At 41.0% G+C, this 72,089-nt stretch overlaps 2 protein-coding genes across 2 annotated transcripts; both read left to right on the top strand.

Annotated features, from left to right (window-relative positions):
• Positions 1–20,351: 20,351 nt before the first annotated feature.
• Positions 20,352–29,794, top strand: CAV2 (caveolin 2). Its single transcript, XM_084206015.1, has 3 exons — positions 20,352–20,565; positions 20,710–20,897; positions 27,691–29,794. Exons 1-3 carry the CDS (start codon positions 20,413–20,415, stop codon positions 27,839–27,841), a joined length of 492 nt encoding a protein of 163 aa, XP_084062141.1. The 5' UTR covers positions 20,352–20,412; the 3' UTR covers positions 27,842–29,794.
• Positions 29,795–36,047: 6,253 nt separating this feature from the next.
• CAV1 (caveolin 1) lies at positions 36,048–57,014 on the top strand. The gene is made up of 3 exons (XM_084205834.1): positions 36,048–36,329; positions 37,100–37,264; positions 53,168–57,014. The coding sequence occupies exons 1-3, from the start codon at positions 36,300–36,302 to the stop codon at positions 53,507–53,509; spliced, it is 537 nt and encodes a 178-aa protein (XP_084061960.1). The 5' UTR covers positions 36,048–36,299; the 3' UTR covers positions 53,510–57,014.
• The last annotated feature ends 15,075 nt before the right edge of the window (positions 57,015–72,089 follow it).

The following is a 72,089-nucleotide window of genomic DNA, read 5'->3' as shown; positions in this document are numbered from 1 at the left end:
AGCAATATTTTTCTGCAGGCAAGTATACAGCTTGAAAGAGTCCTAAATCATTAAGTGCTATTTATCCTCATAGTCAACATTCTGATCTCTTCAAATGTAACACAGAGTTATCACAACCCTTTCCATGTTGTTTACATAAGTGTTTTGTTACTCTATATCATAGAAGTGCCCAGGGCTGAGGTTTCTGCTGGTGGAGGAAAATAAAATTTTGTTTCTGTACTAAAACAGCCCACGGATTAACAGGACTACAGAGTTCAGATTCTTTTTCAGGTACTATGCAATTTAGGGCTGAATGTAGCTCCAAATGGGAGTTATAAATCCTATTCCTGATGTTTTTCCAGCTAGTTGCTTTATTTGTGGTATCACATAGCTGCTGTCACGCTTACAGGATGACATTCTTGCAGGCTCAGCACTACAGCTGGACTACAGCCCATCTTTCTTTGTGTAACTTGTACCTGAACTAGATTTTGAGTTCTTATGACTTCAGTACCACCCAAAATTCACATAACTTCAATTGTAGCACATCTAATCATTAATAATGACACTTGCATTAAACAAAATCTAAATATTGTCCAGTAGATTAAATTACACAAATTATCTTGAATAATGATCAGGTTTAAATTTCACTGGACCAAGGGGAATCTCTGCTCTTTTATGATTTACTGGTGAATTAGTTTGATTCCTGTGTTTGAGACACTCATGTCTTTATCTAGAAACCATTCTCAGAAATGTGTTTATTCTCATTTCTGAGTTAATAAACATCTGTGTTTATTATCTGGTCAACATTTATTTGGAATGTACTTTGAGACCAAACAGGGACTGATACGAGGATGTAATATTTTGAAAATACAATCCAATGAAAGGTGTCCTTGGAAGATCTTGGCTTGCCTCTCCTACTCTTCAGGATACATGAATTCATTCATAATTCAAGTTTTACCTTTCCTGAAGGATTTTTTAACATTTTAGAAATTAGTAAAATTGTAAGGAAGATCAAAATATGAGACTCAGAATTCCTCATGTTAACTACTCTTCTTGAGAAAAATACATAAAGTTTACATGCATAAACATGGATATATATATTGATGGGAAAAGAGTTTACTCTAGCAATGTCTGTATTTAAGAAAAGTGCTCAATGAGGAAGAGTTCCGTGTATCAGACAGGAAAAACTTTGCAAATTCTTCATTAAAATGTATTAATGAGGAGATTACTGATTGAACAGCTGCTCTGCTTTAGCTGCTATCAGACTGGAAATAGTTCTACAGTAACTCATATAAATTTGAATTATATTCTTTTCTGCTTTCAAGCCCATATTTTCTAATCACACATCTGTCTGATCAGTGATGCCACACTAGATTTTATGGTAAGTATAGTACTAATAATCCTTATTAATACTCAACACAGATTTATTTTTTTTAAATACTGTTTATTATTATCACTGTTGTTGTTGTTATTAGTGTAATTATGTTCTAAAAATACCATCCTAATGGTTTCTCATCCCACTTGAAGTAAAAACGGGTTTCTACTTCTGGATGGATTCTTAAAATGAGAAAACAATTATGCTACTAAGAAAAAAGTTTTTTAAAAAGGTTAATGAATAATACTAATATCATTACACATTTTTATAAGAAAATTAATCTTTTTTTTCCTCTAATTTTATCAATCTGTAGTTTTATAATAATAGTCTACACATCACATATTCTGAGGAAATGATAGAACTTCCTGTTCTTTCACATCTGGAACATTAGTAAGCTCAATCTCCAAAAAAATAGAGTCTAAATAATTTACCACCCTGTTTATTTCAAAGACCTCCTTCCAGAATTAAAGGAAATCTATTTGCATGTTTCTAAAGGCATTGTTCCTTCAGTCTGTGATGTTCATCAGTCAGGTTTGCTGCTTTTGTTTTTGTAATCTAAATAAATATAGTTCAATGGTTTGGAACTCCATGGTTATCCCAGTGGATTCCTTTATATCTATTGTGTAACGCAAAACTGGGGGAAGCAAATGATGACTAATTTTATGAACACGAAATGATTGAAACAAGTGGAACCTCTGCATTCTGGGACAATCTGTCACTTCTTAACACTTTTGTGAAGCCTAATAGTCCCATAGCTCCTGAATCACTCACAATTGAGTTTGTATTTTCCATTTTCACTCATTTCTACAATTTTCTTTAACTAATTAATTTATTAGGTATTGCTAGAAATTTGATAAAACACCACTCATTTACTTGTGGTTGGGATTTGCACACAAGTATCCACCAAAAAATAACTCTTGAGTGTAAATTGACACCGAGTTTGCAATAATTTGTTCACAAAATCATTGCCTAAATAAGAAACAAATGTTGAGGTAAGGGAGAAACAGCCACCAAGAAACACAGGTTGAAAAGTGAAAGCCAATGGAAGCCCAACACACTCTGCTAGAAGGTGTTCTAATTCAAATGAGTTACTTTTTTTTCTGATATACTCTAAATTTTAAAAATATATGTAAAACTGGAAGAGTTCTGCAAAGCAACTACAGCTTAACTAAAGTAACCTGTACCAATTTCTGTGTAGTCTTCACTTGCTAATCATTTCTCTTACTGTTTTCACAGTAAAAGAAACATTTAAGAGGGTTAGTAGCTTGAGCAGGGCTTTACATTAATGAGGTTTACCATTTGGTGGAAAATAATATAAAATGTGTTCAGAAGTGTAAACACAGAATCTTAAAACTTCCTGTTATTTCCCATGAATCAGGATGTTCCTGTATATCCAAATAAAATAGTATTAAAATTCCTTTATACTTGGTTTAAGCAAAATATAAGGAAAAAAAGATAATTTGGTTGATGTGACCTGGATTGTGACCCAACCCCCTACCTGCTCTTCCACTGAAATCAAGGTGTCTCTGGGCAGGATCACACCCAGAGAACTGAGAACTGAGCCTAAGGCTGTGCAGACAAAACCATGAAAGGCAACACAAAAGTGAAACCACCTGGGTTTCATTCTGAGTCTGTCCCTTACACTATTTACAGTAAGGAGAGATAACTTGCCTCCTAATGATATTATAGCCTAGCTATAAAGCACACATCTAAAATAACTGGCCAAATCTCCTTCTCAAGAGCCTCTCTTTCTGCTAACTGTAGAAGTACTAACTTAGGTTAAATGTTTAGATTATAGCATTTCCACTTTTACAATAGGCAAATTTGGAAGAGATAAATATTGAATTATTATGTTTTATTATTGAATTGGAGATGCCCACAATTTTACCCAATCTTTCTGTTTGAAATGGCTGTGTGTATTTAAATATGTAGCTGCTGCCACCAAGAGAATCTCAGAGTTTCACAATACCACTGAAAACTAAATTCTTTAGGGATTTCCAGATGATATCTGGAGTTCATTGCCGTCCTGAAAACCATGTGTAGAAGACAATGTTCACAGACCCCTTGGGACCTCCTTCTCACAATGATGCCTAACGCAACACTTGTAGTTCATGGGAACTTCTTATTACAATTAACATATGAAATGCGGTAGCACAGAGCTCCTCTGATCATCATGCATTAAAAGTCACCATCAGAGTATTCACAGACATCAGAGTGTTTCAGCTTATAGAGGAAAGGTTTGAAAGACAAAGGGCAAAGTCTGAATTGTCCTTAAAGTTATGTAGAGCAGCAGCATACAGTGGATGAGAAGGGCGGAACCATTTCCTTGAGTGAATTCATGATTTAGCCCCTGAACTTTGGACACTCAGAAGCTCTGAGACTTAAGAGCACAAAAGTGGCAGCAGAAATAGTTAAGATGGGAAGTGATTAAGTCATGAACAATGAGAGGTCGGAAAGTACTGCAACAGGCCATTGGGAAATAATGATTACAGTGTCAGTGCTGAACTGCCAGATGTGTTTTCTACTGACTGAAGTGGGACCCAGGATTTCTTCACTGCAATGCAAGACATTGATAAAAATGTAATATTTGTCTCAACCATTGAACAAAATCTAAATAAAGTGGTGTTGCCACCTACCTTCTTGGTGGAGACATTTGTGCTATAGGTGCTCATGGAAAGCAGCTCATTGGTGCTGATCAATCAGCAGCCCATGTTCCTCAAAGTAATTTTCCTTGTGTATAGTGAAGCATTTTCCAAATGGTGAACACAAAACAGGATAGTGTGTCTTAGCAACCTGTTTCAAGAAGAAGCATACTGAAACTTCACTCTTAAATCTACACAATATTATTAGAAACAGGGGACTCACTCAAGGGAACATTTCTCAAGACTGAAGCTTGTGCAATCTAAAACTTGGAAAGAGGTTTTTACTGAGCAATCTGCTGACATTTCTGAGAGATGCTCTTGGTAAATTCTTGTGTGCCAAAGGTACTGGAGCTGATTTACTGTGAAGCAAGGCAATGTCTGGTCAAGAGACACCCAAATTTCAAAAATATGAATTTGCTATTTTTACAGGACCCTAGGAAAGTTACATAGGCATCTCACATTGTACAACCCCAAGGCTGTTTCTTATCGAACAATTTTAAATGTTCCATAGATACAAATTAGCATTACAGATGTTATAATGTTACCAGTGTTCAAACAGTGAACATGTCATAGGCAAAACATTAAATTAAATATATGCTTATAGGGAATGTTGGCTCTGGAGAGGTATCCATGTGATAGTTCTTCACATGCTCCAAAAGTCACTTCATGGAAACAGACGCACACTCTACAATAAAGGCATTGGATAAAGCTTTCTCTTTTCTCCTGTAAATGGAATTTATCTTTCATTTCCTCGCTAGAAGACAATTTTTAAGCCACTGTTCACACTCTAGGATTCACCAGTTCAATATTTCACTTTAATGTTGTCATGTCAATAAAAATATTCTCAGATGTGACCACGTACATTCTTAGGAAATATCACATATACCACCATTTGAGACAGCTTTCCTATTATTCAGCTGTCTCTAAATAAAAACTTTGCCTGGTCAAAGCAGGTTCTTTAGAATAGATAGCACCACTTAGGCACAGCCATGGTTCTTATGGTAAATCCAGACAGTTCCATCACAGGACATTTCATGAAGCAATGCACTTTTTCTTCTGAATTTTAACACAAACATATTCCATTACATTAGGGAATAGTCCCTGGCTTCATTTCAATGCAAGAACTGTAATTCAAACCATTCCTCTTGTTGGCCCCTATACAGGATGGAAACATCTTCACTGTCTGCATCAGCACTGCCTCCCACATAGGGTCCTGTTGTGTCCAGCTCATGAGGGTTATGTTTCATCCATGGGAGCAAGAAGAGCTTCTAAGCTGCAGGATCCACACACCCAGTCCCCACTCAGGAGGATGCTGTGGCTGCCCTGTCCCTCCCATCACAATGCTGCTCCCACGGGAAGGCAGCCTACCTAAACTGGTTAGATAGGGCTTGCAGCACATTCCTGAGAGATCCAAGATACAAAACATATAAACAGAATATAAGGGCAGTATAGCCCTTATTCTATTCTCAGTTACCCAGACATTAAACAACACCCGGGCTCCTATTGTGTAGGGATTGTATCTTGATGGGTAGAAGAACAAAGAAATGTGTCAAAACATACAGGAATACTTCTCCTGACAGGTTCACATTTTTCAGAGTGTTAATTAAATAAGCTCAGGTGGCTTCCACTGATTGTTTACCCTTGAGGTTTTCATTGGCTTAATATTCCATAAACCCAACGACACATCTATTCATTCATAGATTTTTTTAAAATGGGTGCGCTTTGTTTCAAGGTACAGATGTTAGTATAATAAAATACTAACAGATATCTCAGTATGAATAAACAGGAATCAGTGTTTATTCATGATACAGAGAACTGTGTAGGGAGTTCTCCTCATTAAAATGGTAAACTAAGCCAAACTTAATTACAGCCTGAATGCCAAAGGGAAGTATGTTACTATCTTATCCTGCAGGACACAAGGTAATTTAAAAAAACAGTGGCATGCCAGTGATAAAGTAAACAGAAATACAAAATCAGACTAGGCATTCGTATTTGGCATGCTTCATACCTATAGAAATCCATTTCCATTTCCAGTTATGATTTGCTGGCTTGGCTACTTTAAAAAAGAAAAAGAAAAAGAAAAGAAGAAAAGGAAAAAAAAAAAAAAAGAAAAAGGTCACTTTTTCAAAGCTGTCTGTCCTAAAACACACTTCATGTATCTCCACTTCATAAAACTGGAAAACAAAATGAAACACATATAATATACACTTTTGCTGTGAGACAACAAAGTTCTAGATTGATGCTCTGCAATGAAACAGAGGGAAAGCCCTTGTAAAGCAAATGGAGTTTTCTTCCTTCTAACAAGGAATTAGGAAAAATAAGCTTTCTCTTTTTCCTTGCATGGTGACAAAAGGCTGTAAAACAAGATACTAAGAAACTGGGCAAGAGGAAATCTTGGCATGCAGGTGTAAAATCCACAGTACAGACAACTCTGCTGATACTGTGAAAGGCAGAATTTTGAACACATATTTGGTTTAGTTCATTTTTAAAATTATCATTGTTTCTGAAGATGTTTCAAATCAGGAGCTGAGCATAGTTTGTCTCCCCTTTTTTTTTTAGCAGGAAGACAAAATCCCAGTCTTAGCAAATCCTTCTGCAAAATTTTTAAACAAAAAAGTACAGTAAGCTGCCTCTGTAAGTTAAAATAATGCACTATATTATTAGAATACTTTTGGGTTTCTAGCTTTTCTTATTCATTTATTCTCACCCAAGAATACTATTATTAGGCTTAGCTGACCTGATGTATATCCAGCTAAAATACCCACAATTTGCAAAGCAGATATCCTTGCAGTCAGTATGTATTAATAGTTCTGAGACTAGAACAGTCTGCAGTGCTGCCTACCTTTGTACAATGCCACTGTGGTTAGCAGAACCACTCCATAAATAAGCTGTGGGTTCTCTGTTCTCAGCTTTTTCAGCCTCAGGCTGGAAATTAAAGCCTGAAAATCACAGGGAAATACACTAACCAGCCAACACAGGGGAAGAAGCAGGATATTGTGGTTTTTACTGGCACAAAAGACAAATAATCATGTTGTTACCACCTCACTGAAAATTTTAAGAAGACCTAGTTTTTTCACAAGTATATAAGACGCCAATTTTTCACAAAAAATGGCTCAAATAAAAGCAACTGGAGTTAACAAGAAACCAATATCCAAGAAGCCTGTGAGTACAGCAATCTATCAAACCCACATAAATCAAACTTTAGGTGTGAATGGCGTCATACAATTCCATGAAAAAAAACAAAACAAGCATTTTTACATTCCACAAAATGACACATTAACCCCGCCACTAAACATATGAGATCCCTTAAATGAGTGCAGAGGAAGCAGACACCACAACAGCCACCCCTGAATCTGCCACTCAGATTTCCTGGCAATGGCTGAACATTTCTTTTAAGTCCTTGGAGTTAATCCTAATTAATAACCGTGCTGCAGGTCAGCACTTGGCCAGCTCTCATCCAACAATACTTACATCTCTCTTATCTGGTCATAATTTGTTAAATTTTTATCTATTGGCATACACAAAGCAATTACCTCTGCCTGTCACAAAAGTGTGCAGTGCACTGCTAGAGTCATAAAAGAGCTTCTATCCTGGTAGCAAAGTTGAGCTGGTAGATGGGGTCTGTAGAGAGAAACTACCTTCCCTCAGTAAATGGACTGAGTTCTCAATCTTGAATTCTGATCTGTGAATGCAACTGAAATTCTCAACCATTCACCCACACAGATGTTAGCATAATTGTTATCTAACCTGAGCTCTACATCCAGTGCTCTTGAAAAACCACCAGTATCCCTTAGCAGTGAGAATAGTTAGTAGCAAGGGAACTGGACTTTGGTAGATCACTAATTCCAAGGGGTATCTACTTGACTATCAACCTTGGTGGGCACACTTAGGCACATATTGATGGGAAAAATGCTTAATGCTTCTTCCCTTTCTCCTACTGTCCCAAACCATAATTCAGTGATACGTGTTTCTCTTGTAATGCTGGACTTCGCTGCTGCCCTGTACCCAGCAACCACGTGGGCTCGAGTGTCTGCTTAGTCATGTCTCCCTGGTTCTCCTCCATTCAAATTGTAAAGAGGTGCTGCACAGGAACAGGTATTCAATGGCTGTAATTGATGTGCTGGCAGAACTGACACCCTGCTTTGAAAGTCAGTGTCAATATAAGGAACTTTAAGGAATTACTTTAATAGCTTTTTTTCACTACCAAAATCTTTGACCGTTAACAGAGGAACAAATATTGTTTCAGTAGTTAACTTTAATTACTGCATTACACAACTAATAAATCACAAACAACTTCTTTCACAAAAAGCCTTTACCATAGGGATCTCTACTTCAGTATCTTTAAAATCCTCCTCACAGAAATCAGACCAAATAAGTCTATCTCACATAGCAAAGAATAGGAATATGTGCTATCAGCCTTTCAACCTCTCCATTCTGCAGGCTTTCAAAAGAATGAGCCACCCTGGTTTCCACCTGCAGAAGGTCAGCCCCAGAATCCAAACAATTTCTTTGTGCTGAATGTCTCTCTTTTCTTCCCCTGAACTTGAGTTGACATGAAGTATTTGGCTTAGCTATGTGCAGACTCCAAAGGCCAAGACCCCTTCTCTCCTCCAAGCATGCTGAGATAAAAAACACAGATAAGATTCATAGTTCCTGTAACTTCTGTACCTGGGAAACATAAAACTTGGGCAGTGCTCAACTTCTTTTGGACATGGTGTATAAAAGCCACTGGAGGCAGAGTACAAAAGTGGCAAAAACTCCTCTCCATCGAGATTGTGCTCTAAAAATTCCTGTTGTAGAGGTTTTTACTGGAGCTTTGTATAATATTCAAAGGGAAAAAACAACAATTTCAATATGGGGCTTTTTTCCTTTCTTTCATTCTCACCTATTCTCTACCACTCCAGCTTGAGTTGGGCTGCTTACCCTCTTTTGCTACATTGTCAGCTTCTGGTCTGGCATCAGGACTTGGATGCCCAAAGCACAGATGCTGCCAGGGCTGATAAGAGAGAGTGAGTTTGTCAGTGGGAAGAATGGCATAGCCAGCACTGTACTCTTCTGATTCTTTATTTGTTAGTCAAAGTTTACAGATGTTACAGGGACAATAACTTTGCAATATCTTCAAACATTGCACATAGAGAAGGCATGTGGCACTTCTCTGCAAACCAGGAATGCTTGGGCAGTTACCCACTGCCAAGCTGGCTTGTACAGAGCACTTACTAAGCAGCAAATTATTTTGGCTATTAAGGGCATACTTATTACAAAAACATGCTTTTGTTCACCATGTCAGGCTTCAACTCTGTTCCTGAATTTTCTTTAGTTTTTGCCCACCGCCCACTCCTTGGTGAGCTCTGGGTAAATGCTCTCATTGTCTATTGTTAATCATTCTTGCCTACATGATGACAGCTGGTTTTTGATCAGTGTCTCAACAAAACCACCTTTTCTGGATAGGTCATGAAATGGGATGGAATTTATGAGGCATCTTTCTCCATACTACATTGCCCTCAGCTATGTTCTGTCAGAGGCACTCTGTACTACTGTGTAAACACATTCTCTTTCATGTCACAGTGATCTGGAAATAATGTCTCTGAATGGAACAAAATGGAAAGAAAAGACATTTTCTCACAGGCCTGTCTCAAAATGGTATTTCTAAAATTGTCAGAATAATCCTCTGTACAACCTGCAAAAGTGAACTTCTCTTCCTTCTGATGCCTCTTAGAGGTACAGTCAGACTGCACAGCCCCTGTTCTGCAACTGCATTCTTTTTTTAAAGATCCCTCCTTGTCAGCCTATCACAAGAGATCTTCTTATGCAGACCAAGCATTTCAATGAAATACATCATTCTGTCACTGCAGAGTTCCTGGTCCTATTTCTACTTTGAGCAATTCTTGGCAGGCTTGTGCTTAATCCTGTGCGCTCACTGTGGGTAGTAATGGACTCTCCCATGTCCCTTTGCACATCAGCTTTCTTTCAGCAGTAACAATTACCATAGGAAACAACTCAGCACTGAAACCAGTCGTCTGCTTCCCATCAATGGGATGGGCAGGCAGCAAGCTAGGAAAAGTGTGATGGTTTTTTTGATCCTACCCATACCATTGACGTGATCAACTGCAAATCATGGGCAAAATAAACCTCTGCTGGAGCAAGAGAAGAAACATCCTGGTATACTGCTTTCTCATGAGACTTGTGGTGATCCTGAAGCTGAGTCTGTACTGTATTTTCAGACTCTCTGTGTAAATGCAGGTTGCATCCATTTCATCACATGCAGCAAGCAGAGTCTATTTAAAACAGCTTTCACAATTCCAATAGCTTTTCCTACCAAATGTGCTGAACTATGCTTTTCCTTACTACACATCAGCTCAAAAAGCAAAGGGTATACCAATGAAGCAAACTAAGTGGCTAAAAAGATTTCATTTACTGTTCCTGAGGATTTGGATACTCATAACATGTCACCAGGATGTGGACTATAAAATTAATTTGAGAGAAAAGAAGAGGCTATCTTAAAAGTTTTGAATTTTCATGATACAGCTGGAAGTGATGTATACAATATTGTGCAGCACATGCTAACCAGATTTTCAATGGTACACTGGGCACTTAAAAAGGCAAATGAGTTCCCTGATATGCTTCACAGGATTAAAAAACATGAGCTTGACAAAACTGTGTTTCATTCCCACACAAAAAAAAAAAAAATGGTAATGAGTTAGACAGATAAAGACAATATAGCACAAAAAGCCCAGTTGTCTTGCCAGAAATTATATATAGAGGAAAACAACCCTGCTCTACCAGGTCTCAGTGTTCAGACAACCACAGTGATACTATAATATTTATGTCAGAAGGTCCTCAAGAGATGTGTTCTCTAGTCTTTTGCTTCTCTTTTACTAGAACATTTGAAGTAAACCAGAAAGCTTATAATTAAAAGAGTTAAACAAATCTAAAATCTTTGGTTAAGGCACCAATATAAACCTGGAGCTGCAGAAATGGAAAACAGAATGAGTCACAATCCAAGAAACGCCTCAGGCTTGCCATTCTCTCAGTATATGCCAATATTCTCTAATAAACCTCATATTCAAACATTCACAGTACCCAGCACATGTTTTAGACAGTCACCAACATGAAAACAAAGTGTAGATATATATACACCTTTGCTGTACTTGTGCTTTGCTGGGACATTTGCTGTCCCTGCTTCCTGGTGCTTCCTTAGAAGGGCCCCAGGAACATTCTCAGAGCATTTCTTGGCCCAGTATGAGCAGGATTTTCTAGGAACCAGAGCTCATGTCGAGGGAGCTCTACCTCAAAGGGCAAGAGTGGGCTAAGCCTCAGGAGTGGCCTAGAATTCAGAGTATTGCCTGGATTGTTTTACCATATATAGCCAGGATACAGTCTTTAAATACTTTGACATTCAAGTCTCTGATTTTGCCTTTATTCCCAAAGGTTCCCTTGCAAAAGGTGGAGCTCTTATTTCAGCTGACTTATTTCAGCTGCATTATCTACAGGTTCCCATCTGAAGGATAGAGCTCTTTACATGGAATTCTTTCTCAAAGAGAAAAATAAGAGAATCATAGAAAGAATCATAGAAAAATTATAAATAGACTCAATGAACATACATGAACACAAAGGCACACACACAAAATAACAAAAACAGCTATAAATTAAAATAAAAGGGACAGACCTTCAGCTGGTATAAAGAGAAGTGCTGATTAATCTTAAAGCTATAATGAATGAGAGAGCATGCACTAATAAAATAAATGCATTGCTAGCAGCACAAATAAAACAGTTTTGAGCTGTTTTCACAAACATAACAAGACAAAATAAAGGAAGGTTAAAATCTGTCTGTAGATTACTTTATTCCCTCTGTGCCTGCCAGGAATTTTACATGCAGTTATAGTTGTCTAACTATCAAAAAAGACCGAGTGAGAAAATGGAAGCAGTCCAGAGAGTCCAGAAAACAGCAAAAATGATCAGAGAGCTGGAGAGACAGATACGTAGTGAGTGACTAAAATAGAAATGAATTTTTAAGACATTGGCTGTAGGACAATTAAAGACATACAGCAATCTACAGTCTGAAAGCATGAATACAAAAAAAAGAGGGACTTTTATGGGAAAATAGAAAGGGAAACTGAATAAGAAAAAAAAAAAAAAGCATTCTGGATTTCCAAAGTAGACTGAACTGGACCTCCAAGCATGGACTGTGTAAAAGATCTGCTAGTCTAGGACTAACAATGTTCTCTTCTCCCAGACCTGTCTACCATAGGCCTCTTAAATATTTCTTATTCCCATTCCAATTAATTCATCTGCATAGTTCAGTGGTCTATATGAGTAGTAGCTAGAATTTTATTCAAGGACCATCTAGCTCTGGTCAAAAGTTTTTGAGAACAAACCAATCCTTAACCTAGTCCCTGCTCTCTGCTATGTCTTCTACCACTGCTACCACAAGCACAAACACTGAAGGAAATTTTGAGATGCAAGCATAGCATACATATACCTGCTTTCAGCACATGTCCAACTCACTGGCTGCTGCTAACTCTTTAGACAAGAGTTTCCCTGTTTCCCCTGGAATTAATAAAAAGACAAACAGAAGAGGAAGAGCACATAGCTTTGGGAGGGAGTGGCCTGGAGGGAAAAACTCCAGAAGGAGCCACCTGAAGGTTAATCACAATTTGCTAGACTTTTGACTATTGAAAATGCTCCTCCTCTCAAGAAAGTAACTTTGCATTCCAGCTGCTCCAGTCTCCTTTCTTGGGATAACCTGGACAGTGCAAACACAGTAATAGACATACATTCATACATACAATGTGCATTTACATTACACATACCTGTGTTGTAATACATGGGCCAGTTGCACTGACACCACAGGGGCAGGCCAAGTCATACTAGAGACATCTTACAGAGAGAAGGAATGTAATCCAAGGGCACCTCCAAGAATGGTACATTCTTCAGCTACACTTCTTTGACTCAAAATAATTAGAAAAAATATCAGTTGCTCACAAGGGCATTTGTGTTCTGTTGTCATCTCTTCTCAGTGGAGTTTTCCAAGTAGGAATTTTTTAATTGCATGCCCTTTGAAAAAGTATCCTGCAAATTCTGTTTTTCTCAGAGGAGCATCCTTTTTCATAAAGGAAGGGTTTTACCTCAGAAATTACTTTACTTATCCAAAGAAGTCGAGATTTAACCAAGCTATCAGATTATAAAAAGATAATAAAGTTAAGTTTATGGGAAACAAATCCAAAGAATAGTGTATGTGTGGCACCTCTTGAGCAAGTAAAAGTCAGACCCTTACAAGTCCCATGTGTAGGAATGGCCAAAGTCTTGGAAAAGAAAAATTCTTCATTCTGTGTACAGCTGACTTATACATATTTCTGGCTTTCCAGTAAGCCATTTGAAACCTATATGATGAATAAGAATGGAAAATATTTTTCTATATTTTAGGAATAAGAAATAAAAAGTTTTGTTGTCTACTTTATAGATGAGAATGTACTAAACACCTCAGAGATTTTCTGGGTCATTAACATACTGCAAACAGACCAAAAATGCAATCTTAGCAAAAGCAGTTTATCAGACCCTAAGCATTTTTGTAAAGGAACTACAGCAAAGAATTACATAATTCAAGCATAATATGTTCAGTATTCCTCTGCTTTACACAAAGCATGAAAAGAGCAGAAACTGTTGAAAAGATCAAAGAGATTTTTACATAGAGAGTTGTTAAATAGCAATTGCAGAGAAGATCTGGAAAACTTAGTGGCAGCAAGCCCCTGAAATGTAGTTTAGTCTACAAAATGCAAATGAACCAATTCTAGTCTCAATCTAGTGACTTTCACATTTTTCCAGATAGATGGCTTTTAAAAACAGACCTGAAAAGTACTTGATCCAGATGCCGAATGGACAGAAATCTGCATCTTCAGAAAAAAAAACCAGGGTTTTTTAATATTGAAAGCACTTAAGCTTTTGTTAACTATTGAAGAGTTCAAGAGTTTGATTTTATCTCTACAGAAGTCATCAGTCAATGACAGCACACTGTTTCACATCCCCAGTCATCACCTGCTTCCCACCAGCCATAGCTTCCTGCAAAGCAACACTTCATCAACAGAAGAAAGAATAAAACAACCATTAGCAGAGTCCTAATTAAAACAGAACATTCAGCAACCTCCAAAAAAATACAGTGTGGCCCAAGGTAAGGGATCCTCCATCATTGACAGCTAATGACAGAATGTTTGCAACAAAGACCATCAAAGAAGAGTTACTGCTTTTATAATGATTTCTCATCAGAATCTGGCTTAACTCATGATGCTCATAGAGAAATCACCTGGTCCTTCCTGCAAAACCCACAAGCACCCAAGCTGTTTCCAAATTTCTTCCACAATTTTCCTTTTTCATTTCAGTGGGCAAAGAGACCAAACTCTGAAGCTCTGATGAGCTTCCAGGTTCTGGTTTCATGCTACACTGCTTTAATGCCTTTCTTTACTCTGCTTATATAAGTAAACAGCCATAAACACTGGAGTTACACATTTTAACGAGTCACCAGTCAGCTGAACAGTAGCAGCTGTTGGACCACCATGCTGCAAGGCTAAAGCAGATGGTTCTACTCCCCAGCTCTGGCATGGCTGGGGCATGAACAGGCTCAGGAGCTGCCATTCAGTGCTGTGTAGCTTTCCATACCCTACATCCCTTTCTCAACCTTTTATAATGTGCAGCTGGCCCACTGAGCAGGAGCCTCATTAGGGTGTCTTATACTTTGCTTAAGTCTTATGCTTAACCAGAGAGGAAACATTGATTATATCAGCCCCTGTAATGCTGTAAACATTGAAGTGGCCAGCAGGTCTGGGGAAGTGATTGTCCTGTACTCGGCACTGGTGTGGCCACACCTCAAGTTCTGTGACCAGTTCTGGGTGCCTCATTACAAGAAGGATATTGAGGTGCTGGAGGATGTCCAAAGAAGGAAAACAAAGCTGGTGAGAGGTCTTGAGAGTAAGTCCTGTGTGGAGCAGCTGCAGGATTTGGGTGGTTTAGCCTCACCACTCTTTGCAACCAACAGAAAGGAGGCTGTGGCCAGGTGAGAGTCAGCCTCTTCTCCCAGGCAACCAGAGACAGAACAAGAGGAAATGGCCTCAAGCTGCACCCAGGGGGGTTCACATTGGCCATCAGGAAGGATTTCCTCCCTGAATATGTGGTCCAGCATTGGAACAGGCTACCCAGGGAGGTGGTGGAATTACCATCCCTGGAAGTGTTCAAGAAATTACTGGATGTGGCACTAAGTGCTATGGTGTAGTTAACATGGTGGTGATCAGTCAAAGGCTGGACTTTATCTCGGGGGTCTTTTCCAACCTTAATGATTCAATGATTTAATACATATCATACATACAGATAGCCTCCTAATCCCAGCCTGGGAACTTTTCACTAGATCACCACTTCTTTCAGCATTCAAATGCGACTCTCACTGAATCATTGTGAGTTTTACCCTGTAACACATACTGACATATTAATAACAGCTCTGATGATGCATCCTATAAACTGCTGGTAGAAGCAAAATTTTTAAAAAACTGAAAGCTCACAAGAATGAATTATGAAAGCATACTGAAAACATTTTCAAACTTCTATTGGTGGAAGAAAAGAAAAAATAAGTAGCTAAAAATGTCAGAGCCCAGCCCCTCTGCTGTTCCCCATGCTCTCTATCTGCTCACTAGGAACCACATTCCCACCGTTGGTATTAAACAGCAAACTCTCTCATCCCTCAGTGGAGACTATTTGAGCACTATTAAGTCATCAAAACAGCAACTCAGGAGACCTCATGGGAGTACTTTCTTTCTTTTTTTCTCATATTAGAAATCAGAAGCTATTCTGAAAGCTACTATAAACATCTCCAATGCCACTAACTTAGCTTGGCTAGAAAAGATCCAGAAAGTCCTAAAATAATTTCCACAACCAGTTTTTGGCCTGAACATATTCATCATGTCAACTCTATTCTGACTCTCAAAGCAGCTTTCCCCTCAACACATATAAAATCTTCATAGAAGCATTTGGCTAAATTTAGCAGCAATGGATATAATTCAGCAAATTGAATATAATTTTTTTTCCATGGCTTACATTTATTTGCATAGATTGGCCACTGAAAACACTGAATTTTACACTCCACAGAACAAAAAATGACAAGAAAAGCGATGGAGCATAAGAGAGTTTCCATACACAGAGACAGGATCTCATTATCCTTTTAATGGACCAAGTCAAAGGTCACTGCTTCAGTAGTGACAAAGTAGGATACATATGATTTACACACTTTTTCTCCCACCAGGTTTTCCTATTCCAACTACTCAAACATGCAATTTATTTGACTTTTTAAATATATTTTTTTAGCTTATTACAGATATGGCTATATCAAGACAATGTGTTAGCATTTGCAGCTTGAACCTCTCTATGTGTCGAATCTGAATATTTTAATTGCCCACTGTGTAAATAAGAAAATGTAGTTTCTAATCAATATCTTTAATTTGCAAGGCCCTTCAGGGTTGGTTTCATTTTAACACATCTCACGTATCCCTGAATGACACACAAATTTCTCAGTTCTCTACAACTGCTTCCTTCAAGTGTATTTACATCCAGGCGTAAATTTATCAGAAAGAAAATTGGGAAAAGAAATTGCAACTTTTCCACTAACACTGCCTGGTTCACTTCTTGAAATCTCAGCTGTGCAGCTGCCTGTCCCCTCCACCCATGCTGCATGGCCAGGGGGCAGCTGCAGACACGGGTTTTACACCTCATTTCTAATGTAAACAAATACTGAGAGCCCATCTGACCTTTTGTATCGCAGTATACTGCCTATCTGTGAAATGGTAGTAACACAAATCCCCCAGGTATGTCATAGAGATATGAGGGTAAAATAAAAGATTCTTTTCACAGCTCCTCTGAAATCATTAAAATTTTCAATACTGATCTTGAAAAGAAAATAACGTATTTGAAGTACACATCTGTAAAAATCCCAATAAAACTACAAGAGAAATTAATAGGACTCCTGGTAATTTATCTGTTTGAAAATGTGAAGTGTTTTTTGCGTTATAATCATTTTATAATACTTTTAGATTAAACTACAAATATTTTTAAAAGGGAAAAGAGAGAGAAAACAGGAAAAGGATACCCTGAGAGCTGAACTCATCCTGACAAGCAAAATAGAATGGATGAGGCCCAAGTGGCCATTGCCTATGGTCATGTTGCAAAGACAGGCACTTTCTCAAATGCTAAGTAAAACTGTGAAAGCTGTTGCCAAAAGATACATAACTGCCATGCCTGCCCTGGTCAAGAAAGACAGTTTTTATCTGTTTATAAAATGCTACAATAATCAAAGTAATACTCAAAGCTTAAACAGGAACATCCTTATAAAACAAATATAGAATTAAATTAACATCACATTTTCCAATAAAATTATACATTAGTTAGAGTCTAAATGTAACAATTTTTTTCAAGGACGGATATGAAAACTTTTTTGCCAAGGTCTTTGCACTCCAAAAATCTGTTTGTGAACTGAGATGTTTCTCCTTATGCTGCACTTCACACCTCAGAGGAATTGCAGTGAACATGCAATATAATCCTTCTCCAAAACAGTTTGTAAAAGTCCTTTTCCAACAATGTGTATGAAAACATAATAAAACTACCGAGCCTACCACAGCCTTGCTTGCTTTTTTGGATACCCCATCTATATGTCTGCATCCATTGTTCATCCCCGGGCCTCTACTTTTGGTTACAAGCTTTTTGGGAGACTGTTTGTTCAATAGCTGCGTGCTCTGTACCACAATACATTCTGAGAGAATCTTCTAATACAAAGAATTCATAATAATGAACAATGTCACCATTTCACTTGTTAAAAACATAGCAGCAAAAGGTATCATGGTTAGAAAATGGAGATATATTTCTTCAACAGCTGATGTTACCTTCAAGCAGAAGTTTAGCACATAAAGACCTACACCTGGGCCAAACTGTGGAAACACTCATATACATATGCATTTCGTGTCCCATCATAGAATTCCTTGGCTGTTTGCCAACACAGAAATTTAAAAAAAAAAAATCTGTCCAAATTTTATTAGAGTAACCATGTAAGATTGGAGAAGATTTGCACCCTGTTAATGTCATTTTTCTCTACTCTTACTTTTGTACTTCTAAGTGTTCTCTCCAGCCATGCTGGCAGAAAGCTGAGCCTGGTGTCCCTGAACATGGATACTGGAAAACTCCCCCTTAGTGAGCACTGTATATACCTCCTTTAATTCTGTGCATTTGCCAGGGATTATAACTCAATGCTGCTCTGACTTGACTCTCAACCTCACTTGATAAGTCATATACAAATATTTTCCAAAATAACTACCAAAGTTATTGAAGACAGCATGATTTAAGGGGCTTTTAATAACCAACATCCTCGGTCATATGCAGACTTGAGCTTTTATTGCTTTTAAATAGGCTTTCCATGAAAAATATTATTTTTTCAGGAGTAATTACATCATCACTTTATTTCAAATCCTCAGAGATTACAAAGGTAAACTCTTGGTTTTTCCATGGTGCTTTCTCAATGTTTATCAATTAATACAATAACAGATTTCAAAAAGTATATGGACACGAACAAGAAAGTGCTGTTTGCTTTTTATAAATGGGGCTGATACTGCAAGCCCACTGTCCGGTGGCAGACTGTGACTTGGGAGATCTTTCAAGAAGAACCACTCCATAGCTTTTAGCAAAGCTGGAACTGAGCAATAAAGCTTTGGAATCGCAGCTCCAGCTGGTTGGCTTGAGTGAGATGCAGCAGGAGAGGTTGGGAAATGGGCAGAGCTGTTCAAAAGCAGACCCAGTTTGTGCCCATGCACCTGACCACGCCTCCTCATCCTCCTTCTAGAGGGGAGAAGTAGGAAATGGTACAAACCAGTATAGTCTGACTTCTGTAACTAAGGGGCGAGTTTGGGAGCCTATGTTGCTGGCTCCTACCTTGCTTTTCAGAAGCACCAAATCCAAATTTCTGTGCCTAACCCAAGCAGCTACCAGACATCTGATGAATGACTTTGGGCTGCACTCACATCCCCGTATCAACAGGCAAAAAAAAAAAAAAACAGTTGCTGGACAGAAGCACCCTGAAGGTTAGAGCAGAACCTCAACTCTAATTGTTTTTTTATTCTTCTCATCCATGGAGCAAAGAGTAATGGAGGAAGGCAGGAGGGGTGAGGGGAAGCAGGGTAGAATTGCTCATGTCTTGAGTCATCAAGCTGTTTCTTTGATTGCCTTTGAACCTATTGTAAACTCGGATTTGCCAGCTTTTTAGACCTAGTCCAAAACATTTACGTCAGTATAACTAAGGTCACTAATATGGGAGAAAAAAGCCCATCAATATGAGATGCAAAGCTTTTCTGCAGAAGTTTCCGACCAGAACAATGCAGTATGAACTTGAGCATTGTAACAGGTGATACCCTACCCAAATTTTGAATAGTTGTTTTTATGTCACTTTCTTGTGAGATTTTTAAAGCTTAAAGCTCTCCTTAACGTAATGTAGTGGTGAAAATTAAAGAAGTTAAAATTAGCAACTTCTTCTCTAATTTAACAGGTCTGGATGATTGATTAGCAATATCACTTCTCTCCGAGACTGACAGGTGACTGTGGTTACTGAACACAGAAAGAATGAACTCCTGGCAGCTCATGAGGTCACTCTGCATAACAATATTATCAGGTACTTTTAGCAGTCCTTATAATAGTTTTGTGAGTTTATACAGATCACTCTTAGGTTTAAAACATTTTCTCAAATAAAACAGAGGAAATAATTTGTATGGAATGAAGCTAAAACCAAAAGAAGGCGTGAAAATACTTGTAATGGCAGATGCAGTATTTTATTGCAGCAAAAATTAGGCAGTTTAAGCAACACGAGTCAAGTAAATCCCGCTGGAGTGTGACGGGCCAGTGGGGCCGGGCACGGGAACCTCGGTGGGCAGCAGCGACCTACCTCTCCTGCCTCCTTCTTTCCCTTTTCCCCTAGAGCTGCAGAGGGGCACAGACACGGCCCAGCATGGCCCAGAGCACAATCCCCTCCGCTTTTTGTTTCTGCTGCCTGTTGTTGCGATGCCACAAGGGCCGACTAAGGCCAGCCGGGCGGGAGTCCGCGGTGACAGCCGGGCACCGCAGACGGACGGGGACACCCAGTGCGGCGGAGGCAGCCGGCCGGGCCGCCTCAGGGCCCGCCGAGCGGCTGCCGAGCCGCGGGGAGGGGGCTGCCGGCGGGCGCCCACCCCGAGCCCGACCCGCGGGCCCCTGAGGCCCGGCAGGGCTCCCGCCGCCGGCCCCGGCGCGGCCCGCGGGGCGTGTCCCGGGCAGCCCCGCTCCGCTCCGCCCCGGCCCTGCCCGGCCCGGCGGGGCAGCGGCGGCGGACGGGGCAGGGCCGGGCCGGAGCCGCGCAGCGGCGGCAGCGCCATGGGGCTGGAGACGGAGAAAGTGGACACCCGCATCTTCATGGACGACGACGACAACTTCCCGCGGAGCGGCGGCCCCGCGCTGTCGGACGCGGAGAAGTGCGCGGAGGACGAGCTGGACCGCGACCCCCACGGGCTGAACTCCCACCTGCAGGTGCGGGCCGGGCCGGGCCGGGCCGGGGGCGGGCGGGGCCGGGGCCGGGGCCGGGGCCGGTGCTCGGCTCCCCGGCGAGGGGCGTCCCCCGCGGGCTCCCCGCGCCCCAGCTCCCTGTGACGGTAGAGCCTCCTCTCGTTCCAGCTGGGGTTCGAGGATGTGATCGCGGAGCCCGAGCTCACCCACTCCTTCGACAAGGTCTGGATCTGCAGCCACGCTCTGTTTGAGCTCAGCAAGTACGTGATCTACAAGGTCCTGACTCTGGTCCTCGCCATTCCGATGGCCCTGGTTGTGGGGATCGTCTTCGCGACGCTCAGCTGCCTCCACATCTGGTAAGGGCGTGCTGTGTCCGGGCTCTGCCGACAGCTCCGCAGAACTCCTCTCCTTTAGCATTCATTGCTGCCCCACCACCGGGCGCCGACTTTGCACCGATAGCCAGATCAGCTAATATTAATTGCTTTATTTCTAAAGGGACAGAAAAGGAAACAATGCTTTCTCTGTGGTTCAGTTCCCTGCCTGGTTTTACCAGCGGTCTGTCACGACTGTATAAGCTCCTTGGGGCAGAGAACCTGTATTCCCACTTGGACAGCATCTACAGCAATGCATTCCAACCTTGGCTGGCTTCTGGAGTGATAGTAGTGACTGAATTTGTTTTTTAAACTGAAGTGCAGAATTTGTTCAAATGTGTATTTTAAATGAATTATCTAGGTAGAAGTATTACTAACTTCTTAGTACCGTTACTTCTTTCATTTTTTTCCTCACAGACTGAAGAGAGCTTTTGAGGGCCCAGCTGACTCTATGTTACTGCCCTACAATGTAGTGCTAGTGCCTTGCATCTGGTGCATAGCTATCTCTAGATGCAGTGCTACAAAGCCCTTCCACCTAAGCAAAAATCCCTGCTGAGCTCAGGAAAGCTGCTTCTGGCCATGGCACAAGTTCACAGGCCAATACACTGGCCGTCCAATTCACAGCAAACCCGTGCACTTTCAGCATAATACAATCACAAAATATCAGGAAGAGTACTTTGAGACCTGAAAGGGAGATGATGGTGGAGAAAGCGGAAAGGCGGAGAGTGTAATGAGGTTGAGGAAAGAACTGACAATCCAAAAGGCTGTAGAGGAAGGGATGAATGCAGGTTATTGGCATTATTTCTGCAAACCAAGATTTTCCATAAAAATGAGTTTTGGGCAAAGTCTAATTTAATTTGGGTAACACTGGAATCCTTTTCCTTTTATCAAGGAGAACAGAATACTGAAACTGGAAGTGAACTCAAAACCCTAGGAATACATTGATTATCTCAACTTACGGTGACAATCTCGTGGGTGCAGATTTCAGTTTTTGAAAGTACAATGGAAGCTTGTGTTGGTGACATTGTCAAGCCACTTTGAAAACTGATTAACTTGAATTTTGGAACATAGTGTGTGCATAATATTCAAAGGAGTTGCAGTGCAGATTAGGGATGCCCACTTGCTATATCTCTTGTTCCCCAATTGTTACAAACAAACAGTTCAGGCATAGTGTTGCCCAGATTTTTAGATTTGTCAGCTGTCACTCTGCCATAGTGTGCAGTGTGACTGCAAAAGGGTGAGTATATATAGGTTTCCAGTAGTGAAATATCTGTGCAAAAATTCATCAATGCCAAATTTATTAAAACTGTAGTGCTTTCTTTGTGCTTCAGAAGGATCTTGTATCTGGATTTCACAGATTGGATACAAGGTTTCACTGATCCAGGACTCAGAGGTCAGTTACTATTTATGCACATAGTCCCTAGTGACTATCTCAGGAACTGTGGGTTCTCAGTACATGTGAAATTGGACTGTCTGAATGTAGCGTGAAAAGTTTCTCTCAACTTTCTGTGAACACACTTGCTTCCCCAACAAATTAGTTTCTTTGCCCAGGTTCATTGTCTACATAGAATTGATCTTTCGTTTTCATCTTCCTTGCACCTGGGATGGATGTGAAAGACTCACATAATTCAGTAGTGCTATCTGCATCCCCTGGGACTCCATCCAGTGCTACCATCCAAAGGCAATACTGCCTCATATTCCCACAAACTCGAGCTGGATTTGTTCCAACACAAAGGTGAAACGCACTGAGGGTTAGTTGGCCCCTCTTCATGTTCCAGATATCATGTGGGTGAGGAGTTCAGTGTTCTGCATTTGAGAGGGTAGTGCAAAAGGCACGTTTAAAGGCCCTAAATACAGGGTTCTAGTTCCCTTGTAGGCCCATTGGGTCTGAAAAAAAAGTAACTCCTTGTTTTGTACATGAAAGAAAGGGAATTCATTATAACTGTGTCTTCAGATGTTTAAATGTCATGGGAAGACCCTGGGGCAAACCCGCCCAGAAGTTTGCCACTAAGAGTCTCTGTGCTTTACTTTTATCATCCAAACCAGTGAGGTGATGATATTGATATGTTGTAAGGGAACCTTTTCTGGGGATAAATTCCAAAGTATTTCAACAACATCTGGAGGTGCTCAAGCAGAAAGTTCTGTTGATGCCACACATGTTGTTGCAGTTTCACCAGCATGTTAAAAATCCACGTCTAACTCAGCATTTCTCACACTCAAGGGCACCTTGTGCATTGCCCCCATCACACCTGATAGTAAATGTTGTCTTTCACCCATAAAAAGAAAGCTAAGTAAGAAATATATAGCAATACACTTGATTTTCATTTTTAACCATAAGGATGGAGCATATTGTGTTCCCAGACTGGCTGCTTGAGCAGAATCTGGTTTCACACTACCTGGTAAAGGATACTGATGAGCTGAACCTGGCCCAGCTAGCAGGCTGGTGATCCACATACAAGAGAGTTCAAGGAAGTCAACTTCACCTTTTTCATTTACTGATGACTGTCATTCTCACCAGAGTATACAGGCCACACTGAGTTGTGACATCTTTCTGTTAAGTTAACAAGCTTTTAAATATGTCCTCAGATTGTAGCTCTTAAAGTTATGATTTTTGAATATGAACAGGACAGTTCTGGTTTTTCAGGCAGCTCAATGAAAATTGTTATATTTCTTGTAGATCAGCAACTGAGTCTTGTTCCAAGCCACACGTTTGCAACCTCTTGGAAATTAATGCATGAATTTCACATATGCTGTTTTTTAGTTCTATCAGAATAGCATTCTGGTACTTTGCATATTTACACTAAGAATCAGTGATCGTAATTTGAGTCTTGGATCTGAGATGGGCTCACTCAGCTCTATACCTCATAGGCTGAAGCAGTAGGTACTCACAGCACTTCTAAGCTTGAACTTCCTTTCACAGTGCTAAGACAGAGCCATGGACTTACATGAATATGGACATTCATTATTTCTTACCTTTTTGTATTCCACAGCTTTATTTACATAACTGCTGCTATCACACTCAACCCTAAAACCACATCCCTACTGACTGCTTGAAATCTAAAGAAATTACACCACAGCTTTGAAGGCCTACCTTATAATCTGGTGATGCTCTCTTAATGCCTCTTCTTTGATGTCCAGTACATGTCCCTTGGTTTAGGAAGATAAAGTATGTGGATGTTGCCTCACTTCTTTTGTAGTAGTTTTATCATTTCCAGTCTATCCAGGTCCTGGAATACATAATGTTTGAATTTAATGCACTTCACCTACTGTGTATGAGTTGTGAAAGGCTTGGGTGGTTATCCATTGCCTCACTTGTCCCAATGGTTAATGGCATGCAACAAGCTGTAGAACTGCTAGGTAATTTTTAGCCTTTTCACAATGCTTGCTTGTATTGTAGAGCTATACAAGACTTTTCATTCACAATCATGATATAGTACATGGAGTTAGATAATTTAAGCACAGAAACAGACCATTTGAAAAATAGTATTAAGACTGAGATTCCATTTTGAAAAACCTTAGAGGAGAAGGCATGATTCTTCACTTTGAGGCTGGAATCTGAATTAATGGTGCATGACTACTCCAACGTTGTTGCTCAAGTCTGTAAAAAGTTGATTCTCATTATCAGTGGGAATTAAAGTGTGCTCTGCCATTTGCAAGAGGTGTTTGGTTCTTGACAGTGTTCGTTCAGGGCTTAGCAAGAAGAAAAAGTAACATGAGCAAAAGTGAGAAACATTGAGGGGTATAATTTTGTAGATGTCATGCCTTGAACAAAATAAAGAAAAAATAGGATAGGAGGGAAAAAATGGGGTAATTGGTGCTTTTCAGTTCAACAGTTCCCAAAAGACACAATTCATCCCATTTGGTGGAAGGATGGGTATTTTATACTATGTATACATAGCAAGATTCAGTGAGAGATCATATAGGTCGCTGTCTTCAGCTTAAATGACAAATTCAACAGACCTTTTGTTTTCTTCCCAATGTGGTAACACTAGCAGTACCAATATGGCATCAGTGTTGATATCCTTGGGATATGCTACTTTCATTTTACTGCTAGACATTACTCAAGAGGACCATGGTGCCTACCATGTCTGTGAACAAAAGTGCAGACTGGGAAAATTCACAGCAAAGGATGGATTTGTTCTATTTGTCGGGTCACAAAAACAAATACATGGCTTCTCATGGCATTTGATTATTAATTTTTAAGTGTGACTGGTCACTCCACAGAAAGCACATTGCACCCTTTGATAATCTGGAAGTATCGCACTGTCAGATAAGATATCCTGTGCAGAACGGGATGCAGACTTGTACACATGTAAATACACAAGTAATTTAAAACTTAGAAAATACCTTTTATGACTCACCTTGGCATAAAGGATTTTCTTCTCTGAGGAAAGAGGTTTGAGTAATTGTTCTATAAGTAGATGGACTTTTATTTTAAAATTGAAAGTTATTTACAATTATTAGCTTTGTTTGCAATTATGTCACATGCATCCTTCTGTGCATTCATCCTACATTGGGTTTTGCATGCATTTACCATAAATTAAAAATTTTAATAATAAGTTCTTAAAGATTATAAAACATTACCAAAACATTTTAATGTTTATTTTCCTTAAGATTATCAAAATAGGTTAAGTTTCGGTAATCAAAATAGGTTGAGTTCCAGCATTGTGTGAATGACCTCTACAGCAATTTCAAGTATTATGATCACTGCTTCTCCTGCCTTCTATATCTTTCTGTGAATCTTCTGCATACTCTGGTATTTGTTTCATTTATATTTTGTGTGATCCTGTCAACAGAGGGTCCAAAAGAAATGTTGTCTTTTCTGCTTCTCTCCAGTTCAGTTAGGTTAAAAAAAAAATGGGCCAAATTAATTATAGATAGTATCAAAGGAACAATTACATTGTCCTTATAAACTATCTGAAATGGAAAAGAGGGGAAGTCAGCGCAAACAAAATAGCCATTTCTGGTGCTTTCCCTGTGTTGCTTGGAAAAATAGCAATTTTTTTTCCTTTGCATTATTGATGTTTATCAGCTGTATTCTAACAGGTTAAGGCCTAATTTTTATTCTATGAATGATCTATTCTATATGCAGTGATTATAGGTGATTATAAACACATAGTTTACAGAGTTCAGTTTAAAACTAAAGGCACAATTTTCCAGTAATGCTCACAGTCCTATTTGGGGTGTTTCAGCAGAGACAAAAGAGAAGGTTTTAGAAAAACTATTATTGTTTAAATCCATCTGGGCTAGCTTTGAGTAGAGCATTGATGTACCAGTATATGGCTTGCATTGTATGACAAAAGCTGTTAGATAAACACTGAAAGTAATTAATTTTGATTCTGTAAATTTCTAACCTTCAAAATTTTTTAAAGGTTTACATTTTTTCTACTTTGCTAATCTTTGCTAATGCATTGTAAATACAGAGCAACTTTTTTCAGACATGATGAAATAATGAATTAGGTATTTTTTGTCATTTCAATCAAAGTCAGTGAAAGTTCTGCAGTGGAATTATGCAAATGCAAGACTGGGAACTTAAATTTTGAATGCAATGGTAAAGCAGAGCAGAGTTTATTATCATTGTCAAAATAATCTATAGCTTCTTTTACCTAATTTAGGAAGTAAAAATGTTCAGTAGGGCAGAGAGATTTTTTTAAACCCCTGCACTAGTAGAACTTCAGTGTTATTTATGTATACATTTAGTTTGTCTGCACCCTAGTAAAAACAGCTTAGTGAAATTGTCAGTTGTCGTGTATCCACTGGCCCTCGTGAGCTGCCCATATGTGTACTTCTGGCTCTCCTCCACTGTTAGCATGCTTGGCTCAAGCCACCAGTAATGACATTGCTTTGGAATTGGCACACATGGAGAGCAATCCCCAGATGCTTACCAAAGCTCAGGAGATGGGAGCACAATACTTTCTTGTATGCACCCTGAGTGAAAAAAAAAATCTTATCCCATGACAAGGAGTCCTGACCATATTCTAATGTTAATTTCTCACTCACAAATGAAGAACTTCACATGATCAGCCGATTTTTCTGACAGGCTGATCCTGTAAAGTGGCATGTACCTGTATTGCAATAATCTGATGTAACTGGATATTGCCTCCCTGTTTCTGTTTTACTGTAGCATCTTGTAACAGGAATGGGTAGGAATGGGACACCAATGGTGTGATGTGCATGTGTGCCTGTGCACTTGTGTGCACCTGTGAGACAGATAAAAGAAACACCAGAAAAGGCAGCAGAGCAAGAACAGATTGTAAAGGCTGTTTCCAGTAAATCAAACTGGGTAACATAGTGTTTCTGTCAACCCCTAAAGACTCACTTTCAGATATGACCACAGCACAAGTGAGTCCTTAGGGGATGACTACTCTTCAGCCACGGTGGGTGGCAGCAGGGCTATAGCAGATCACATGCACCAGCCCTGCCAGGAGTAAAGAGAGACAGCAAAAGTTCATCATTCTAAATGGCATCTAATGAAATTGCCAGTTAGTAAACAGACACACAAGAAAAAGACAGCTGGTGTCTACACTCCCATGTTGCATACAAATGATTCTGGCCAGAGGACCACATGCATATGCAGGTGTGAGGCCTTGAGCAAACAAAATTGATGGAGAATGACTGCAAGAGTCAACTTGCCTAAATATTTATATTTATATTATGAAGTTATAAAATGTAGAGAACCACTTCTCTTCCATAAGATGTCACACCTGTGTTTCATTATCCTTATTTCCCTGTGCTGTAGCAGCACCAATCTTCAACTTTTTCGTTTTCTCTTTTGCAGGGTTGTGGTGCCTTTTGTGAAAACCTGTCTCATGGTCCTGCCTTCAGTGCAAACTGTATGGAAGAGCCTGACAGATGTTTTTGTTGTACCATTCTTTCAGAGCCTAGGCCGGTGCTTTGCCATGGTTAATATACGCTTGGACCAAGAGTAAACATCAGAGATGTGACACTGCTGTAGTTGTAGCTGGTGTTATACTTCTTTGCTAACCTAACATACAAGCACTTACCATTCATTCCAAACTTAAATTACAATGGCTGGTTTAAGTGGGAACATGCTGTTTTTTATTAAAACTCATTTATTATCAGGGAGATCCATTTAAGAATTAGTAGGCAGTTTTCATAGCTCACTATTTTAACAACAGAGTGATCGTGGAGTATATTGGCAACACTTTATTTTAATGGTAGGTTTACTGGTAGATTACAGGAGAATTCTCATGCAGGACTAAAAGCCACCACAGTGATAATGCTTGGTATTATTGCTATAAATAAATAAATGAATAGGCTGTGATACCTTAGACAAAACTGATCTCTAGGGTTTCACACTGACTTTACTGCAGTTTCACCAGGGTTCATTTTTGGCCTTGCTATGCAGAATGATAAACCCAGTCCTCTGTTATCAGCAGTTAAAGTGAACGTGACTCATTGCATAAATATACAGGGAAAGGAACTGTTGTGTAATTCTCCTATAATGGGGGGAAGGGGGGAAGCTCCCTGGAAGTTTATCCCTTAAAATAAGGTGTTAGTTAATGATCTGTAACATGAGCTAATCTGTATATTTTATTTAATGAGAGATTAACTTTGCTGTATATTTTGTACCTTTGTAAATGACAGTTGATCAGGTTTCTATGAAGCATAGTTTCTCTAGTATTTGAATTCTAACCAACTTATTAAGCAGCAAGAGTGAGACACTGCAAAAATTATTTTAGATAACTAAAATTTCCTTTTCTAAATTAAGTAGATTTTGAGTGTTGCTGTGCAATTCTAATATATATTAATTATATATGATTGTGTGTAAAAGCAAAGACTATAAGTGTTTTTATACACGATTATGCAAAAGACTTGGAAATATCTGTTTATGAGAAGTGGTTTTTATTAAAAATTGGGTGTAATAAATGCTACTCTGCCTATTTCTGTATATTATTGGTGTGAACATTGTGATATTTAAAGTGATAGACACTATGCTAGCACTTTAACTAGGTATCAAGCTCTTATAGAAAGCGAGTGTACTATACTATACACTCTATACTTGCCTTGTCTAATTCTCCTAACCTATTGACTTGACTCTCTCTGTTGCTTATTTACTATTTCAAAGCCTAACCCCTGAAAAAGACCCTTCTTTGTTCTGCACCTAATGATGACTTTTTAAACCAGAATAACAGAAAATGTGCAGAGGTACATTAAAATTACATTAGCCTTCTGGTGGGCTTATGCTGCTGTTTTATTTAAATACAGATGGTAAGTTGCAATTGTAAAATGTTTGTATGATTTAGAATGTTATTTTCTAAAATGTCTCAAATTTCTTATCAAACAAGAGTTATCTAATAAAAAATAAAATGTCAGCTGTTTCCCATTTTCAATTTCATTTCTTTTCAGATTTTTCAGCTTTTAAACAAACTCTTAAAATGCCAAACACCATAGAATACCATGTAGTTCTTCCAAAATATATGAGAGGTGAAGAAATGGATGAGTATCAATACAGTTCCCCTGTTATCAACTGTATTTCTAGTAGAAAATTACATATCTCTGTGTGCAATTAAGCCCATACAGAATGATTGCTGTCTCTAAAGTAGGTCTCTCTGCAGAATTTCGGCAGCGTTCAAAATAATGCTTAATTCTTTTTACAGGCGCACGCTTTCTTTACAGATGAGCTGCAGAATTTTCCTTTTCTTGTCTGTTGGCCTATTAAAGCTACCTGGATATTCTTTGTAAATTAAGAACATCTTGGTATATTTAAAGTATTTTTAGCAATTTTGCCATTTAGAGAGGGATTCATATGGCTTTAAAAAAACTGGATCTTAATGATTAGTGCCCATGGAAACTGCTCTTGTTCTTTTTTATTCTGCAAGAAGTTAGCTTGTTTTTCAGATGTGTTCTTCAAAATACCTTTCTTGTGTTAAAAATGGAAATAACTCTTCTGAAAATAAAAATTGGCAAGGCTAGTCTTGAACTCTTTTGAGAGTTATTTTCTTTTACAGCGTCCAAGAACTTTTACAAAGATATTTTCCACTGAAAAATATCCCCTTGATGAATTCATTTAAAAGAGAAAAAGAAAATAAATCAATCAGTACTAGTTCTTGTGTCTAAAAGGAGTCCTATAAAAGCCTTAGCTTTGAAGGAACCCAAGTCTGCAATTCAAGTTTTGAGAATGAGGCCATTCCCCAGAGAAAGATGTATCATTTGATGTTATGCATTCCTCGATATATGCATTCTTAAATAGCTTACTGAAGTCAACTGGTTCTAGCTACCATAATTAAGTAGAATGGTTTGGTTTGTTCTTATTTTGATTTAGACTTGTCATTGATTAGTTCTTTTCACCATTTCTCTGGCTGCTACAAGACTCAAGCAAGCTTGTAATTAAAGTTCTTCACTTCTTAGATATTTATAGCAATATCTTTCTCTGGAACAGGTGTGCCTTTACTATAAGAAAATTAACAGTGCACTCTCAGACTTTGGGTAAAAATATTAGATGCTTGGCAAATACTCTTACTTTGTCCATAAAAGGAGGGGAAGGAAGTAGAAATGTTTACAGGCTCTCCAATACTCAGGTGTGAATCTGCCCCAGGCAACTCTGGCTGGCAAGTATTCTCAGGGTTTTATGGTTCTGACACACATCCTGAAGGTCTGGCACAGCATATACTGTGAATACCTCACAGCACTGTTGGACAGTGGACTGAATTGGGAGCTGGCTCTGAACTGTGCTCTGCGATGTGGGAACAGGTTTGTCTCCAATTTGTTTGAAATGTGGACAAACCATCCCAGCTGATCCCTTAAAAGCAACTTATAAATAAGAATTTAGGCAAAGGGGTCCAGAAACTGAGTCTCATTGTCTGCAACAAACATAAAAAAATTTATGCCCGATTCCGATTACTTTGATGCATTTTCATGTCTGTGGAATGGGGAAAATGTTATTGCTCATGACAAGAGTAGATTTTCCATCTTCATGGTAGACAATTATAAATAGTAAGTGTGAGGTGTTACGATTCCAGCCTGTCTATTGTTACTGCAGACATCAGGTCTACAACCATGAGCTGGAAACTGAGTTCTGACTTGCAAAATCTTTCAGCATCTTGTTTTTCCTGAAGATCACAACTAACATACAGAACTCACCCTGGATTTGTGTTTATGCACTTCTTAATTTAATCCACAGAGAAGTTTAACCTACCTACTTACAAGCACTGTTTCCTAAAATGCTCCTAATCTGATTCTGGAACTTTTATATTTGTTTCTTATCTTTCACCACCCTAGTAGTTCACCATATAAATTGAAAAAAATTCTTAACAGGAACTTTGATGAAGAGCCTGTAAATGAAGAGCCTGTTCCCACCTATCCAAAAAGTTCACTTAAGCACTCACTTACTAAAAAGTTCAGAACATCCCTGCAGCTCTGGGATCTCAGACCACACACTTGTATAAAGTGGAAGCCAAAGAATGGTAAGTCCTTTATTTTTACAGGGTGTGATCATTCCCCCACCTGCAGAGATAAAACTATTGCTGTTATTACCTCTTTTTAAAAAAAACATGGAAAAATACATGTGTTTGTTTGGGTTTTTTTTAAATACAAATGCAAATGGAACAAGGTCAAACACCAGACACTTTACCAGTGTCGTCTGTTGTCTATGCTCATGAAAATTAGAGCTCAAGGCCTCCAGAGATACTGAACCAGCAGTTAGGCATTAAAATTGGAGGTTCTTTCTTCATGCAGGGATTTACAAATTGGCTAATTAATAAAAGCTAACTGTAGCTTGGTGACACTAATCTTCCTAAGCTTATTGTAAAAAAGGAAAATGTCTTCTGAGAGGCAATTCAGAGGAACTAATCATTTGAATCATCCTCCAGAGAAAAGAGTCTGTACTGATTAGTGTAATATTGGGCTGGGCTTGGCTCGGCTGCTTTGCTCTGCTACATAAAAAGTTGTATTTGCTGCAGAAATTGGGAAGGCTGATGGAAGCAACTAGAGTTTCTCACAACTCGATGCCAGGGTGTCACCTGTGTTAGATGTTCAGTTTCAGCTGTTGTATAGCTTCCCCTTCCAACTGCAAGTGGGAAAAAAAAGGACTCCACATAGCACTGAATCAGACCCCGCTTAAGACACTCAGATGGAATAAAATACAGAGATTCACTTTTATTTCAAACCTTGAGGAAAGCTTGCCTATTTTTCTAACTGTCTCAGCTCAATAAGAACTGCCTTTTTACCCCATGTACCTGATTTTGCTTTTTTATTTTACACTATAAGAGCTATCACAATGATACAACTATCAGCTAGGGTTGACCAGGCAATGCTTAGGTAGAGAAGCAGAGTGACAAAAAGCCCATCCTGCATAAGCCTTAAGTAGTGGGTATTTAAGTCCCATTAATTAGACAAGTTCTCATAGTCTGATATTTTCTATAAAACACATGAACATTTATTAGTATGGTAGAACTGGAAGAATGGTACAGAACAGCATTGACATAGACCACTGTTCATGGTCCAGCTCAGTTTTCAAGGAATCTGATACTTCAAAGGAAATCAAAAGAGGGATTTGGTTTGCACCAGGTCTTGCAGAATTAAAGCTTTCAATCTATTTGCCTCTCCAGTTAAGGCAGTTACAAGCTATCTTGATAAAGACCTACAGGGGCTAGCTCTAATAAAAGATATACACGCCTACTACAGGATTAAGATGGGAAAAAGTAATGCATTTTGATTCAAAACTGTAATCCTTACCCGGCTGCCACCCACCAGGAACATGTCTGAACTCAGAAGGCACCTCCCTTTCCCATAACCCCCCACAATACCTACAGTTTTACTTTTGTCATGCCCAGAACTGCCCTTATTTGAGCAACTTGGCATCTTACTCACATCTAAGCCCAGTCAGAACCCCAAAAGAAGGGGGGCCTTAGACTCCTCAAAATGTACGTAACTGCATATCAGCAGAATAAGGTACTTCCCAAAATACTTTCCCAGGAGTGAGTCAAAATGCAGTGGCACACATCAGGCAAAAATTGATTTCAGGTTTCTCAGGTGTTGGTTTGAGTCTTCCAGCCCTTAGGCTATTGTGAAATGTTTTATGGCAGCATCACTTTCACATAAAATGAAACCACTCCTTTCTAGAGGTTGTGAGAAGGAAGGAATGTGAGAAGAGCAACCCATTTCTCCTGGTATAACTAATCCTTGTTTTCAGGGCACAAACAGGCCAAATACCAAAATGTGTACAGGAACCTGCAGCCTTGTATACTGGGGAGAGGAGAACCTATCTCTATGGAAAAATTCTGATCCAGTGGCTTACATTTTAAAATACAGAAACCCTCCAGAGCAGGGACAGGATGACCACCATAAATCCTCCAGGACTACAAGTTTTTAATAATAGAATGAGGAAAACATTGGCCTGCATGTTTATCCTGTCCTAATGCTTGTTATCATACAACAGGGTGTGAACAATAGCATGACTGCTAAAAATTCAATACCAACAGTTTTGGCAGCTAAGGCTTTCATCCAGCAAAACATACAAAACTGCATATAAAATGATGTGGTTAAGCAATTGATCAGAAGACACACAAAAAGCAATGATCTATCACTCCTAAGCCTCAGGCTTCTAAGTGCTCTGCATAAGGCAGGCTGCTCATGGACAGCCTCTGTTACCTGACAGCCTTGTCGGTGTTGAAACGACACATAAAGAAAACAGCTTCCCAGGGCTGATTTTGATCTTGCTGACACTGGAATATATCAGGAGTATTGCTAATACTGTAACTGGGATAACTAAACAAGCTTAAAATGAAAAGGGGGGTGAGGAGTGGAGGAAGGAGGAGTGTATGATACCAGACAAAGACACTCAGTGAGCAGTCATCAACATTCAGTTCAGTTTCATGACTCATTTTCTGACAGTTTTTGAGGGATTCTGTCCAATCCTTTTTCCTTTTCCCCCACTGGTGTCTGGGAATCCTACCCCTAACAAAACTTTTCCTCCCCTCAAAATGGGTAAAATAAATCATAAATTGCACATGATTTGCTGCAGGTTTAGAGAAAGTTTTCAACTAAGGTAATCCTGAGGTTTGAAATTTCAGTTAAAGCAATATTTTTGAGCAATAAAAACTTTTTAAAATTAGGCATGAAATGCCTAAGGTTGGTGTGATGAAGAAAGGCAGCGAGGTGGCCAACCAAGGTAGCATGTAGTCCTGCTTAGCAACTGACCTGCACTACTAAATACACAGCTAAGCTCCATGAGAAGACAGGGTGGCATTTCCAAGGCCAGCTTGAGTGCCTACAATTTCTGGTAATTTCTGGCCACCCCTGGATAATACATTCATAGTAATTGAGAAGGGGAATGGAGCCTTTGCACTTTCAGCAGATTTCTGCAGGCCTTTACCTGGCCCTTTTGCACTGAGCTATTACTCTGAGTGTCACAGGAGGGGCTCGCAGAACTCCTGTGTGCTTCCATGCCAGGTCTCTGGCTGTTGAGTGTGTGTGCATTTCTCGTACAGCAGTGCTAGAGGCAATGGGCCATGGCTCCATTCCTCTCCTCCATCTCTGCAGATGTAACTTGCTCACTCTTGCTGCTTGGTAGTCCCCATACCTTTGTCTGAGTAGGCTGTCTTCTTGGTATTCCAGGTCAAGAAAGCACCGCTTTCATTCGCTTCATTTTGCTTTGCGTGCAGCCTAATCTGGAATTCATCTCATAAAACTTTTAAATTCCACTAGTTTATGATATTATTCTAGCTACAGTAGTGTTGTGTGATTCAGAAATATTTTTTAAAGGGGACTGTGATTCTGAAAAACTATTCCAGGATCAATTCAGCATTTCAAATTGACAAGTATCTCTCTTATTTCTCTTTTTTTAAAGTCATTCTTGAGATAGTCATATTGAATGATGGATCAAAATGTTCTGATTCATGTGGAGAACAGTGACTAATTCAAAAATTTTCCTAGATATGAAAACAAAGAACTGTCTTGCAGGTTTTTTTAGATGGACAGAAAAACTGCAGTCTGTGTCCTTCGATACACTCATTTGGCTCCATATTCACACTCAAAAGCTTGGACAGGCAAAAATATTCTACTGATGGCTTAAGTGAATTATTGCATCAATAAAAATGTTACTTTTAAAAATTACAACTAACTTGGAAAGTTGGAAATCTTCCATCCAAGGCATTTGTTCCAAAGTTTACGAGCAATTTAAGTAGAGAAAGTTGACTGCTAACTGCTGTATCAGCAACACTCGTCCATGTAGACTGCATTTTCAACAGGTGCAGTTATTTACATCTGTGGCACCTACGGCCATCTTAGCCAGGGGCTTCTTCGAGGTCATTTCTCTGTTGAAGTGCCAAAGCCAAATATACTGCAGTTAGGAATTTTTTACTTCTGCTGCTGCAATTCTGTGCTAAATGGCATAACACTAAGGTCACAATTTTTCTGTTAATGTTATAAATCTTTCATCATAGTCTGATTTCCTAGCACAAAACTAATGGCTGCAAACACATGCACACAGAAAAGTGAAATCTACGTTTTAAATGTATAATGATGCTGCAACCCTAACCTGAGCCATCTTGAATACGGTGATGAATTTTTGTATTTATACCGTTTACACCTACATATGCCCCTGAGCTTACAGAAAACCTTGAGAACAGAGCATGGCAAGATGGTGTCGCACCATTCCCCTTTAAAAGTTAATCCCAGCGGTTAATATGCATGGCAGACATGCATGGATCAGTCTTCTCTCAGGAAAAATAGAGCAGTGTTAAAGTGCAGAACTGTTAAATATTTGCATAGTTTTGAAATGAACCAGTTGAAAAAAATCTCTTTTTCTTCATCCCAAGGATATCCAAGTTTCCACAATTGCTCCTGGAGCAGCGATGCTTCTGTGTAAACTATTGTCGATGCCGGGAGGGGGGAGCCCGGCAAACGCCTCGCTCGCTCTGGACGCTGAACACAACTAAAGTTTCCCACAGTTTTCCATCTCCTCACTGCTTCCTTGCCCCCCCGCCCCATCTCGCCCAGGTGGCTCTGCCGCACGCAGCCACTCGGCAGCCAGCGGCAAGGACCCACTGACAGAGGTCGTGGGCAGCAGGGACAGGGTGGACGACGCGGACGGGACCCTGTCCCTCTCCCTGCCGAGCCCCCGGCTCCGCACGGCGTGGCCCAAGCATCCGGGACCGGGTCCGCCAGCTCCCAGGTTGCCGGGGCAGGACTATTTTCCCCTCCCACCCCCGGCGGCTCCCGGCCGCCCTGCCGTGTGCGGGGCCGTACCGCCGCTGTCATCCACCCCAGCTGGAGGCAGGGAGCCGCCCTGGCCAGCGGCCAGCCCTCTCCTCGCAGCTACCTCCCCCGGCCGGCCGCTCCGCAGAGCGGAATCTTCCTGCCTCCGGTCCTACAAGTCACAGGGCAAAGTAACTCGCGGCAGATCCGTCAGCAGCCCGCGGCAGCATGTCCGGCACCAAATACGTAGACTCGGAGGTAGGACCACCGGGGCACGGGGCCGGGATGCTGCCCCGCCGCCGGCTACCTGCAGCGACTCGGGCTCCCAAGCCCCCTGAGCCGTCGGAGGAGCGGGGCGAGGGGCGGCTCGGCGGCAGGAGGGCGGACGGCTGGGCACCTGCGGGCAGGGACAGTGGGTCAGGGGGAGCCGGGGCGCTAGTCCCCGGCGGGACGCGGGACGCGGGGCGGGGGGCTGCTGGCTGCTGTGCGGGAAGAGCGGTGTATGGAGAGCTCTACAACGAGAGCACCGGGATGGAGAGGGTACGGTGATGGCCCTGCATGAAGGGCGATATAGGGAGGGGGGCAAGTATAGTGAGGACAGGGCGGTGCGGGCGCCGTGCTCAGGTCAGCGCAGCGGGGGCGGTGGGGCGCGGGTAGCGCGGGGCGGGCGGTATGGGGAGGGCGCTGCGCGGGGAGCCCCGGACGCTCCCTGCCGTGCCCGCGGGGCCACGCCAGCGCCTACCCCGCCGAGGGGCCACTCGCTCCGCCCTGGGGCAACGCCGCGGGGCCGGGGCCGCCTGGCGGCGGGAGCGGGAGCCGGCGCTGGCACGGCGGGGGTGTGGTGTGCGCCCCGCGGCCGCGGTTAAAGAGCCGGCCGAGGGCCGCCCCGCAGCCTGGATCCCGCTGCCCGCGGGAGCCGGGGCCGCCTCCCCAGCCCGCCCTCCTGCGCGGCGCGGACCGGCCCTGCCCTGCCCTCCCCGCCTCACTGGGCTCTCCCCTCCCGCCCGCGCTCCCTCCGCTCCCCGCAGGGTTTTCTGTACACGGCGCCCGTCCGGGAGCAGGGCAACATCTACAAGCCCAACAACAAGATGATGGCAGATGAGCTGAGCGAAAAGGCGGTGCACGACGTGCACACCAAAGAGATCGACCTGGTCAACCGAGACCCCAAGCACCTCAACGACGACGTGGTTAAGGTGAGGGGCCGAGGCGGGGCGTCGCGGGGGGTGATACCAAGTACTGCCGAGGCAGGATACGCGGGCACTGTCGGGGCGGCTGATGCCCGCGAACCACATCCCTCTCCACCTGCTGCAGGAGGGAACGGGCCGGGGGCTGCTCGGGTTTTTAGTGTTTTTTTAAAGAAAAGGCGGAGTGGGCAGGAGAGAGGCGGGCAGCGGGCAGGGCAGCCCTGCGGAGCTCCTGGCTCGGGTGCGGAGCGGGGCTGGCCCTGCCTCGGGCTGGCCGCGCTGTCCCGCGGGGCGCTCCGGGCTGGGCTCGGCGCAGGCGGGCGGGGGTCCCGCCGCGCTGTGTGCCGGCAGCCCGCTCTGCAGCCGGGACGTCCCGCCCGGGGCCGGGGAGCGGGGCCATGAGTGCGTGACCTTGTGTAACACCGTCGGATGGATTTTCCTTCCCCGAGGCACGCACAGAGGCAGGGCGGGGAGATGTCACAAACCAGATCGCCCTGACTAAGCCTGGCGGGTGCAAAATCAGAGATTCTGGTGGCGGTTGGATTTGTGTCCTTGTTCTGTTTTGTTCTCTTTGGTGCTTTTCCTTCCTTCAAAAGATGATAAGCTAAGCAAAATCTAACTGTGCCCTTGTCTAGATTTTTTGTTTGGGTTTATAAATGAGTTTGACTGTTTTGACAGGTCAGGGTCGATGGAGATTTTTGCTTGAAGTCACTTTGGTCAGAAATATCACAGAGATATGTTTTCTTGTAGAAAAAGAATTTATACGACAAATTTGTACAATCCACGCGTGTTACGAACGAGAGTGTTTGAGGTCACTTAAAAAAATCATCGGCAAGGGTATGAGCAAAAGTCAGGTGTAATATTAAGTGGTAAAGCATGACAAGTTCATTGGCAAGATTCACTCTACTACTTACAGGACAGTCAAGGCACAACAAGGGAAAACAAACAACAACACAACCAAACAAAATCCAGGCAATCCAAATAGAAATGAACTGAGAACTATCTAGGCTTGTGTGTGCTTAGGGGTGTGTGTGTGACAAAAGACAGTGAGGGCAAGGATAAAAAGGAAGAGGGCCTGAAAGCTTAACAACACTCCAACTTAACAGTACTTAATTTATACCTTAAGCCTAGCAATTTAACATAGGAAGGACTCTTATACCTAACTTATAGCTTAAATTTAATTTATGACTTAACCTAACCTTAGCAATTTACTGAGAATAACACTGAAGAAGATTTAACCTAATTTATAACTTTGAAGTTAGCAACTCCTCGGAAGAACACTTAGCAACACTTAGCTTATAACTTATGTGTAACAATTTAGCAAAAGAACAATACTTAACAGCATTTCAGTAAGTTTATAACTATAACTTAACCTTACTCACTAGCCTAACTTCCTAAGATATCCAAGGTACTTAGACATCTAGGAAAGCAGTATTTCTCTCAGATTTGCTGTAGCATATGCGCAGGGGCATGCACACAGACAGGAAGAGTCAGTGCAAGCAAGGTGCCTGTGAGAAATTCCCTCCAGAGATCAATGAAATACTCACTTTGGATGTTTTGCATTTCCCAATGGGCAAAGACTTGAGGAGTCTGCATATTGACCCAGGATACAGCTTGTTTCAGTGGCTCTGAGAGGCATCTCACTCAGAGGGAGGTTGCTGCTGGTAACTTGCTGCAGCCCAGGAGAGCTCAAAGGGCCCCGTTTTGGACTGCTGTCTATAGGCTTGCAAGAGAGTGAGCTTTAGTCATAACAGTGTTTCATCCTGGCCACAGTTTGGGTCGGCACTTTCTCTGAAGGTGTGAGAACAGGAACGTTGTGCCATTCAGGCAGGAGGAGTATTTTCCGAGGTCATAAGGAAAACAGCAGATTTTTAGCAATTCCTGGGAGCAGACAGTGTTTTTGGTAAGCTTGAAAAGAGCTGAGCTCAGGTGGTGCTTCCAAAGCCAAGGCCTAACAAGCATTTCTCAGATCACACTGCAGCCAGGAAAGATGAAGAGAGGAATACACCACTGCAAAGTGAAAAGTGAGGGTGCTGTCGTCCGGGTTTGTCAGACCCTAGAAAAAATGGGAGCTGCCCAGTCCTAGTGGGTGACTAATCCACTAACTGGCTTGCTTGGTGGCCAGCAGAGTCAGAGTGTGTGCAATTCACCATGTTTGTTGTCATGAAGACCATTATTGAAAAAGAAAAATACTGTATTGTTTCCAGAGAATCAAGAGGTGAACTCTGGATCCTGAATGTGTATCTGTAAAATGATTCATGCTATGTGCAGACAATTTAACAAGGTCTTGAGTAAATTCAAATTCCAGACTTCAACACAATTTGAAGGTGCTGAATATGACAAGCCATGGTCATATTGCTTGATCCATGCTAAGAATTATATCAGCAGCCTGTATTTTTAAAGAGCATATAAAAATGAAAAGGCATAAAATTATTATTTGTTTAGAAAAAATCATCTGTGTACCTAATGGTACACAACTGCCTTTAAAATGGATGATTTTAAAGAGGAGAGAGCAATTCTTTTTTTCTTCTACCCATGGAGGAGCAGCTGAGTAGACAAGGAATGCCAGAGCTCACGAACAGCCCTGCATCACAGTTTATTGCGTATGTCAACAGGAGAAGTCCCCAAAGCAACCAAGCCTTCTGAGGATGAGTCATTGCTCCCAAGCAAGTCAGAATTCTGGTGTCCACAGCCTAACCTAATGAAAGAAAGACCCTGATAGGAAAAGACAGAGACCACTGACAGTAAAAAACCCATAACGGGCTTAAAAGAAGCTGAAACCTACAAAGCCTATCCTGCCCTCTCTGCCTCCCACAGAATCAAGGATTAAGGAAGTTTGTTACATTCCGTCTTCTAAAATAAACTTGGGGAATAATTAGTATAGGAATGGAAAAAATAAGCCTTTCAGTTTGCCATTTTGAAGTAATTGTGGTTCAACACATTGACTGAAAAACTGCAAACAGCCAGAACACCAGTACTGCCTCTATGACAGCAAGTGAGCTTCTGGTAGTGAAGACTGTCACATCAAGACATAGGAATATACCAAAATGAATTTGATGTTAACCAGACAGGATCTATTTTACATCATAAAAACAGCAGTATGTGTACAAAATAGCATTGTAAATTAACATTTTCTGTTTTGTTACAAGGATAAGTAAGAATAACTTTTATTTTAAGTATTTCATAGATAGACCAACCTGCAGAGTAGAGAGATGATTTTTGCCTCAATTTGTATTTATATGGACCACAGGGTTCAGATTCAGTCTATTAGACGTAGCAATAAAATTCACACCCAGTACCTAGGGGACAGGCTTAGGCTGGGGTGAAAATACACAGTTTCAGTTCCTGCCTTAGCCATCAGTCTGTAGTCCCCTTCTGACATGCATCTGCCATTCTTACTTTGACTGTAAAACTTCCAGGCAGAACGTTTAACTGAAGGAGACCCCAGCCTTAAGCACTGAAAGTCAGAGGAAAAAAAAAATTGTAGGAGTCCTGTAATGCCAGAAGTATGGCTCAGGCTGAGCTCAATTTTGTTTAAAGCCATTGCATTTTTCTAGATTCAAAACTTTCTGCTTTTTACCCACTCTTTTATGCATTTCTTGCCACTTGACTATGAGGCACAACAGCATGGAAACTGGGGACAAATCAGTCAGCCATGAAATAGAAATGATTAGACAGAGAATGAGGAATCTGCTCTGTAAGCAGCTCTCTAAAAGGCCTCAGTGTTGTCTGTATTCAAATACTTCCCATAGCACATTTTAAAAATAACCTTCTCTTGTGAGAAGCAAGAGACACGTTCCCTTGATTTGCAGCGCAGAGCATCTGCTCAGCTTCCCCTGCAGCAGATGTGTGGTGCAGGCAGCTTCAGGTTGGGATGCAGGCAAGGGCCAGAAACCCAGTCAAGATCCTTTTATGAAAAATAGACACATGGAGCAACTTTGCGTCAAAGCTGTTGGTGACTTTGTTTATGGTTTGTCTTTGAATTACCTACCAAGTGGAAGCTTAGTGCTGGGAGGTTTCCAGAGAAATGGGGCAAATGACTGGATTTCTGTTCAGAGGGATGTGAACAAGGCCTTGTGGAACCTGAGGTATGCAGGCAGTGGAAGTAACAGCTCTGAACAGGGGGAAGCACAAACTAGTAAAAATCACCAGAACTTCCTTTTTTTTCCCCCATTTTTTTCTGTGGAGACCAGAAAGGAAAGATTTTCTTCCTCACACAACTGTCCTCATACATCACCTAGACAGCAGGGGAATGTGCACCAATGGTTCCATCCTTTCAGGCACTGGCTTGTGATGCTGGCTGCTGAGGCAGGGGGCGAGGAGGGAATCTAGTAAGGGAGAAACAGCCTCAGTGCATGTGGGAGCTCTCCAGGAGTCATGCTGGTGATTATACAGGTGGTTTGCCATAGTTTCATCTGTTTCGTATGTCCTTCACCAGACAGTTCTGCTTTTGGACTTGTGTCCCGCAGGTTTATTGGTGATGAAACACAACAAACAGGGTGGAAAGCTAATTGCATTTTTTTCTCATTCATTCCCCAATGACCCAGGATTCACATGAAGGTGCCTGAAGTTCAAGCTTTGCTCTTCTTGTTTCCCAACACAGTATTTGTGTTTTTCAGAGTACGGCTAAATTGCAGCCTTCGAGTTTTAAGAGTTCAAACTTTCTCAAGGTATCTGTGGTCAAGTCTGCACAGAGTTTACTGAATTTGGAAAGCACAGAGGAGGGAGCCAGCTCTCCTACAGATTACTCTCCTCACTAACTTCCTTGCTCCTTGCTGAGAATGGAGACAGACCTTGCAGCCAACCCTACAAAGTCTAATCCTCACTTTTGCTAGTGAGGACCAACTGTGCAGTCACATCTGCAGCCAGCTTACCATTTTTTCCTACAGTGATGTGCCAGGAAGAAAGGCCTGTGGCTGGTCTACCATCTAGAACATAATTATTATTTTGTTTTAAACAAGTGGTGTCTATCTGCTGTTGGTTGTATAGGAGTCCTTTTTGCTCGTAAAAAAAAAAAAAAAATCTAGTACTTGGCTACAGATGTGAGGATGCAGAGCTTTTGTACCAAGTTTTAAAAAGTTATGTATTAATGCCTTCCACTTAAAACTAATGCAGTTGAGGGCAATTCAGCTTACTGCAAGGAAAAGTCTGGAATTTTTAGTCAGATGTTGACAAATACTGTAATACCCTTATGTACTCATTAGGGAGGAAAGTATTACTCAGGCATGCTTTTAAGGCTATTTAAAAATTTCTGCCTCATAATAAAAAGAGAGAGTTTTTCAAAAGCAGTTTACATTTTATATAATTTTTCATTATTAAGGTCCCTCCCTGTTGTACTGAGAACAGTGTAAGATGCACAGAGAGGTGACTGGTCAGAGAACTTCCCATTCCCACACCTGAGAACCTCCTGGAAGGAAAGCAGGTGTCACCCCATGCTCTTTTTGAATGGGAGACCTAAGGTGGGCTGTCATTCAGATGTGACAACAAGTGTCAACCTGAGAGGAACACAGTTCTGCTCTTTAACACAGTAAAAGGAGAGAAAAGCAGGGCTCAGCTCTCAAAGGAGAGAATAGCAGGTGCTATTTCTGAAATAAGTTATTAAGTGAAACTTAATGCAGACCCTTTTTCTTTGTTTTTAGAAATTGTTAAAAGTCATGAGAACATAGATAAATGTTTAAGTTTAAAAAATCCATATAAATACATAGATACACGAATACATGTGTGTGTTTGTGTTCTAATCCAAGCTTGTCACCTGAGCTCTTGCTATTGGCAGGGACCGAGGTGTGATGGCCCTGGAGGCAGATTCACAGTGTTTAATCACAGGAGCAGTGCTCTCAGAGGGCATGCTTGTCTCAACTGCTGATACTTGTAGTTTAGACATGACACCTTACTTGTGCAAAACAATTAATTAAATGAAATGGTTCTGGTCCTATTAACAGGCTATGGGGTTTAGATTTAAAATGAAAGCAAAGTCAAATGTTTGACTTTGGCTGAACACATGATTCAATTCTGTTTCAAATATTTCTTCCAAGGCTAGTCTAGGAGTATGAGATTGAAGACTTGAGTCATTATGAATGCCAGTTATACAAGGTCTGAGCAAGATTTTAAGAGTTCTGAAAAGTAGTTTTCTTGCACATTAATTAGGAGTTCTCAGACATGGAACTTCTGAATGTCCATAAGAGTACAACTAATAATGGCATCTGTTCTAATGAAAGCTTCTTTCTCTAAAAACTGTGCTCACATTTAAACTCCTGGTATTATTAAAGCCTTATGCACAGCCCTCTTGCTTGGCATGAGGAGCATGACTCATAACTCCATAGAAAACTTTGATGGCCATGGGGACAGAGCAAATGATTCACCATGGCTGTTTCTTTTGTTAGAATTTATTGGACACTATCTCAGATTCAAAAGAGGCAAATACTTTTCAATTTCAACAATCATATGTTAGAAAATATTAAGAACAATTTGAATTGATTGTGGAATTTTTAGCCCACTATGTGGATAGAAAACTGTATTCTTGCATAGATATCTAAAACAAACAAACAAAGAATATTGAAATGAGAGTTTTCTCTCCAGGGGAAAAAGGGATAATTGTGTACAGGAGAATGGTCTGCCAGTGAGATCCCCAGTGAGGAAATTTTATCTTGGTTGTATTTTAGGCAACAGAAAGAAGAAAATACAAATGAACTTGGGTAATTCTGAAACACTTAGGATCTCTGGAAAACTGAAGACAGATATAGTTCTAAACTAAGATAAGTTTGTATTTCTCACAGCTCTCAAATACCCTTCTCACAGACACCAGGATGAAGTCAGGTGAAAAAAGTCTGGTGAAAATCAGTAACTGATTTTCTCAGCTTTTTGATCCAGAACTACTATATTTATTTTCTAGACAAATGACAGTTATAAACCTATCTTGGACTTTGGAAGGATCACCTATTTTGAACGTGAAAGAGAAATTATGCCATTTAATTTCATTTGATTTATTGGGGAGGAAGGTATTATGCCATTAGTCTCTTTATATTTTCATGACAGATTTCTTAGTAAAATGTCTTTTGATTCAAAATTTTTTTTTAAAAAAATTTTTTAATTTTCAAAAAAAAATTGAAAAACTTCCCAAAAATTTGAACTTTGTGCAATATCATTCTTGTCAGAAATTGTTGCCAGATTAGCAATGAAAAGAAAAATAATTTCAGTGCCACTGTCCCATTTTAATGAGCTCGTGAACTGATAAAATATGATTTTATTCAAGATGTAGGAGCATTGTTCTAGATGTTAGTGGGGCTGTACAAGGGTGGAGTTTGTTTGTAGTTAAACAAATAGGAACTGATAAATTCAACTTCATAGATAAGAAGTGAGAAGACATTCTCACAGCTGAAGGTGAAAGCATCACATTCTCTGTCCAAACTCCTGCTGTGCTGAATTTATATTCTTAGTTCCCAAAAAGCCTAAGGGAGTATCATAGATGGATTGCAACATTTCCTCTTTGAACTTTGAAATCCCTTCTTGGAATTCAAGCAGATGCTACAAAAAATAATCAGTTTTCCTCAAGATCAGGGATCTATCTTCCATAGAGCTCAGCCATAAAATCATCAACTCTTTTATGAAGTCCAAGTTCATGTATCATAGAAAGGTTTGGATTGGAAGGGACGTTAAAGATCATCCAGCTCCAGCCCCTGCCATGGGCTGGGATGTCACTCACTAGGTCAGGTTGCTCAAAGCCACCTCATCTCGGCCTTGAACACTTCCAGGGATGGAGCATCCACAGCTTCTCTGGGAAACCCATTCCAGTGCCTTTTCGAGGAATTTCTTCCTAGTATCTAATCTAAACTTATTCTGTTTCAGTTTAAAGCCATTCCCCCTTGTCCTGTCACTACATGCCCTTGTAAAAAGTCCCTGTATATCCCACTTTATTTACTACTCCAAGAGCCTTCTCTTCTCCAGACTGAACAACCACAAGTCTCTCAGCCTGTCTTCACAGAGGGTGTGCTCCAGCCCTCTAATCATCCTTTTGGCTCTCCTCTGGACTTGCTCCAACAGGCCCATGTTCTCATCTTGGAGGCCCCAGAGCTGGACAAGTACTCCAGGTGGGGTCTCATGAGAGCAGAGTGGGAGAATCACCTTCCTCAGCCTGTTTCTTTTGATGCAGCCCAGGGTGCTGTCAGCCGCAAGCCAGATTGTATTGAGCTGCTCATCAGCCAAAATCCCCAAGTCCTTCTCCGCAGGGCTGCTCTCAATCTAGTTACCACACAGTTACCACCAGTATTTGTGCTTGGGACTGCCCTGATCCAGGTGTAGGACCTTTCACTTGGCCCTGTTGAATTTCATGAGGCTCACAGGTGCCTAGCTCTCAAGCCTCTCAAGGCATCCCTTTCCTCCAGTGTGTCAGCCTCACCACACAGCTTGGTGTCATCAGCAAACTTGCACTCAGTCCCATTGCTATTCTCATACAGTTTATGACAGGAGCAGAACTATAAAATATCTTGATTTTTATGAAATACTAAAGAAATACCTTATATTTAAGGATCAGTAACTTAAACTCTTGCATAAGAAAGACAACACTCTAACAGTACAAATGCAGGGTCAAGTTTCTTTGTAAAGGAAAAGAGAGGCAGCTGGGCATTGCTGCACACTCACTGTCAGCAATGAGCATGGGTCAGGTAGAAATGAGGGGAAAAGGTGAAAACAAGTTATACAGATTTGCAAAAAAGAATGGCAGCAGCTAACAGGAGTGTGTTTATTGATAGTATATGTAATCGAGAGTCTCCTCTCCTTAGACTCCCTTTACAAACTATAAAAAGAAAAAAGTGGTTTCCAGGTCTAAAACGACTTCCAAGGGTCTTTCCATGTACTACTGAAGAGTCTGAGGTCGCTACATTTCCACTTCCCATTAGTGGAAATGGAAATTCCCATTCCTCAATTTAGGAATGATAAAGTAAGACCATGTTCTAAAAGCTTATGCTTAATAGCAGTTTATTACCTTAATAGTATAGAACCATAATAAAATAGAAATCTGTCATATTTATGTTTATTAAATATAATTTAAAATATAAAATCAGTTTACACAAAGGCTTTTGGATTCAGTTTAACTCCAGGCACCAGTGAAATAAAAGAAAAAAAAAAATTTTATGTTTAATGTAGTCAAAACTTCACAACTTCTTTAAACATACAGATGGACAGACATACATGAATATACATAAATGTATTAAGGTTTTTTGCTAAAATAGCTGTATCACACAAGGAACTGTGTAACATGAACCAAATAATAAAACCAAAGAAAGATTCTTATGGGTTTCTCTTTGGGAAAGCTTCAATAACCTCCCAGCAGCCCAGTTTCCAGGGAGGAAAACACTAATTTTATTTTCTGACTGCTTACTCCAACAACATCAAGACATTTGTCAAGGAACTGGCTGACATGGTATCCCCACCTTCACAGAAGTTTTGCTGTGTTGCAGAGTGTAGATCTCTCCTTGAAACTGCTTGTCTTTCCTTCTGCCAGCCTGCATTGGAACAGAACAGGCAAGTGCTTCAGGAGGAGATCTCTGGGAACAGCTGGTTGCTGCAGCACTGACCCATTGGCACCAGCCTCATGAGTACTTCCACAGGTTTTGGTGAGCCTGCCCATCTGAGGGAACAGAGACCATCAGCAGGGCTTTTCTGGCACAGGCAGGGAGCAGGACGTTGTTCTCTCAGTAAATAGAAGCAAAAAAAATTTCTTTTCTTTTTTCTGTGATTTTCAGTTTGTGAAATGGTGATCTGCAGTCACCCCCTTTTCTAAGTCATGGCATCGTTTACACGTTTTCATAGTGCATTTGGGTATTTGTTATGCATGCAGCAGGAGTCACTCCCAACCAGACTGGTTTTCTTCTCTGGCTAGAAGAGTACAGTCCTTCAATTCTGCTTTCCAACATGAATATCCTTGTTTGTTAAAGCATTGTTTGCTTTTCTGGCATACTCTGTAGCACTCAGGAAAGATTCACTGTTTCCATTAAGAGATCTGCCAGCGGAACACTGTTCTTGCCACACTGTGGAAAGCAGGCACAGGGAGACAGGAAAGGTAGAGCAAATTCATTGGTCAGTTTGTGCAAGTAACTGGGGTGCAACAGCTCTGCTTGCTTGTTTAGGCTCTCATTCACTATGGAAATACTTGTTTGTAATGTTTCTGCATTCAACCAGCCTTACACAACAGCTCTGATCCTAGCCATCTGCTAGGATGGCATCTTTTATTTTTTTGCAAAGAAGCAACTGTTGTGCCTTGTGATCTGGCCAGTCCCCAGAAGAACAGTGTGCTCTGAAGACAAGAGTTTTAAGTTGACAGGCAGAGCCTAATCATGCTACAGCCCAGCCTGGAGGGACTCTTGGGGTTCCCTTGTTAGATGCTTGCCACCAATACCAAGATTCAAGGTGATTTCTTGTCTTGTGAGGGAACAAAACACTGCTAGATGTGCACATTTTTTAGTCACCCATGCTTTAGCTCGAGGTTTGTATAAATAGTGTGGGACAGAATGAGTTTTTGCTTTACTAAACACCTGAGATCACCTAATGTTGGCTGTTGAGACCTGATTAGTGAGGAAGTAGACCATCTAGGAATCATGAAGCTCTGTGTGTTCAGGAACAAAGTGCCAGCTTTCCTACATGACTACAGGTTTGCCAGTTGGAGATAACACAGTGCTCTTAAAAGGGTGAACGAGTCTTCACGTGTCTGGGAGGCAAGGGAGCAGAGCAACTTTCTCCTGTAAGTCCCAACTACTCCTTGTCCTCTTTCCTGCAGATTCAGTAGAAAGAGTATAAACTTTTTCATCATTTTCTGTTAAACTGTGGCAGCAGTCAGGACAAGCATCATATGTGGTAATGTGGTATTCCAAAAGATCAAGGAAATACAAAATTGCTAACTGGCATCAATGATTTACCAGAAAGCTTGTGAGTTTATTACTTAACTTTTTTTTCAGCTGTGATGTCTTTCCTCTCCAAGCACTGTAACTGGGAATTTTTAAGTTCTAAATAGTATGTGGAAGTGCTAAGGTAATAATAATCACATATGCTCACACATTTTCTTATTTTTAATAATACATACCACAGCCTTCTCCAACATAAGAACAGTGTTGCATCTTAACATCACCTCCCAAATGTGACCCATGCCATAGAAAGGCTTGTCATTTTGGGATATTTTATACATTTTCTTAGGTTAATGTTTTTTTAAAGAATGTTGAATACATTTAGTAATTTTACAAATTGCATTTATTACAACAGAAAAAAAAATGCTATTTCTGCCTCATACCTTGCAGGGACATGTTTTAATACAGTGAAACAATATTATACTTACAGTCTTGAAATCAGGGAAAATTTATTTAAAAGCAGCCCAGGTAAGCAGTAAAGACAGTTTCCACACTCCAGGCATAAAAATGCAAAGAAAACTAGCTTATGACTCTTTCCTGTGGACATTCAGCCTAGACTTTAGCCTTGGTCTTGCAGAGTGTGTAAGCATATTGACACCAGTGGGACAGTTCACATTTTTCGTGATGTGTGCATATTTAAGTGTTCTGCCTGCCTGGACGTATTAGTGATCAATCCATAGAGATACAGTTAGGATCTAAGCCTCCTCTTACTGACTCTGAGAGATATTGAAAGCACACAAAAATTTGGGCATTCTCAGCACTTGTTTTGGTTCCTCTGGAGTGGAATAGGGGTGGTACCTGGCTATGTGAACTGTGTGCTGTGAGCACAGTGGCAGCTTGCAGCTACCACACACAAAGGTATGAATTATGATAGTTACAGTCACAGAAATGTAGGTCAAAGCCTAATGCTGGTGGTCTTAAGAAATTTTTTTTCCTAACTGACCAAGCACAGTAATTTTTTTTATGTGATGAATATTACAAACCTCAAAGAACAAACTTTTGAGAAGCACAGCTGAGAAGTAGGTGATTTGAGCCTGGCATTTAGTATACCTTTCAGCCAGCCAGCTTCTGATACATAGGGACTTGAAGTGACAAGGTCAGCAGTCAACTTATTTCATACATGAAGCATATATTATTGAGTCAGATGATAACTCCACACTATTAAACTTTTATAATTAATAGTTCTGATCTTTAAATAGACATTTTCCTGCTCTTGTAAATAAATCTTGTAAATAAATCCCATACCATTTCCCTTTCTTGTAAATAAGTCTATTTTAGAATCAAAGCAGGTTCCTCAGTTTCCTGATAGAGTTTAATAAACAAGTGCAGAGCAAAAGAAGCTGCATTAATTCTCATAGCAGAATCAGACAAAAGCTTCAAGCAATGTAAAAACTGGCTTTACCAAACTGAATAGTAGGAAACAAAGAATAGCTGAAGTCAGGAAGTGCATTGTAGGCATGGAGCAGAGTTGATAGTGTTTAGTAGTTTGGTCTCAAACAGAAGGCTAGAGCAAGTTATAGCATCCTTTAGAGGGTCAAACCAAATTTCCTGTACTTCTCTCCTGTTGCAAGTGAACGTGCATGTATTTTCACTAGCTTGGCAACTCTGTGATTTCACAGCACATCCTGACAGCTCTGGAGGAACAAACTACACAAGGGATATGCAATCTACTAAACAAGACCTGTGCACAACCTAAGAAAACTTTTATGTAGATAAAATGAGAGTTCACAGATCTGCATGCACGTGATGCTTTGACAAAAGTGACCTTGAGAACAATACCCTAAAAATGTTGTCTTATACTTGCAAGACAGTTAGATTCATTCCCAGAAATGATAGCATCTTTCTTCTGTAGGATCATATTTCTGAGCACTTCTCTTTCTCCTGTCAGTCCTATTTTTACTTTACTTACTTTGGTTGGACATCCTGTATCAGTCTGATGACACTCACCGTCAGTGAGTGCTACTGAGCTAAAAAACAGAGGAGAGTAGTAGGAGGGACTGGGTAATCTGAGTGATGTAAGTGTAATCTATAGCAAGGCAAAATGCATCCAGTCACCTGTTCCTCCTGTGGCCTGTAGAGAACTGATCCCTACAAGTTAAAATCAGGATTCTTCATGGGAGTGGTTTAGTGCAGGAAGAAGCTGAGTGATATCCCAGTTCCTGCAGCATAAGGACTTATCTGTACTGCTTGAAGAGCGAAATAAATAGTGTTTCCCAGGCAGTGTTAGCACTTGAGTAGAAGAGCCCAGATTACCTCAACTCCTTGCCTGTCTTTATTTAGCCATTGCTGCAGGTAAGTCTGGTTTTGGACAGCACTGCAGAGGTTCACGTGCCAGGCGTACTTTCTTGGCATGTACATAATGTTCTTATGTTTCATAACGTTCTTACAGCTTTTGGGAAGATAACAGCTTCATTTTAACACTGTATTCAGCCAATAGTTTAAGTTGTCAGGCCATTTTTGTCTTTTCACTCACAAGTTCCCTTATTCAAACTGCGGTAATGTGAAATGGAATTCGAGGAATAATGAAATGGACAGACACAGTAGAGTGACATCGGCTACCATTCCTACAGGGCCACCTCTTCCACTTCTCTGCATTGTTAGAAACATTCTGAAAGCTGTTGAAATTGCTCCAAGAAGCTAACCTCTTGATAATTACTGGTGTTGTGAATACATCGCTATTATCTCACAGACAGATTCGTTCCTGAGTACTTTTAGTACAGCAGTGTATGACATGAGCTGGGAAATCCTGACCAAAGATATATCATAAGTGTTCTAATATTAGCATCATCTCCTGGAAGGAGTACAGGGCTGTCCATCTGGAATTGTTATATGTCATGGTTCTTCTGTCAGCTCTCCAGCTCTCCATGGACATTTTGTTGAATACAACAGGCTAAAAATATTAGTTACTGAGAATCACAATTACAGAAAGTTTACTGTTTGATTTGAAAACTAGTGAGTTTATTGGCTTCCATTTTCCATTTCATGACAATGAATTACTTGGAAAGTAATCAAATTATGGGCTAATTTTACTATATATTTTAAAAAATCTAAAAAATTTGCATTCAACTATGGCTTCATTTTGCTTGCCAAAAAAATGCATTTCTGATAAAAATAGGTCTCACTTGGCTAAAAAGATGCAACCATGAAAAGGCTGATAGAGCTCAATGCAAACTTTTTTCCTTATGAGATCTAATATTTCCCTTATCAGCCAGTTGAAATAATACAAGATGGTATTTCCACTACAACTGAAATTAATGAAAATACTTTAGATACGACACTGACTAGCCCTCAATGCTTTGAACTAGCCCTCTGTGATGGCTGTGTTACCTTGGTCAAGGATTACAACATCAGCTGGTGGGAAGCATGCAATAAATTTACAAAAGTTTTAGAATAAGAGGCCTGTGCTGAACCATGTAGTCCTTATGTAGTAATATTTTTTGAGAAGCAGCTTTTTTTTACTGTTGTCATCCTGGGTTTTGCCATCATATGGATATTTTTATTATCTGATTTCTTGGAAAATGTTGATAAAAAGAGCACCCATTCACTTTGCAAACAAGCTGACATGAGATGTGGCTACAATGAAAAGTTTGCTTTTGAATAGCTGCAGAAGCAGATTGTATGTCTGCTTGCTTATGTATTCTAAAAAGAAAATCTAATCTGCCAATCCAGAGTCTGACATAGGTTTCTCTGGAGATCAAGTTTCAACTCAAATGCTACCTTTAGGTGTGATGGTAATGATGATCATGAATATCCATCCCAAAGAATGACTTTCAGATCACTAGAACCTCGTTCAGAGTAGCAGAAAAGTTGAGGTTTATAATTTGCATGACAGGATGTCTAGAGAGAAGCACAGGCAGAGAGAGTAGTGTGAGTATGTTCAATTAAGCCAGCCTGGTGTTAGGCGTTCAAGGTGTTAGATATCACAGGTAATTCAGAAATTTCCTTTCAAGCATGTACCAGCCATTTACATAGATTGCACCTAGACTGTCCACTTTTGCTTTCAATTATCTTTTTTCTCTAAGAAGCTGGAAAGTCCAGTGGTATTATTGTATTTGTCCCATTGCTAGTAACTGATGTCTGGAGGGGATAAAAGTTTCAGCAGGAGAGAAGAACAAGTGCTTTTCAATTGTTATGTGTATTTTAGACTAAAATAAGTGATTGTGAGACTTTTCTTACAGTGTAAGCAGCATCTACAGAGAGTATATATACATTCACCTTCCAGCATACTAAGGTACAACTGCCTGAGTTTCTGAGGCTGCTGGCCCATGTTATACTTACCTTGCTCCTGTAAAACTTCACTTTTGGCAGCATTATTATCTCACTTCAGGATCCAGTCCCAGGAATGAGAATTTCTTTCTTTCATCTGACTTAAACAGCCATTTATTTCCTTGCAAGGGAATAGTGTTGAGATGTTCTCTTTCCTGTTGCTTGCAGTGTCTATACAATTGGTCGTGCTGACTAAATATCCTGTATTGTGGGTTATATCAAACACATCTGTGTGACATGGAGCTGAACCATCCTTGCAATTCTGTTAATTTTCTTATAGAAATGTTATGACAATTAAGCTTCCTGAACAGCTCAGTATTTCAACAGAGAGTGCTAAAATATGCCTGTTGGAATGCACTGCTTCCTTAGGTGACTTTTTGAATGATTAATGAATAGTCAAAACTATGAAATATTTTATTCACCTGTTTTGTACCTTAAGCAGACCAGAAGGGCACTGCATACCTTACAGCTGTAGGGAATGAGGAAAATGTATTGTTTTGTGGAAAACTCCATCTAGAAGTTAGATGTCTAATTTTGAGCTAATCATTGAGGGTCCCTGGTAGTCACTGGGTAAAGATTACTGAAGATTTATGACTTAAATCATGGGTTATAATAGGTTGAATCACCTGGGGGTGTAGGAAGTACGTTCTTGGTGTTTTCTTGCAGGGGACCATAGCTCTTCAGGGAAGGTGTTTCTAGAATACACCCTTGATGCGAATGTCTGACTGACCTGACTTTGTGTTCTTTGCTACAGATCGATTTTGAAGATGTGATTGCTGAGCCAGAGGGAACACACAGCTTTGATGGGATTTGGAAGGCCAGTTTTACCACCTTCACTGTAACGAAATACTGGTTTTATCGTTTACTGTCAGCAATCTTTGGTATTCCTATGGCTCTCATCTGGGGCATCTACTTTGCCATTTTGTCATTCCTGCACATCTGGGCGGTGGTGCCGTGCATAAGGAGCTACCTGATTGAGATCCAGTGCATCAGCCGTGTCTATTCCATCTGCATCCACACGTTCTGCGACCCGCTCTTTGAGGCCATAGGCAGAGTGTTCAGCAGCATCCGAGCCACAGTACGGAAGGAGATCTGAGGGACAATTCAAGGAGACCCATCAGCCTAGGAAGGGGGTGAAGGTTTTGTGTTTTTTGGAGTGTTTTGGTGCCAGTTTTGTGTTTCCCAAAGCAACATACAGCAACTGGTGGTGGACTGGCCCAAAACAAAGAATCACTTGCTCACTTTCTTTTTCTACTGTTCATTCTTACTGGATTACTTGCCTTTTTATTTTTTTTTTCCCTTTCTTTTGCCTTTTTCCCCCCACTTTGGTCTGCATTTTAAACTAACCTTAAAGGGCTATTCTTTCATGCCAGCTGCATATTATTTTGCTGGCTCTTCAATTCAGAGATTGAAGTGTTGTTGGATGCCTTTTTATCTTACCCTTCATTCCTTGTGAGATAAATCCACAGTGATACTGAAGAATGACAAAAATGCTTTCCAACACTATAAAGCCATTCATTTTATTGTGGCTAAAGAGCGCAGAGCTATCACAGCAGAATGAACGTGACCAGCTGGCAGGTTTTAGCAGAATGTTCTTTTTCAATTGGACTGTCAGTTGACTGCAGCTATTTACAGTCGTGGTCAGATATTGTGCAGTATGATAAATTAGTTAGGTAAACATATTACTGAACTAGCATATGTCCTGAAAATTTACCATTTTGTCAGGCTGGAGACATTGACATGTAAAAGCTTTGGTCGGTGCCTTTCTGTCTCATTCTGTCTTGGAAGTTTGCATCCAGTCATTTCTCAACCTTTTCTAGGATTGCAGAAACAAACTGCAGTTGAGAGCTTAAACTGGTCATTACAGAAATGTTTTCCTGACTGTGACTTATGACACATCCCTTAGCAAGCATTTAGGTGCTTATCTCATTGGCATCTGGGGTATTTTTGCAAAGTATTAATATAAATGCATACTGCAGGTATGCCAGGGATAATTCTGAGTTAAAAGGAAAATTAAGGAGTGCCAAACAAGCCACAGGAGGCCAGGGAGGAGCTGCCCCTGCGAGAAACTTTTCTACAGCTTTCAAAACTTCCCTATCAGCAGAGGTCAGCTGGCCACTAGCGCACAGATTGTTTTCAGGATGCTTTGCTGAGTCTAAATTTATCTATCACAAGAGATGCTTTAGAATCTTCACATTTGTGTGTTGCTTTGTTCATTTTTAGCTGAGCTGCCACATCAGGAAGTCTTAAACAGAGGGTGTTGTGTGAAACTAGCGTGTTGCAAAGTGGAAGGCCTCAGCAGCGGGGCCTTTGCGACATGTTCTGATGCTGTGACCCGCAAGAGCTTTTTGCCCTCATGATAGTACTGTGTTCAGAGATGCTCTCTGCATCCTCATTGGTTTGTGTGAAGCATTTGTAAAAATAGTTGTGAGGCTAATCAGCTTTGTTGTAAACCATGCTGGGGTCTGAGCCTGCTCCAGCTGGAATCTCTAGCAAACCAGTTCTTGACATGCAGGAGTGCAAACTTCGTCCCTTGGGGTGAACATGGAGCTGTCTGGTACACCTACAGCTTTTTTTTATTTAGTGCTGATATTTCACATATTGCTTTACCTAACATGGAAGTGCCTTCCAGTCTGTTTCTGCCAAAGCATTGAAAACTTTAGGAAATGCTGCATTTTTAAGTGGGGGTGGGGGAGAGAAAATGGGGGTGGGAGAGGGTGCACAAAAATTTACAAAGCTATTAACTACTATTTGCATTTAAAACAGACACTGGTATGGATATAGTTTTATGTTTTTCTATGTACATAATGAAGAGCTACTATTATAGATTTTTTTCAGTATTAAAAACAACCAAGATTGTAAACAAGAAATATTTTATCTTTTTATGAGGAAAATCACTCCAAAGAAAACTTTCTTGATTTATCATATAAACTGTATATCCTGAAAGATGTCTGTTCACTTAGATTTCTTAGTCCCTAATCCAAATACATTGCTGATCCAAACATTTACATTATTGTTATAAGCTTACAGATATAACTGACACCTTTTTTTTAAATTCTGCATGTACATTAAAGACTACAATAAAAATATGCTTAATGGTAGATCCTGTCTGACTTCTTTTTCCTTGAAAGTCATGTGGACAAAAATTGTTTAAAGCTTTCTTTGTCAGTCCAGTAGAAACAGGATTTTTCCTAATAAAAGCTCATTAGCCTTAGCATTTGATGTATGGAAATAGGGGAATGACAGCTTTTATTCAGCTGTGTATGGACGTAACTTGTGACAGGACTGTTCATTTCTATGGGTTTTCTGCACAATACCTGTCACACTGTTACAGAAAAGCCCAACAAAACATGCTTTTATGAATGGTCTACAAATCTGTTAACTGTATTATAATGTTCAAATGGCAGATACCAGATAAATGTAGTCCGTCATATCTTTTCCAATAGCAGAATGGTGTATTTAGCAGCACTCAGTAGGCTAGTCGTAGCAAATAGTATGTTGAATTGGACTATGTGAGAAAATGTAACATATTTTAAAAGTAAAAGGGAGGCTGTAATGTGAAAGAAAAGCAAATACATCTTCAGTATCCAAAAACATCTTGCTTTTGGAAAGAGCCTGATATATTCAGGCTTAACTGTTTATGATGTCATGACTCCAAGACGCTTCCTGGGAGAGATGTGCAGATTCACACTATGATTGCACTGTCCCTGGTGCTTCGCTGAGCCACTGTCACGGGGCTGTGCTGTGGCTGGATCTCATATCCATGCTCCTGCCATAGCACTCAGGACATAGCCAAGATACAGCCCATAGCAAGATCCAGGTTTGTCAAGTAGAGGATTAGACATTAGGTGTTGGGCAGGGCCACCAGGCAATTTGGCTGTAAATGTGACAGCCTCACTCTGCTAGTTACAAGTCAGTGTCACATACTGCCTCAAGACCTGTGCATTCAGGTGGTCTCAGTATAGTTTTCCCTCTTACCAGAAAACTTTTTGTGGCTGTCATTGGTCACTCTTCTCATCCTCTTAGTCACAGGTCCTAGATTTTGCCATGTAGTTGGAACTGTGTTTCCTGAGACAGAGTATGAGAGAGCTGGGCACTTCTAACAAGGTGGAGTACCCAAGTACTGAGACCATGTGAGCTGTCTGGCTGTGTGCTTCATCCGTCTGAATTTGACTGAGAACTAAATACAGAATATTTCTTTAAAATATATTTATTGAAATGAAGTTGCAACAAGATAAAAAGACAAACCTTAGGCTTTTAATAATGATGGAGAATTTCCATATCTGTACCCACGCTACCTTTTAACCCTCACTTAGGTCTAACTGGAGCTGTTCTTTGTTCACTTGTTTGCTTTCATTGCCTTGTGTCTGCTGCATCCTTTTGTTTTCTCATGTCCTGAGGAGGAGGAAAGAAGCACAGAATTAAAGTCTTTGCTAAGATAGAGCACCTTTGCTATCCTCATTTATGTCTTACAAACCCTGACTTTTTCATTTCATGTTATCTGACACTGGGACACCGTGTGACATGGGTTTTTTTATTTCTATCTTGCTCTTTTCTGTAGAACTTTTAATTAAAATTTCAATCGTGTAGTACAACCAGCACATCCTGTCTCCAAGATGCTTTGCTCTGTTAGGGGCTTCTGAAGGGACAGTGGTAAAATGTACATTGGATAACTGTGAAAATATAAATGCACAGTATTCTTACTAAATTTGTGACTGCTTAGTAATATAACATAGCCAGCAGGACTAGGGAAATGATTGCCCTTCTGTGCTCAACACTTGTGAGACTACACCTCGAGTGTTGTGCCTAGTTCTGGGTCCCTGATTGCATGAAAGACATTGATGTGCTGGAGTGAGCCCAGAGAAGGGCAATGAAACTGGTGAAGCACCCAGAGACTGAGTCCTGTGAGGAACAGCTGAATGAGCTGGGTTTGTTTATCCTGGAGAAAAGGAGGCTCAGGGGAGACCTTACCTCTCTCTGCAAGTACCTGAAAGGAGGCTGTAGCAGGTGGGATTGGCCTCTTCTCCCAGGCAACCAGAGACAGGACAAGAGGAAATTGTGTCAAGCTGCGCAAGGGGAGGTTCAGATTGGACATTAGGAAGAATTTCTCCACTGAAAGGGTGGTCAAGCATTGGATCAGGCTGCCCAAGTAGATGGTAGAGTCACCATTTATGGAAGTGTTCAAGAAATAAGTGAACATGGCACTTAGTGCTATGGTCTGGTTGATGTGGTGGTGTTTGGTCAGTGGTTGGACACAAGACTCATTCTTGAGGTCTTTTCCAGCTTTAATGATTCTGTGATTCTAAGAACAGCACAAGTGGGAAGACAGTGATCATACTCATTACAAGCCTGTGCCCTCTCTCATAGTCAAAGCAAATTTTAGTGCTGATTCAAGACACAATCCACAGTGCACAGGCTCAATTCCAGTAGGTGGTTTGCTTTTTTTCTGAGAACGAATTTCCTTGACCCGTTATTGTCATTAAAACTCGCTGAAAGGGTGCTCAGGTTATACATACGTACTGCAGGGAGGTATTAAGGAGGTGCTACTCTATATGACCCTCTCCTGTTGGAGCTGGAGATGATAAATGCTCTCAGGGATCCTAACAAGTGCTGGGAAATAATGTCTCTCTGAGGCTTGTAGTCTTACATCTCACTGCTTGAAATAGGAGACTTAAAGTCCTGTCACTGCACTCCCAAGTGTAAACTTCAGCTGCTCACCTCTCAGTTTGCTGAATACTATGAATCCAATTTTTATAGAACCACTGGTGTGTTCTGAAGGAACTAACCATAGACATCTGATGTGGCATGATGGCTTCCGACAGGAGCCAGGTCACCCTAAAGGCATTGCCTGAGCTGTGTGACACCATTGTTGATCTAAAGTCTTCAGTTTTTCCCTTCTATCAAGTGGTTATCAGTGATTATCAGAGGGGAATAAAGGCATTATGGTTTCCAGTTCCAGCACTTCTAGAGACAACTGTTTTCCAGCTTGAAACACTGGCAGTCTAGGCTGGAAGCTGTTCTGCAGACTGCCAGAAGTTCTCAAGAGTTTTGGTGGCACCAGGGACTAACTTAGATATAAGCCTGTCAGAACTGTGACCTTCTCAGTTGATCATATCTCTGAACCTTTCTTCAGGGTGTGGAGTACCCCTGCACTGCATCTTGGACTGATAGCCTTTTCCTGGATCTTTATTCCGAGCTAGAAAATATTTTACACCAGAGGATTCACTCAGAGTAGCCTTAGAGGATGAAGGACTCTAGAGTTGTATAACATTTTGGCAATTATCATAATATAGGCATTCATCTGTGACTATTAGTCATCAAAACATTCAGCCTGCTGATCTCCAGGAACCAAAGCTCCAGATGTAGCTTGCCCAGATGTACATGCTGGCAGAAACCCTACTGGCAGAAAATCCCAAGTGAAAAAACTGACATGGAAACAAACTAGTTGGTGCAATGAAAAAAAATCTGATCAAAAGGAGCAGGTATATTCTATACAAAGAGCAAGTGGATGAGAGATCTCAGATCTGCCTTTCATATTCAAAGAATGACACAAAGCTGTGCACGGCAGACACACTTCCATCTGAAAGGGATGGATGGAGATTTCTGAAAGGAAAAAAAAGGAATGGGATGATTTTTATGCCTTTTTTCAGTTCCTACCTCTAACTTATCTCCTTATTTCATGATGTTTTCTCCTTTTTTCATGATGTTTATGCTCCCATTCAAATGGTACACATAACTGTCAATTCAGCTGTCTTAGCAAAAGCAGGTGTTCTTACTCTCTGCTAGACAATGATTAATGATTCAACTAGATTTGGAAGCAGCTAGAATTCTGCCAGTTTCATTCTATTTGTGCTGAAACAGTCCAAAGAAACCCATTAAATAAAGATGCTTAAAGATGAAAAACTGGAACAGTTTTTGTCATATTTTAGCAGGATTTTGGTCTGAACCTGAGTGTGTTTAGAGCATCATCTCTATAGTTATAAAAATTCCTTTTTATGCCTTAAAAATTCCTTTGTGTGCATAAAAATATCCTTCAAAGGAGACCACTGAAAAAACAGATTTACTCCTCTAGGTTGCGGAGTTGTTTTAGCAAATACCAATATTCAGCAGAGAAAGGTTAAAGCCAGCACTGCCCAGCTATTCAGTATAATGAGGAAAGCCTTTATGTTGCAGAGTTCTCAAAAAACTTGGACTTCTCCATGTATCAGTTTACTCCTTCTTGGCTGAGAGACTAAAAAATTTACAGTTGAAACTGTGCTGGTGGATACTCATCCAAAATTAATTTTAAAAAATAAAACAAATATCATTGTCAATGACCTGTTGCATTATGAGATTATTGAGAACTGAAACTCAAAGAAACCCTGTTGCTGATGGCAACTAGAACTAGGCAAAATGTAGAGGGACTCCTCTTAGCAATAGGAAAAAAGGATTCAGTCTGAATCCTCAGCTTGAATTGTAGGGACGATGAGCCCTGACTCTCTTTATAAGAAAAATTTCTCATCTGGAACACTAAGCCTTTGTAGACACAAGGAAAAGTAAAACAAAATTGGGGAGAATTAACAAAGATGAATTATTCATTTATTTGTATCAACAAAAATTAAAGGCTCTATCTTTCTTTCTTTGCACTAAACATTTTGCTTAGTTTCACAGCCATCACAGCCACAGTACTGCCTTCAGCTATTGCCATTTTTTGGTCGCTACTGTCATTCCAGCTAGCCCTTCTCCCTATTTCACCATCAGTATTACACCACGCCAACATCTGTGAATTCCTTCATTCACACAGACATGTCGCTGGCTGATAGGAATGCTCAGCCTTACCCCACTTGTTTCATGACACTTACAGAGAATTCACAAAGCCATGCTTTTCTGTTCAGCAGCTTCAGATCAAGGTATTTCTTTGTCTCCCAAGCCACCTCCATATTTGCTCATTAAGTCTTGGAGGTCTGCAATTTGCAGGAGTCTTAAAAAAGTTCTTGCTCCGTTTCTGTTCTAATCTCTGTTCTAGTCTGCCTCCATTTCAGCATGAGCTTCCAGCAGTTATGTAGGTGATTCTGGATTGAGAGCTCATGCAAATAGAATCAGAGAATCAGTTAGGCTGGAAATGACCTTAAGGATCACCGGGTCCAACCTTTCATCACACATCACCGTATCAACCAAACCATAGCACTAAAGTGCCATGTTCAGTCATTTCTTGGACACTTCTAGGGATGGTGACCCCACCCTTTTAGGAAGAAAGTTCTCCTGATGTCAAACCTGAACCTCCCCTAGTGCAGCTTGAGGCTTTCCTCTTGTCCTGTCTCTGGTTCCCTGGGAGAAGAGGCCGATCCCACCTGGCTACAATCTCCTTTCAAGTAGTTGTAGCAAGCAACAAGGTCTCCCCTGAGCCTCCTCTTCTTCAGGCTAAACAACCCCAGCTCCTTCAGCCGCTCCTGTTCCTCGTTTGAATCACTCTCTAGACCCTTCACCAGCTCTGTTCCCCCTCTTTTCCAGCACCTCAATATCCTTCTTGTGATGAGGGGCCCAGAGATGAAGGCACACTCGAGGTGCAGCTTCACCCATACCAAGTACAGGGGTAATAAAAGCCCTCTGTTCTTCTCCCTGTTCAATAAGCTTCTCATAGCTTGCATTCTTTTTTGTCTCCATTTACAAACACCAACTAGAAGGAAAAAGCTTTTTTTTCTTTAAGGAAACCAGTTAAAATGTGACTTAAAAAGTAACAGATAACCATTTTATTGCTCTGTCTTGAGTTCTGAGACTATTTTTCTAAATTCCAATCAGGTAATGGCTATGTGATCAGATAACAATGAATTAGATCCAGTTTATTCAGTATATGGTGCTACTTGCCATGGCTCCAAGAGTCACATCCAATGCAAATTTTAAATTGCTTCTCAAAACTAAGTTGTCCTTCTGGATTAACAGACACTGCTATTTATGAAAATATTTTTAAAAATAACACTTTTATCTTATATGAATATAGAAAAAACACCAGCTTATCTGTCAGCCAAGGATAGGTGGGTAGTTGAGGCCCAGATGAGCAGTCATGCTGATTGATTTTCATGGCACACACTATCAAATTTCATCTGTATAAACACCAAATTATTTTCTGAGGCAGAACATAAGTCCCTTAGGACCTTTACAGTCAGTGACTTAATTTTGCATAAAGAATGTAACAGGTGCAAATACTTGGCATAAAGCATGTCTGAATATTTCTAAAGCCAGTTCAATAATCTTGGAAAGGGGCATGAAATGGAATAGTTCTCACAAAAAGAGTTGTCTGTTTCCAGAACAAATATTGGTATACATGACAGAAGTAGAAACTTTCATTTTGCCATGCAGCATTGCCTGTTCTAAGTCTCTTCAAAAGGCTGGTTCTCATGGTAAAGAAATAAGATGCAGGAATTTTTTTTGCATAGCCAGATGTGAGTTTAAACTTTGTGGTTCTCTAGTGTGTGGTATTTCTTGTGGAAATGAGCTGTATTTATCTAATTAAAGTTACAATTTTTTTTTTCTTCTACTGGTAACTATTTGGTAGTTAAACACAGCAAAACACAGAAAAGAATAAGTGTAATTTAACGTTTGGCTGAAAAATTTTGTATAAAATACTCCTAGTTCAATGATTCTAATCCATGTAGTCACCACAGCTATTGCAAAACATTGGGTTTTGTTTGTAGTAGAAATACTGCAGCAAGCCACAAAGTCCCATAGAGGTTCTACAGGGTAAATGTAATTCATCAGGTAACAAAATATCTCCTGGCAATCCAGCCTGACCATAATCCTTCTTTAATCAAGTCTGGTCTCATGTAATTTCCTGGGAGAATTTATAAATTTGACACTATGTAAAAGCTTTGCTGAAAATGGACCTAATTCACAGAAATCTTTGGTCATGGTGCTGTGACTATTCTGTACTGAATGGAAGTTGGAGGTGGGAAGTGGGACCTACACAGACATCAGCTCTCCACTGTGGATCCATTGCAGTTTGTGCCTCCAGGCAGCACAGAATAGTTTAGAAGATGAAAGGAGAACATAGAGCCCTCAAGGAAGTCAGAACTGAGGCCAGTCTAAGATCAAACCCCTTTTTACTCCCACAGGGATCTATAAAGCACCTGGGGCTGGCTGTGAGGGCCCCTGGGAGTGCTTTGCTGAGAGCTGTGTCTGGGGTCACAGCAGTGCCCGGCTGGGACACCCCAGTACCTGGTGTTCGCTGTGCCTCCACAGCCACACTTGTCCAGTCCCAAGCAGGGGCTGAACATCCTTACTGGAACCTAAAAATGGCACTGTCAGGCTAATTAACCTCCATAGTGAAATGTGGTATAATTTAGGATGTATTTTTCTGACTTCCATGACATCAGAACCCTTCCGATGTTGTATATAATTATAAAAATGTCTCTCTGACTTGTTGCTGAAAATACATGGGCTGTTTTGTTTTCAAAAAAACAACGTGTTCTTTCCCTCATGTTTGTCTATTTTTGGCAGGTTCTGTCATGAAAACTGTGGTGATTATCACAGCTGAAAGCTCAAGTAAGACTTAAGATTACACCCTCTAGCCCAAAGTTTTATAAAGGTATTGAGCTTTTAGCTTTCCTCCTAGGATTACTACAGACTCTCTTTATGTAGTACTCCAAGCAGATGAAACACACTACTTTTTTGTAACTGGTGCTAAGATCTAACTAGCAGTATCCACAGAGTAAACTATCACTGCAGAGGGAGATATGCAGCAGCAGAAAGGGAGTAGGCACTGAAATACACCATGCAGAAGCCTGAGTAATGGGCAAAAAATGGGAGTGTAACCCTATGACCATATTTAGTTTCCACATGTGAATCTTGGCTGGCTGAATCCTACCCCAAATGCCAGTGAGGCCTGAGAAGCTGGAAATCTTTTGCTCTGTGCATACAAGCAGAGTCATGACTCATGCAGAAGAGAAACAGTTTTCTTTTGCAAGAGGAACATTTTTCCCTATTGACCAGGGAGACACCCGAAAATAGCTTTGCTTTCTGAGTGATTCTATCAACTCACAGCAGCACTGTGGAGGTAAGAAAAATCAAGAAAAGCATTTGCAGCTCCAGGAATTTGCTAATTAGAAGTGGAAATCTCTGTTTAAAGACAGCCAACTAAAATCTCTATATAAGTCAACTGATTGAAGACAGTGAATTAAACTGAGTGTAACTTGGACTGTTCAATAAATTTCAAATGTTAAGCAAAGAAATGAAATTAAAGACCAAATAATAACAATGCTGCAAGATATTTAAAATGTGCAATTTAATCTGAGTAGGGAGCTCGGTGTATAATCACATTTGCACCGGGTATTATTTGGTGTGGTACATTTTCAGCGTTAAAAGTGATGCATTAAGGTTCTGCAGATGATAGAGCTCTCTCTATCACAGAAGGATTATGTTTCTTGGAAAGGAAGGACACTTCAGAGAATCCCAGATTATGGGAATTTGTTTCCACCAAAGCTGTTGGAATTTTCCGAGTTACTTCAATGGAAAGTGAAGTAAGCCAATGAAAATCCACCCCACAGTGAGAGAGAACATCATTAAAAGGTGCTAGCGATCAGAGAGCGAAGCAAACAGGACTGATTTTAATGCTTTCTCTTTTTCTCTCCCGATTTGTGACCCAGTGACCCTCTTTTTCCTGCCCTTAGGGATGACCCTGCCGTGCACAGCTGGCAGCCAGCCCCTGCTCTGTCCCCCCGGGCTCCGCAGGCCAGGCCGCTCCGCTCCCCTCACGGCTCCCCGAGAGCGGCCGCGGGAACCGCCCGGGCGGCGAGGCAAAGCCTCTCCCTGACAATACCCCTTCGGTTCTCCTTTAAATCCATGGCAACGCAGTGTGTTATTTTTGTGTCCAAGGAGGGGGAATTTCCAGCCGGGAGCGCCCGGGGCCGAGGCGGCTCTGCCGAGCCGAGGCTGCCACCTCCCGGCTCTCCCGGCCCGCAGCCCGGCCGAGGCCGCCTCTGGAGCTCGGAGAGGAAATCGCTCGGTCCTTTATGTATCAAAACACCCCCTGTACATCATCTAGCTGCAGTGCTCTGCTGAGCTCTCTCGAACTTACGAGGTGGTAAGGACGCATTTAAAATCATCCATCACTTTACAATGTGTCTGGGATATAAGTGCCACAGGGAAAATCCTAATGTGAGAAATCAATTCTAAATATGAGAAATCAAAAGAAACCCACGATAACATGTCAGCTTAAGGTGACAGCTTGGTAAAAGCACGTTAGTAAAGTTACCTCCGTTTATATTTCATCTGATAAAATTAGTCAACCAGTTTGTGGGTAGAAGCATACCCTCTGCTTTCATTTTAATAGGACTGTTTCAAAAAGTCATCTCTTACTGCAAGTGTAGAGGGGAAAGTAATTGGGAAAAACCCCAATGTGAGAAACACATGAGGCAAGTCCTGAGCAGGGTCACGAAGGCCATCAGAGGGCTGGAGCACCTCTCCTGTGAAGACAGGCCCAGAGACTCAGGTGCTCTGCCCTGAGAAGGCTCCACGGAGACCTTAGAGCAGCCTTCCTGTACATGAAGGGGGCCAACAGGAGAGCTGGAGAGGGACTTTGGACAAGGTCATGTAGTGACTGGGCAAGGGAGAATGCTTTAAAACAAAAGAGGGGAAGTTTAAATTGGATATTAGGGAAAAATTCTTTACTGTGAGGGTGGTGAGATACTGGAACAGGTTGCCCAGAGAGGTTGTGGATGTCCCATCCCTGGCAATGTTCATTGGGTGAGGCTTTGAGCAACTTTGTCTAGTGGAAGTTGTCCCTACCCATGGCAGGGACGCACAGTTTGAACTATACTATCTTTAACATCTCTTCTGACTCAAGACATTCTGGAATTCTATGATTCTATGGAAAGACTCCCTTGAGGACAGCAAAAATGAATTGAGCAGTGTGAACCATGGATTGACTGAGATCAGTAGCAAGGTTTCCACACCAAGAAAGTGCAGCCAAAAACAAAATAGGGAAGGCACAAATTTACACACCTGTTAATCATTCACAGTAGAGAGATAAAGCTAGAGCAAGACTGAAAAAAGCTTTTTTTGCCTTTTTTTTTTTTCTGCCTGTCTTTCCTGAAAATCTTTGTTGAGATTGAACTGAGCTAGAGGCTCCAGAGATGCCAGGTAGTGCTGTAGTAAAGATAATGCATCAGGTGAACCCTTTAATGCTGTGCTGTGCTTCTCAGTCTATAGCGGGTTAACCCTGGCCGGATGCCAGGCACCCACCCAGCCTCTCTACCACTCCCCTCCTCTGCTACAGAGACAAAATACAAAAGGCTCATGGGTCAGGATAAGGACAGGGAGAGATCACCCATTACTGTCATGGGTAAAACAAAGTCACCTTGGGGAAATTAACTGAATTTCTTACCAGTCAAATCAGAGGAGGAATATAAGAAATAAAAGTAATTTTTAAAACACATTCCTGCCACCCCTTCCTATTCTTGGGCACAACTTAATTCCTGAATTCTCTGCCTCCTATCCTCAAGCAGCACAGGCAAATAGGGAATGAGAGCTGTGGTCAGGTCATCACATATTATGCCTGCCTCTCCTTCCTCTGCTGAGAGGACTCCTCACACTCTTCCTCTTCTCCAGTATGGGCTTCTCTCTCCACAGGGCCACAGGTCCTGCCAGGAGCCTGCTACAGCACAGAATTCCCATGGGATCCTGTGGAGTAGATAAAATACATTTCCCCAGGGAGACCATAGTTTTACCTGTAACTGCTATTTTTTGCAAACCTTTCATCTCCTTTAGGAAAACAACAGTGTTCTGAGAAGCCCAGCCCTCTGCATCAGAAGCACTGATGCTGCTGGTGGCACTCCCATGTTTGCTGTAGTTTTAGAGAAATAATGGGCAGGAAAACACCAAGCTTGAGTAGTTGCTGGTTAACATCTGGCTGTTTCCTTCGCTTTCCAATATCACAAAACAGCCCTAGGCCTCATCTCACCAGCTGGGTTCAATCAAGCAAGCAGATCCTCTGTTTTCAAAGCCACACTAGGCACCAGGAGCAGATTGGTGACTCTGGCACAATATCTACTAATAAGTAAAAGCATCAGGCTTTGCATTTGAATAGGCCCTTTTCTTTGGCAGGTCTCAAAATAATTTCTAAAGAAGGGCAGGCATTATTATCTCATTATTATGGGGCTATGTTATATGACAAGCTCTCACTTGGGGACTGGGCAAGATCTTGGCTCTCCAACAAGGAACAGCTGCTCCCCCTGGTTAAATGCCACACACCAGCAGTCCTGAAAGCTTTCAGGTTCTGGCCAAGCACACAGAGTGCCTCAGCCAGATGGGCAAGAGCAACAGCTAGAAGGCTGGTCCTGCTACCCAGCTGATGCTTGAGGTAACAAAAACTTCACAGAAGACTTGTCCAGAATTCTAGACAAGCAGCGGTAGTTTTTAACGTGACTCACTTTTTTAGGTTTCTTTCCTCCCCTATAATCAGTTTTGAAATGGTCTTCACTTTTCCTTAGTTTTCAAACTGACCTGCTGTCCAGAAGACATACACTTTTTTTATTTGAAAATGTTCTGTTAGGGAAAGTTTTAAACCTGTTTCCATCTTACGGGCTTGCTACAGGCTTTAGAATGTTTCTATGGTGCTTGAAAAAATGGTATCCTTGCAGAAGGACTACCCTGCAGGTAGCCTGCTTCTCTTGCATGCTTCCTATGTGAACACACACCATAGCTGATGCTTTAGCCATTGGGTCGTGTTATATGTTAAACCAAGGACTTATCACAGTCCTTTTTGATTCTTAGTTAAAATGTCAAGTTGGCTTCTCTCCCAGATCCCTTTGCAAAATATAAATAATGTGTATTTCCAGTTAATAGTTCATTAAAGTACTTTGAGTCTTACACATTAACTTGGCCTTTTAGCTAGTGAGCCAGGGCAGACCACAGCACAGGGTTATATGTACCTTTTCATGAGCATCCATTAGCAAATGGATTCCCAGCTCAGAGCCGGTTCAGAAGCTACACGTGCACAACACAAACAAGCACACACAACAAAAACAAGCTCCTGCTGCTGGATACTGGCATTGGTTGTCTCTGACAGCTGCTCTGAACCAGATGGGAAACAGCCATTCCAGTTCTGCTGAAAGCCACATCCCAACACCAGCATCACTGCAGACCCCAGGCTGGCATCTCAACTGAAAGGCAGCGCGGCAAGTGAGCAAAGGAGCCAAATCCCCCCTCCCCAGGGCCAGTGTCATCTCTCCAGGAAAGAACTGGGGCATATTTGATGTGGAGAGGAAAGAAGCAGACAGAAGTAGGCTTTTAGATGCTGTACTTGGAAAGATACGACCACGTTTGTTCTGAGCACAGAGAATGTCTGGGTCCAGTGTTGACAATCTGGCAGTGACTGAATGCTGCCGAGTTCACTCAGACGTGATAAACAGAAGGAAAAAAAAAGTAACAAGTCATCACCAAAAGCAGTAGTGTCCAACCCATGAGTCAAGCCCTCTTAGTGAGGCATGACAGCATTAAAGATAAGATATAAAAGAGAGAGGAGAGGTACTGCTGACACTCAAGAACAGACGAGAGAGAATTGTTAGATTATGTTTCTTTACTTCATTTTACACTCTCAGGTCCAAGTCTAAGAGCAAAAGAAGATGCTGTTTGGTAGGAAAGAAATATAGTGCTATAGATCTCTGAAGACAGGGACACCAAGGAATCAAGGGTCATGGGATGTTGGAGGAGGGGAGGAACAAAGAACATCATGAAAAGCTACGGCTGTAAGGCATGCCTAACACCAATCAACCATTACTGCCCTGGAAAAAAGTAATAATCTGAAGCGTTTCTACATTTCTGATAGTAAAACCAGTGAAATCCAATACAGTCTTACTAAATCAGTTGGGTTCAGCTCCACCTAAGTCCAGTGACATTCTAAAAAAAAGATTAATAAATTCTCAGCCCTTTAAATTAGGTGTTGGCAGTTATTTTTCCTTAAATTCTATCATTCTGGGACCCTGCACAGAGATAAACTGTAAACTGATCACACATTAAAAAACCCACTTAAGAGGAGAGGTTTGAAACATAGATGCCCACTTCTGCAAATTTTATGTATATCAGCAACCTGATACTCATAAAAAACCTTTCTGTTCTATAAATAAGTGTGCTTCCCTCGTTCCATCAAATTACTGATTGTCTCAGGAATATCAAAGCCCAAAAAGAGAAAGCTCATATCTTTCCCTTTTGTTCAAATTTGAGTATGTTATTAGACTTCCGAAACCCTTTTGATGTTCCAGTTCCACTGCATAACAGACATCTTGTAGTTTAGTTAAGTTCAAATCTGTGTCTGTTTTATGTTTTAATAGCTACAAAATGCAGCAGGTTTCATCTTGAATTTTTATCTTTCCCCAGTCCTCTTGGAGAAGTCATCCAAAATTGGGTATTAATTGCTCATTGCCTGGATTGTACTGTTTTTACTCAGCATCTTCAAGCTTCTTTGGGTATAGCTACTATAAATTCCATGTCAGTCTCACCAGTGCTGTAGTACTGATGACCTGTTTGACCATCAGTTACAGTGTAATACAAACATTAGCTGTTGGTCTTGACCTTCACTAAAAGTCAGATGATTTCTACGTTTGGAAGATAATCATCATTCACCTGAGGAATGATACTCCTGCTCATAAATTCAAGGGGTTTGGTTTTCCTTGGCTTTGGGGTTAGTCTAGGAACTATGCTTTTAAATGACTTTGCTGTTTATAGGTTACATATTCTAGTCCACTCCCTTTAATGCCTTTCATCCAGTGTAGGTCATGTCTAGACTTGAAAAACCTGCTAGCAAGAACAACTGTAGTCATGAAACATATAAAGAGAAGAACTGACACATTCAGTTCAGCTAGTGTTGCTTTTCTGGGGTCCCAGGATTTACCTCATCAGATAGAGATGTGAGTAAAGCTCTCCTCCTATATGAGCAATGCAAGCCCCAGCAAGTTTTGATGGGCTGCTACAAACACCTGTCCCCAGGCAGGGGTCCTCAAATGGCTTTAGACATCCATCATAGGATGGGCTGTCTACAGAGGGAGTCTATACATCTGTATGGTTTTTTCACTGACTACAGAAGGAGCCATGATGAGGAGCTTGGAGTAGCCTGACTTTGCAATGGCAATCAACAGAGGAGGTGGATCCAGCCCCACTGAATCCAGAGATGTTCTTTAGTACAGCAGGAGCATAACACTGCTCCCAATATGAGTAAATAGCTTAGTCAAGCGGATTACTTTTTTCCCCTTTCATAATGGTGGAGAATCATCCTGAAATAATTTCTGAAAATGGAAACCTAAAATAAATATTCTCCACTGGGGAGCAGTGCTGACTTCCTTCCCTAATACATGATTAAATCATCAGGGTGCAGAGAAATATTAACATGCAGACAGAGATGTGCTGCGTGCAGAAGAACAAACCACAACATTGGCTCATCTTTGTGTAACACAGACAGGAACATGCTGCACATAGAAGAAGAGATGAATAAAGTAAGTTGCTTGCATGCACACAGACCCACACACCATGCTTGTACAGGGATGAATGATATCACCCTCAATATACGAACCAATATACACGAAGTTAACGCATGGCTCGGATGGGAATGAACAAATAAAAAAAATGGCAACTGCATACCCATACACACCAAAGACACATACATAAATAATAAGCTGTAACAATTTTAAATGCTAATAAGTAAAAAAACCCCAACTGTACACAGACAGAATATAGCCAGGGAAATTTTCTGTGCCCTGGTGACTGATGTGGTGACACTTTGGGTCCCAGCAGGTGCAATTATAGAGAAGGAATCAACAAATGGCATAGGAAAATGCACTTGTCAAAGGTATCACTTTGATGTGTATTAGGCAAAATAAAATATGACAGCCACGCACTGACCGAAAACCTTGGGAGGCTTCTTCTGCCTCAGAAACCATAAGAGCAAAAAGGGTGCTGGAATAGCAGCCCTGGCAGGGCAGAGGCACAGGGCAACCTTCCCCAGGCTGCAGCTGGGTCATGGGACTTGTGACAGGTAGGAAATTATTGCTTACACTTCTGGAACTGTCAGATACAGAGATAGAGACATCATGCAGGGGAAAAAAATCAGGAAATCATTAGCCATGATATTACACTCACAGCTTCTGGGGTGGGTGCAGGTGTTTGGCTCCCCACTGCTGGGGGGAGCTCAGCTCCTGTGGCACCAGGAGAGGAGGGGCAGGGGGCAATAAAAACAGGGGTGATAAAATCAGAAAACAAAGCTCTGCTCAACAGGCTATGTTGACAATTTACTTTCCTCTGGAAAATATGCACACACTGGGAGGAGCAGGCTGCAGACCTGCTATGCTCTCAAGCAGGATGCTCGCCCTGGGGTAGTGCTGCTGCGGTGAATGCAATGGGGTCCCTGGCAAGGGGTCTCCAAAGCTGTAGGAAAAGACCACTTTGTTCTGAGAAGATGAGTGACCACAGTAAGCGGCATTTGTGCAAAATTATTGCACTCAAAGCTGAGGTGTGAGGAAAGTGCTGTGAACCAGTTAAATTAACCACTCAAAGTTCAATTAACTGGCACAAGTTGCCCAGGGAGGTGATAGGTGTCCCGTCCTGGGAAACTTCCAAGGTCAGGTTGAACCTGGAGATGTCCCTGCTCAGGGTTAGAGCAGATGACCTTGGACAGTCCCTTTCAAACCAAAGTAGGCTATGATTTATATGGAAAAACAACTCCATTCCACAAAATAACCATGGATGGGATTTCTAGGCCCAGCACAAAGAAGGCTGAAGGAGATTTGTCAGGGAAAAATGACAGATGTTTGTGCACAAAAAGCAATGGAGAAGTAATATTTTCCACATCAATAATAAGGGACTTTTACTCGGTGCTTTTACCTGAATGGATCAATGAAGGTTACAAATGTTACGGATAAAGCAATATATTCACTGTTCAAAATGCCAAGAGTTTAGGCAGAGAGCCAGGTTTAATAAAAATGAAATAGAAGCCGTGGTTTGACTAAATCATTCTTTTGGATTTCTAGACAACATTATAAAGTGTTAGTGGCTGTGGTAAAGAGCATTTTGAGGGCATGATTCATGGCTCTTTTACTCCAGTTGTACACTGCCTGAACACCCCTGGACTCAGTAAGCACCCTAGTGAATCAGATATGAGAGCTGTCAAGAGAAAGGAAATACAGAATGCAATGATCTTTATCACTAATTTGCTTATTATTGTGGAACACTGATCCCAAAGTCATGAGAAGGGTCTTTGTGTCGGGCACATCGCTACCAGCCTTGAGCTCTGATTGTTACTTTTGTTTTCCATGTTGCTCTTCCTTAAGCTCCCAGGTGCTCAAGTCAGATGATTAAATAAAAACTGTTGGCTTTGTGTTGTGATTTTTTAAAAGGAGCTTTCTGGACCTCACAGGGATGCTGGAAGGACCTAAATAATAAAGTTCAGAGGTTCAAGACACAAATAAAAAGGAACTATGTTTTCACTGTCTCTGTTTTTTGATTTTAAGCTATTATAATCCTAGAAGGTCTTGCTACATCATTTTGTGGAGCCTGGAGCACTCATTTGACATATGTGTGGTCCAGATTTAATATTTCAGAATTAGATATCACTTGTTAGACTCTCAAACAGTTAAAAGTTAAGGGAGAATGACCTAAATAGAGGTAGCAGGGGTCAACATAGAAAATAACAAGACAAACCAGTAGCACTGATCTAC

The sequence above is a fragment of the Fringilla coelebs genome (assembly GCF_963513975.1).
Source record: "Fringilla coelebs genome assembly, chromosome: 5".
In the NCBI taxonomy this organism is placed as follows: domain Eukaryota; kingdom Metazoa; phylum Chordata; class Aves; order Passeriformes; family Fringillidae; genus Fringilla; species Fringilla coelebs.
The sequence above is the reverse complement of the archived record's forward strand: the minus strand, read 5'-3'. Positions and strand labels throughout refer to the sequence as shown.

Coding starts and splice junctions, on each gene's coding strand:
- CAV2 (XM_084206015.1), top strand. CDS start 20,413: ATGGGGCTGGAGACGGAGAAAGTGGACACCCGCATCTTCATGGACGAC. Junction 20,566..20,709: donor GGCTGAACTCCCACCTGCAG/GTGCGGGCCGGG, acceptor CTCTCGTTCCAG/CTGGGGTTCGAGGATGTGAT. Junction 20,898..27,690: donor CTCAGCTGCCTCCACATCTG/GTAAGGGCGTGC, acceptor TCTCTTTTGCAG/GGTTGTGGTGCCTTTTGTGA.
- CAV1 (XM_084205834.1), top strand. CDS start 36,300: ATGTCCGGCACCAAATACGTAGACTCGGAG. Junction 36,330..37,099: donor CCAAATACGTAGACTCGGAG/GTAGGACCACCG, acceptor CGCTCCCCGCAG/GGTTTTCTGTACACGGCGCC. Junction 37,265..53,167: donor TCAACGACGACGTGGTTAAG/GTGAGGGGCCGA, acceptor TCTTTGCTACAG/ATCGATTTTGAAGATGTGAT.